Source organism: Drosophila ananassae, chromosome XL, assembly GCF_017639315.1.
Source record: "Drosophila ananassae strain 14024-0371.13 chromosome XL, ASM1763931v2, whole genome shotgun sequence".
In the NCBI taxonomy this organism is placed as follows: Eukaryota; Metazoa; Arthropoda; class Insecta; order Diptera; family Drosophilidae; genus Drosophila; species Drosophila ananassae.
Window position 1 is genome coordinate 16,757,305 of NC_057931.1, and position 72,089 is coordinate 16,829,393.

General features: G+C 41.1%; 2 protein-coding genes and 2 long non-coding RNA genes across 4 annotated transcripts; 2 read left to right on the forward strand and 2 right to left on the reverse strand.

Moving 5' to 3' along the window:
- The first annotated feature begins 15,526 nt into the window (after positions 1 to 15,526).
- On the forward strand, positions 15,527 to 16,477 carry LOC6502716 (NADH-quinone oxidoreductase subunit B 2). The gene is made up of 2 exons (XM_001963616.4): positions 15,527 to 15,614; positions 15,666 to 16,477. Exon 2 carries the CDS (start codon positions 15,673 to 15,675, stop codon positions 16,324 to 16,326), a length of 654 nt encoding a protein of 217 aa, XP_001963652.1. The 5' UTR covers positions 15,527 to 15,614; positions 15,666 to 15,672; the 3' UTR covers positions 16,327 to 16,477.
- Positions 16,478 to 26,763: 10,286 nt separating this feature from the next.
- Positions 26,764 to 32,600, reverse strand: LOC116656408. Its single transcript, XM_032455967.1, has 2 exons — positions 29,246 to 32,600; positions 26,764 to 29,199 (listed from the first exon to the last, which is right to left on the reverse strand). Exon 1 carries the CDS (start codon positions 32,135 to 32,137, stop codon positions 30,269 to 30,271), a length of 1,869 nt encoding a protein of 622 aa, XP_032311858.1. The 5' UTR covers positions 32,138 to 32,600; the 3' UTR covers positions 26,764 to 29,199; positions 29,246 to 30,268.
- Positions 32,601 to 38,591: 5,991 nt separating this feature from the next.
- On the reverse strand, positions 38,592 to 38,824 carry LOC116656422. The gene is made up of 2 exons (XR_004311382.2): positions 38,688 to 38,824; positions 38,592 to 38,628 (listed from the first exon to the last, which is right to left on the reverse strand). It is a non-coding gene; the product is annotated as an uncharacterized LOC116656422 (long non-coding RNA).
- Positions 38,825 to 39,324: 500 nt separating this feature from the next.
- LOC116656421 lies at positions 39,325 to 39,557 on the forward strand. The gene is made up of 2 exons (XR_004311381.2): positions 39,325 to 39,461; positions 39,521 to 39,557. It is a non-coding gene; the product is annotated as an uncharacterized LOC116656421 (long non-coding RNA).
- Positions 39,558 to 72,089: the final 32,532 nt, after the last annotated feature.

Sequence of the window (72,089 nt, forward strand, 5' to 3'; positions counted from 1 at the left end):
TTTTTGTTGTCGCAAAGTTGCATTTTAATTTAATTGCACAATGGAATCTGGAGCTGAAGCTACTGCATCTGCTGCGTCAAGCCGTGAAAGGATGTTGCGGAGACGCGCAGAGGTAACATGTCAGGAAATGGAGGTACTGCATCGGAAGGTCAAGGCTGCGATGCAGACCGACGATTTAACCATTCTGACCCTCGAGTCTATGGAGAAGCGTCTGCGCGACCGTTTCACCACGCTGCAGGAGGAATTGGAGGAGCTAAACTACAGCGAGATCGGCAGCGATTTATATTGGCGATTCTCTCAGCTGGCTACGGACGTGCACGTTGACATCCAGGTGGAGGTGGCCAAGCGTTCTATGCGGGTTGCTGCTCACTCTACGCTGTTGGATGCTACCAATGGTGCTGGGATTTCAAACGCTCCATATAGGCCTGCTCCCTCATTGCCCCCGTTGCCAATGCCAACATTTAGCGGCGGCTAAGCCGAGTGGCCGGATTTCTGCGCCCTATTTAGGACAACCATTGACAGCCACCCGCACTTGACCAAGATGGAGAAGCTCAGGTGGCTAATTTCCTGCCTGCGGGACTCAGCCCTGGAGACTGTGAGGGCGCTTGAGATTACCGACGCTAACTATGATGTTGCCCTCGACCTTTTGCGCAACCGTTTCAGCAACCGTCGCTTAATCTTCCAGGCTCACATCAACGAGATCCTGCAGTTAAGGGTAGTTGAGCCGGGATCCGTTGCTACTCTTCGAGAATTAGCTGACCGCTTCAATGGACATATGCGGGCCCTTATAAGTTCTGGAACGTCGGCCGAAATTCAAGGATGCCTCCTCATCCAGATCATTTTTCAAAAGCTGGACCCTGCCACAAAGGCCAAATGGGAAGACTCTCTGGCAGGAAGCACTGATGATAGCCTGCCAACTTGGGAGTCTATGGCACGATTCTTAGAGCAAAGGTGCCGGACTCTCGAAAGCGTTGACTTTTCTTTGGCGTATTCACCAGTTAACCAAGTAGGCCGAGGTAGATCCTCCAATAACCGATCCTCGTGCATGGTTATTAACGCCAGTCCTGCTCTATGCGCCCCGTGTGGTGTTTCGGCTCACGAGCTTCCTGCTTGTCCAAAGTTCAGTGCTTTGCCAATTGAGGAACGGTACGACGAAGTGCGGCGTCTGGCTCGCTGTTTTGTTTATCTGGAGGATGGACATCTCGCTCGCGGATGCTCAGCTTCCCGCTGCTCGACTTGCAATCACCGTCATCATATTCTGTTGCACCCTCGCGGGCAGGTTTCACCCGCACGAGTCTCACGTCCCATCGGTGCAGTTGCTGGTGCGAACCCAATGTACTCGTTCGTGGTTGATCTGGAAACTTCCTGCCTTGCCGAGCATTATTGGATTCCGGTTCACAAGTGCATCTCATCTCGTCGCGGCTGGCGAATGAACTTCAGCTTGGCCGCTCCAAATGCTCCACAACGGTGGCCGGTTTCGGCGGCGCTGGATTTGAAACAGATGGAGCATCCGTTAATGTGTGCTTGAAGTCCCGCCTTAGCACGTATTCAGTGGAAATTGAGGCTGTTGTAGCTTCACATATAACGGACTATCAGCCTAGCCAGGACATAGATGCTTCGGGCTGGAAGATTCCTGGCAATATGGACCTAGCTGACCCCAACTTCCACAAAACGCAGCGAGTGGACCTGCTGATTGGAGCCGGCTTATTCTTTGATCTGTTGTCGGCTGGCCAAATCCAGTTAGGTCACGGGCTCCCAATTGCTCAAAACACTCGATTTGGCCGGGTGTTTTCTGGCCACGGTGGACTATCACGGGATGTGTCGGCGCTCTGTGGTAGGGAGGACAACCCATGGAATAACCTCTGCAATAATGTGACTGCTGCCCCTTCCAAAATTCTTATTGAAGGCCCACCCTTCAATGGGGGGAGGATGTTGGGCCAAGCAGCCACCAGAGATTGCATATAAAATAATAATAATATTCTAAGCTGCAGCTGTTGTTATCAGCATGTTTCGTCTCTGTTTTGTCCCCAGTTTCGCATGCGCTTTATTGTTATTTGTAGCGTATGCGCTTTAGGGAGCTTTGGTTGAGCTTCTGCGCAAGCTCTTGGTTTGGCTTTTGTTGTGATTTGGAGTTGATTGGAGCCGCATATATTAGGGTTAAATTGAGCCCAAAATAAATATATTGAAACTATAATTTGAAACGCGTATAGTTATTCGGCTGCTATTAAAAACTATTAATAGCTCAACAGCAATTGACTGTCGTATTGTATATTTATGCATTTATTTTATAAAGAATATATTATATATTATATATTATATATTATATATTATATATTATATATTATATATTATATATTATATATTATATATTATATATTATATATTATATATTATATATTATATATTATATATTATTTGAAATAAAGATAGTTGCGAATACAGAGTAGATCGGTTCGTTACTCAGTATAAAGGTACGGCACTTAAAACCAACCTACTTCGAGTGTTGCTCCCGTGAAACGGACCACAAGTAGGACCGGTCGATACGGAATCAGCCGAACCACCATACCATCTGTACTTGAGGAGAGCCAGCCCAGGACTTCAAGTACCCCACATCAACCCCAACCTGATCACTGCAATCACCAGGTCAATCCGAGCAGTTCCTTGCAGAATTAAGGTACATTTAGTCAGAACCTTTATACGTTCCTTTGACTACGACCTACCGTTATGCCCGCGAGTTCATGTTCGACTAGTGGTCGCATAACGCTCTACGGACGAACATTTGGTGACCCCGACGTGATCCCTTTTCTAAAGGATCACAACCTGAACACAAGCCGCAACGCAATTTTAATTCATCGAAAAAAAGGATAAATCGCAACCATGGGATCAGAATCAGACGCCGTAATCCAAATGCTCATTGATGAGCAAATTGAAAGCAACATAGCCATCCAAAGGCTAATAAGAAACTTCACTAAGGACTCCGCAGATCGTAAACTCAAGGAAGGATACTTCGAGGAGAGACTCAGACAGCTCACTCACTCATGGACCCAGTTTAAAAAAAAGTTTGTCGGAGTTGCCAATTTTCAAAGTTTGACGGAGACTTCCGACATTGGCTACGATTCTACGAAATTTTTACGGAATGCATCCACAATCAAGACTACAGCGATGCAGTAAAATTCCGTCAATTGGAGAATGATGTAACAGGTGAAGCAAAAAACCTAATCTCAACGTCAATTGGCGGACAAACCAGTTACCAGGGTGCCTGGCAACGACTAAAGAATCAATTCCAAAATGAACGGCTGTTGATTAAATTCACGACACCCCAGAACAAATGAATCAGCGGACCAGCTGAGCAGCCTACATGATACCGGTCTCCGAACGATCGCCACTCTTAACGCACTCAAGGTGTCAACAGACAATTAGGAGCCAATCTTGATACACATCATTGAGGAAAGATTGGACCCACACACGCTGTCATCTCTAGAGCTAGACGGACCGTGAAACGGACCACAAGTAGACCCCACGTTACCCAACCTACTTCGAGTGTTGCTCCCGTGAAACGGACCACAAGTAGGACCATCTGTACTTGAGGAAAACCAGCTCATGACTTCATGTACTCATCATCCACGCCAGCCTGATCACAGCAAGCACCTGGTCAACCCGATCAATCCCTTACAGAATCCAAGTAAATTAGTCAGATTCATACATTCCTTGACTACGACTCCGGGACCTACCGTTATTCCCGCGAGTTCAAGTTTGACGTAGAGGCCGCATAACGCTCTACGGACGAACAATATTAATAAAGATAACAATTTATAAATAAAAAATGCTTGTTTTCCAGCCACTGATACCACTGTATGCAGTTTATTCAAAAATGTACATGCATATGTTTAAAAACCGCGCAAAACTGAATCAAATATATTTGCACTGGTTACTTATATTTATCTGGTCTATTTACACACGAAATTGTTAATTTTATAAATTAATTCACGTCGGAGTCAACAATGGTTGGTCATTGATATTTTTCAATGCCGCTCTAAAATAATAACACACAAGCTATATTTTAAAACATTATAATTGTTACGCTATCAGCGTTTTGATAGCGGCCAAATTAATAAGACGAGGTTCAATTTATATGTCAATATTTATTATGGGTCAATTGAACCCCCGAACAAATGCAGCGGCCGATCCAAACAATGCCGAATATACAAGTGCATAAACAAAGAGCTTGCGCAGAAGTTCTATCAAAGCTCCCAAAGTCCATACGCTAGAAAATAACAACAAAGCGCATGCGAATCTGTGAGAATCAAAGGAATATGGAACTGCTGATAACGGGCAATTAGTGGACCGCTGCGGCTGCGGCTGAGACACTGAGAGAACTAATTAGTAATAATTATGATATTTGATGCTGGCACAAGTCCCAACAATAATATTGTTGACAAAGTTTACACAGAGACGAAGAAGATACAATTTATGATGCGTACGCAATGAGATGAGAGGCGAGAGTTAAAGCTCGTCTTAGAACATAGGCTGAGCGAAAGCTCACTAGCATAATGCTAAAGATTAAGCAGTCGTGGCCAAGCGGCCGAGAAGAGTCGCTATAGCGATAAGATAAATAAAGATAAGAGTAGTTATTCTATTTTAATGATAAATCTATTGATATTTCTGGGCTCGGGCAATCATGTCGTATAAATAAATTCGGTGAAACATTTTATCAGTATCGACCTCAAGAATGGAGGAGAGAGGCAGAAAGTATAAGGCTTTTACAGTGCAAGGAAAAAACCTATACCTATTGAAAAGGATGCCGTTCAGGCTTCCCTCAACATTATCTACTAGAGGGACTCTAGAGGGAGGAGCACATGGAGAATTTAAAGGGATTGTTCAGGAGACTAATGGCGGGAAATCTGAAGACAAATGTTGAATGTGGGTAAATGTGAAGTCGCGGCTAGCTCCTGGCGTGTGTAGAAAAATTCGTCCTGCAAACGGACGCCATCAACTGCAGAACGACTGGCCTACGCCAGTCGGACGTCGTTGGGTACGGATAAAAATTATTAAGCCATCGAAAAGGAGTAACTAGCCATAATACAAGATTTGCTATATATTTCACTTCTGGCCTAATAATGAAAATGCGACTAAAACTTTTTTTCTTTTGAAGAAAGCTTCAATAAGTAGACATAAGTATTACCAAGGACAAAAGTATTACCAACAAAAATACTTAATTGTCGACAGGAGCTGTAACGAACTATTTTTATACTGCCATAGAGTATATATTCTCGGTCAGGATCATATCCTGAGTCGATATAAGCATGACTTTCTGTCCGTCTATCCGTCCGTCCATCTGTCTGTCAGTTTCTTCGCACACTAATCATCAGTTTTAAAGCCATCGACCGGAAACTGTGCACACATCCTTATTTTATTTGCAGACTTTATATAAGTCGGAATAGCAGGAATCGGTTAACTATTTATTTAGTCCGTGCCACAACTGCCATTTAACCAGAGCTTGCAAAAAACAGTTACCCCTTTCTACTTGTTGAACAATAAGTCTCAATTATGAACCCTTTGAAAAAATTGTCTGGGAACAACTTTTGGATTCGGTTTTTGATTGTAAAGGTCTCACTCAGAAAAAACCGACATTTTTTGTTTAAATTTGATCAGGTTATTTACTTACCCATTGACTGAAAGTTTGAAAAATAAAAATATTTTAGATATTTCCCAATTTAATTTTTCACTTTGATTTGTCGTGTTGCCTTTTGTGTTCAAAACTTTTTTTCGTTCCATGCAACCAATCTTAAAAGACACTTAATGTACTTAATGGCGAAACATGTATATTTTTTTAAGGAAACCGACGAGGATGTAAAGGTCATTATGCGTCAAGCTCAACGCTTAATGAAATAGTTTGTTTTTTTCCATAAATTGAACCTGGTGGGTTTCTATAAAATTAAACTCATCTGTTAAAGCTCAACCGAAAGCGTAAATTTGAAATCAAAGGGGGTTCTTTCTGAGACAGAGTAAGCATACTTTGTTTTTATACCCTTGCAGAGGGTATAATAATTTTGGTCAAAAGTGTGCAACGCAGTGTATATATATTCTTGATCAGGATCACCTCCTGAGTCGATATGAGCATGTTCGTCTGTCCGTCTGTCGGTTTCTACGCAAACTAGTCTCTCAGTTTTGGAGCTATCGAGTTGAAACTTTGCACACATCCTTTTTTCCTTTGCAGGTAATATATAAGTCGGAACGGCCGGGATCGGTCGACTATATCCTATAGCTGCCGTATAACTGATTGATGGGAAATGCCATAACTTTGGTGCTTTAAGATAGAGGGTTAGGACTATAGCTGTCATAGAACGATCGGAATTGGCATTACTTTGGTGTTTTTTAAATTAAAAAGATGGGATTTGGTACAGATTCTATTATCTATTATTCTATTATTATTATAAAACAATTTGACAAATTTCTTAATTGAGATTATTTTATCTCGTCGCGAAAACACACGAAAGGGAAAAAGGTACCTGTAGAAAATTAAATTAAGTTGCAAAGAACGAAAACGAAAAATGCGTACACTCTTTTCGACGTTATAAATTCGATTATATTCCATCAACAAAAACTTAAGCCTAGCTTATCTAGTGCGGCGAAGCGGGGCGAATTCATGGGAGAGCGCAAGTGAGAGCTTCACTTGCACTCCCGCTCCGCCCTAAACTAACTTATACTAGACTTCATAAAATTCAACTTGATTAACTACATTAATTATACAAAATTTCTTTAGGATCGGCCGTCTATATCCTATAGCTGCCATATAATTGAACGATCGGAATTAGCATAACTTCGGTGTTTTTTAAGCTAGAATGATGGGACTTTCTGCGGATTTCATTTTGGGCAATGTTATCCGATCTGCCAAATTTCAGAAGGATCGGTCGACTATATCCTATAGACGCCATATATCTGAACTATCAGAAATGGAAAAACCTTAACTGCAAGGGTATATCAACTTCGGATCCGCCCGAAGTTAGCTTTCCTTACTTGTTAAATTAGAAAGAATCCCAATGTTTTTGATGGATGGGACTTTCTACGGACTGCATTTTGAGGATGAGTAGCTTATCCGATCTCCCAAGTTTCATGAGCATTGGCCGACTATCTCGTATAGCTGCCATATAACTAAGCGACCGGAAATGGCACAACATTGCTATCTTTAAAGATGCTTTGGGCCGTTTCCAACATTTTTATTATAAAAGGGATTTGATGGTGAAATTCTCATAAAACTCGGCCAACTATATACGATCCGATATACATATATATAATATTATAAGCTGCTACCTCATTGCAAGGGTAATTTCTTTCATTTCTTTTTTGTTTTCTCTTAGTTCGCAATAAAATTCCTTGGCTAGCTTACATAGTTTGTGGAAACGTTCCACCGATTTTATAGATTTGACGTGACTGCCCGGGCCCAGGAATAATACAGATAGCTGCGCTAAAAAATAATGCCTTCTTTATTTAAAGGGCTTGATTATTTAAAATGATTCGATTATTAATTGATGACGTACTCTGCTTTTCCGCTGGATCCTCGCAGTTCTTCTTGCTACTCCTGCTCGGCTCCGCCGTCAACGCTTTTCCTGCCGTCGCTCACCAGTCGCCGCTCCGGGTTGGTCTCCAAGATTTCCACTCTCCCGGCCTACATCAGGGAGAATGGGTGAGAGTGGTTCACCCTAAAGCGGGTTCAGTATATGGTTCCCTTCGTTTGGACTCATGCGCTCGAGCCGATTTTTTCTGCACGGCTCTCCTTCTGCTTCCGCTACTGTCCTATTGTTGCTCTCTGAACTTGCCCTTTCGCTATAGCCGGCACTAATTCGCTAATCCGTGTCAGTCGCCAATAAACACATCTCCCAGGCGTACGCCAGGCAGGATACGATCTTAGTCCCTGTCAGCGGGCCAGGGGCCTTCCTACCTCTCAGGACATACACACAGATGCGTTCACCACTAGCACCACACCCGCATGCATACGCAATATGGGATTCCGATCCACTCTTAAAAGTTGGAGATTGTCCTACGTGTTTTGACATATAGCGCTGCGAGCCGGTATGATGCTCCCAGCTTTCTCCTAAGCCTCCTCTGACTGATGCAGCCCATATCGGCGCCGCATACAGTAGGACAGATGTGACGACACTGGCCAGAAGTCGTCTCCTGCCTTATTTTGGGCCTCTAATGTTGGGCAGCATCCGTAAGAGCCTTGAACTCCAGCTGCTCTTTTGGTCACGCACTCCACGTGAGCTCCGTACAACTGTCTGATGTCCAGCATTACCCCTAGGTACTTAATCGAGTCCCTGGATTTTATTGAGTAGTGGCCGACTTAGATGGTAATATGCTCCACTTTCTTCCAGCGCGTGAAGAGGACCGCCTCCGCCTCCGAAGCCTTCCGGGTTTTCCTCCATTGTCTGTTTTAGAATGACGTTTAGGACGAGAACTCCGTCGGGTTCTGGAGTCTTTCTAGCGCCGATCTTTATTGCGTAGCTCTTAGCTTCGTCCTCCGAGACTGGCGTAAAGGGCTCCACGTCACCAGCTATTAGTATTTCCCACTTAGGCGGGAAAGTGGGATAGGGCATGTTGGCTTAAGGTATTCCTGCCATATAATTTGCTTCATGACCATTTTTTATGCGGTTCCCCATGGGATTTTCCTGAAACACTTGCGCTTTCTGGCTTTAATTGACAGTTTCAAGGCCATCTTGGCTGCCTTGAACTCCTCCTTTTTGGTGATTGATTTTTCTGTACTCCTTACTTGTCTTGGGACTAGGGACTTGTCATTTCACCTTGGGATCACCCTGGGAATCCGTTTTCTACTTACCATCCTACTTGATGATAACTGAAACTAAAAGAATCACTGACCTCCCTGTCCCATTTCGTTATTAGCGCGCAAGGACCACATCCAAGGGTCACGAAGTGCTCCCAGAGGTTGGCATATAGGGTATAGGCATATATGCTCCCAGATCGTTTTTGGAGCCGAATACTCGGCTTCCCCACTCCGGAGACCAGGCATTGAAGTCTCCTCCAATGACCACTGGCAATCTGCCTTATGCGTCCGAAACCAGGCTCCTCAGCATCCTTTGGAAGCGGGAAATGTCCGTTCTCGGAGCATCTAGCAGCTGTAAAAGGTAACACTAATAATGCTTGGTCGGTCGACGATAGAGCCGCTCCTTTGCAGCTACTTGAAAGTCATCCATTTTCTGGGATGCTCCTGTACTGCTCCGAGATAAGGACATAACTAAAATTTTATATACATCATTGGTCCGTCCGTTTCTTGGGTATGGATCGTGTGTCTGAAGTCCTCAATACAGAGTACATCGAGATCCCATAGAATCTCTAAAAAAAACGTACTGATTTTTGCCATTAGACTTAATTGGAATGCAAATCTTCACCTTTCCTCTTACGATAGTAGACTCTTATTAATCAACTTATCATCACTAACAAACCGTAGAACGATACTGGGTGCCGTTTTTCTATATTATCTGAATGGCAATGTAGACAGCCAGCATTTGTAACGTTCCTAGTAAAAGTTCTAGAAACTTTCGTTATCTATTCCCTACCCTTTGTAGTTCGACATATGCCCAACGTGATCCCTTTAGGGTATTATGGGTATTAATATATAATATAAAATGGGGTATGATCTCGGATTAATCTCCGCGTCAGCGCCCCTCGGTGGGTTGTGCGGGGAGAGGGCTGTACGTATCCAGCGGTAGCCGTGCGAAAAAAAAAATTAGGATAAATGTATTTAAATTATGCAAAATAAAATTTAAATTATTTTTTAATGATTAACAAATATCTTTTAATAAATAAAATGTAGAAGAACAAATTCAGATTAGGCCATTTTCTTAGTTATAAACGGCTCTGAACGCCAAAGAATCCATTTCTTTGTTGTTCGAGGCTCCCGGTGGTGATTTACTGATGCCAAAGATGCTGATCGAACTCCCAAAATGCGCTATAGAGGTCGTCTGCAACCTATTTAATGGTATCATTAATCTTGGCTATTTCCCAAAAAAGTGGAAGAAATCCATCATTATAATGTAACCGAAGCCTGGAAAAGACCACACAACACCGTCATCGTGTTTGTCTAAATTGTTTCAAAAATGCTTGCTAACTCGAATAACACCACATCTAGAAGCTTGCAAAATTATCCCGGCACACCAATTTGGCTTCCGAAGAAACCACGGAACCATCGAGCAAGTAAACAGATGAACATTCGAAATACGCTCAGCCTTCGAACAGCGAGAATACTGTAGCGCTATTTTTCTCGACGTATCTCAAGCTTTCGACCGAGTTTGGCTTAATGGACTCATGCACAAAATTAAAACGTATTTGGCAACATACACCCACAAGCTACTAGAATCATACTTCTACAACAGGGTATTCTCCCTGAGAGCTGGAGCCCCTCATCGGAGCTGGAGTTCCATAAGGAAGCGCACTCGGCCCGTTTCTATATGATTTGTATACTGCGGATATTCCTACGAACGCACATCTAACAACGTCAACATTCGCCGACGATACCGCTATCCTTAGTCGCTCCAGATGCCCAACGCAAGCAACAAACCAATTGGCTAATCATCTAATAGTAGTGGAAAGGTGGCTGTCCGACTGGCGCATTAAAATAAACGAACAAAAGTGTAAACCTGTAACGTTTACTCTTAATAGACAAACATGCCCTCCACTTTCACTAAACGGGATGCAGACCCTCAAGCTAGCGAAGTAACGTACCTTGGCGTCCACCTTGATAGACGACTAACATGGCGTAAGCACATCGATTGCAAGAAGAAGCACCTAAAACTGAAAGCCGGCAGCCTTCACTGGATCATAAACTCACGATCGCCACTGTGCCTGGACTACAAGCTACTACTCTGCAATTCAGTCCTAAAGCCAATCTGGACGTAAGGCTCTCAGCTGTGGGGGAACGCGAGCAGCAGCAACATAGACATCATATAGCGCGCACAATCAAAAATCTTGAGAACTATCACTGGGGCACCCTGGTATGTTCGCAACGAAAACATCCACCGAGATCTGGGCATCCTCGCAGTGAAAGACGAAATTCAGAACCCAAATCCCCTCGCTCAGGCATTGACTCGGGTTTCTAGCAGATTCTGCGTGCAACGCAACGATCTTCCAACCCAGCAATCGATTTTTAGGGCCGTCTAACTCTGTATCAGTCAACATGACTATTAGTTAAGTTAAAAATATAAGATTTGATACACCTCTTGTTAGTCTCCCAAAGAGAAGATTCAAGAAATAAAAGCAACTTTTGAAACTAGCCCCCTTGGCATCCACTCAATAATCCGGACCCTTGGTGCGGACTAATACCGCTGATCTTAATCTCAACCAGGCGCTTTCAACTGTGTTTCTAATTTCAGATCACTGTAGCGTTTTCCAAGCTGAACTCATAGCTATAAGGGAAGCACTTATACCATATGTATCGGCATGGCGGCAGCTCTTAAAGCACTCTATCACTCGAACACACAAAGGGACATCAGAGGCCTCTCGTCTGAGAAATATTCTCTCAACTACAGCATCTAGCATAGGCTATAGAAAGTCTGCGGACAGGCAGTGGACCAAGTCAAGTCTTGACTCCCTTGGGGGTCTAATCCCTTGGGGGTTGCTCCGTGGAAAGAACAACCCAGGATATGCGTAACCAGGGATACCAGAGCTCGCTCCAATACCTCTAAACCTCTTAATCTTAACTGGGCGATTTAATAGTTTAAACCCGTTAAATTTCTTGGCCCAGACAGCATTTTTGGGCAATAGGCAACATAAGGCAATGGGTCAAGCAAATCTTCTTCACAGTCTTCTTTATTTACATTGTGCCAGAGGCGTGACTACATGCGAACGTTTTTTTTATACCCAAGGCAGTGAAACCACTGCACCCCCAAGGATATCTCTCTCGTCCTACAAAACCGTTTGAAAATGAGCAGATCGAAAAATATTCATGGTTGGCACAGACCAATATGCTCTGTGAACTGGTAAATGGTTCTTCCCTGACTCTTTGCTGAAATGGTCCCTAAAAAACTTTATTATTATACAGAGGGTATAATAATATTGGTCAAAAGTGTGCAATACAGTAAAGGAGTCTCCTCCGACCCCATAGAGCAGGGGTGCCCAAGCACTGCATATTACAGGGCAAAATTCAATACTGATGTACAACATTACAAATACATATGTATATGCGATAGTTTTTTCTATTTCCAATCCAACAACAAAATACCTTCGCACTAGGCCGAAAAGTGATGAAACTAAGTTAAGTGTTGTTAAGCTATGCAAAATTGTTATTGTAAATTGTCTTGCCTATGCTGAGAGCAGGCCACGTATATGTCTTTGCTCTACCCACATGACAGAGCAATCCAACAATAAAGGAGGAACAAGCGCAATGGGACGTGGCAACCCTGCTATAGAGAATGTATATTCTTGATCAGGATTACCTCTTGAATCTATATAAGCATTTCCGTCTGTCTGTTTCTGCACACTAGTCTCTAGGTTTAAACGCTATCGACTTCAAACTTTGGAAACAAAATATTTCCTGTGTACGCAGTATTCTGGGCGGACAATGCAATATTAGGGCGGCATCTGTCATGCGATTCCAGTCATGTCAACCCAGTACAATTTTGACCATGAATCGCTTCACACCAAAACAACGCGCCGAAATAGTGGCTTTGTACATTGAAAATAACCATTCATGTGTGCTAACTCAACGTGCATATCGTACGAAAAATCGTGGTCAAGTTGCCCCCACAGACAACACAATTCGTCGTTTCTATGCCAATTTTATGTCATACGGTACCGTGGGAGACCGTCTTCATCAACGACCGAGACGTTCCAATGTAAAGGCTGAGGCGATGAGAGTGAGTGTAGCAGAGAAATCAAATTTGTCGTATCGTCACCGTGCGCAGCAGTTTGAGTTCAGTAGAACCTCTTTACGAAGCATTTTGAAGAATGATTTGCATTAGTGCAATTAACTCAAAGAATTTTGGCAACAGACCTACCACGGCGCTTCGATTATGGCAAAACAGTCGCTCAGGTGATGAATGCTGAACCTGACTTTTGGCAGCGAATTTCGATGACCGATAAGGCCCATTTTACGCTTTCTGGCGGCGTCAACCGTTTGGGCCGGCGTTTGCGCCAAAAACATCATTGAGCCATATTTTTTCCGTCAAAACGAAACCGTCGATGGAAATCGGTGGATTTTGTCGCACGCTGTGTTCCCTCAAATGCGTCAAACCTTTGAACGATTTCTGGTTAAAACAGGACGGTACTCCTTGCCACACTGCCAATCAAACAATGGCTTTATTGAAGAGAAACTTCCCCGGGCGCTTGGTGTCAAAATATGGCCATATTGACTGGCCGCCGCGTTCACCGGATTTGACGCCACCAGACTTTTTTTATGGGGCTATTTGAAGAGAAAGGTTTACGCTTGTAATCCTCAGACTATCGATGACCTCAAGGCTAGCAATCGAGCCGAAATGGCTGCCATACCGGTCGAAATGCTCGAGAAAGTGATGGAAAATGCAGCAAAAAGAGCCAGATTTGTCGTGGCCCATAAGGGCGGCCAGTTAATCGATGTTGTGTTCCAAAACTAGTCCAAACAAATTGTAAACGACCAAATCGATGTTTTATTAAAAAGTTATAGCAAAAACACATCCCGTAATAAAAGATGGCGCACCCTGTATATAAAAGGAATAAATGTGATATATAAAATAAAAGCATGAAATTAATAATAATGTAAAATACAGAACGGACTTCAAAAGTACAATAATTGACCTGCCTAGCCAATGCTGGAAGCTTGTTAGGGCCAGCATCGGGTCCTACAGTCCGCCAGTCGGGACGGGTCTGGCTCCGGCTAGCTCATCCAGGGCCGTGGTTCCCCTGACCCTACCCACTAGACCGCTAACAATAAAAAAAATACAACATGAACCTCACATGTTAGACGTTTCACAACACTAAGCTTCCACGACATTTGAATCTAGATTCTAACATACCCCCAAAAAAAAATACAAACTCACAGCACCCATCCTCACCTGATCATCACGGGATCTCCATCCCTACCTATGAGAGCTCTCCTTAGGATGTAGGGACTACCGCCAAATAAAGGGAAATTTATCTTTTTTTCTAGAAATAACCATCCGACAGCTTCTACGGCCGCTATCGGAACACACAATGTATATGCAATAATACAAAAAAAAATAAAGGAAAATGTGCTGAATGATACTACTATTTGTAGTTAATATTTGAAGGTATGAGAAAAAATAAATAAAATAAAAACAGGATAAAAAAAAACAGAATAATTAAATAATAACGACGCATATGCCACACATAAATACATGTAAACACCCATAAATACGTATTAAAACAAAAAATAAATTATCTATATATATCTAAAATGGCGATCTCCTATTTTTTTGCTTCTCGGGTGGATTCCACCTCCGAGAAGGCGGGGCAACTTTCCCGGATTACAGAAGAAGTGCCAGTTCTCTCTTACATCCTGCGGTCCTTTTTAGGTGGGCCATGTTGGAATCTTTGGCCGGCTTCCACAATGCAACTTCAGGTCCGGCGTTAATCGTTATGTGGCGCCAGCGGCGCCAAAATTAAATGGAAAAAACACGCCATGCCCATTCTTAGGCCTGGCTAATTCTCCCGGATGTACGAGTCTGGTCGGTCTTGGAATGAAGAAGCCTATTTATTACGACTCTCCTTCCTAGACCGACCTCTTACCTTTGATTTCTGCCGATCCTGCTTCCCGCCTCCGTCTTTTCCACCTCCCTTTTTAATTATTTTTTTTACCACTGTCTTTAAAAAAACCTTCCCTTTAATCTCCTCACGGCATTGTCATTCGGATCGGAGCGTTGTTTCATATCCGATCGGTCCCGGGTCATCAACCCCCTCATAACCAAATTTCCCTGCTTGGGACTAGGTGGCAGCCCTGGGCCCTTTACCTCCACTAGGTGGCATCTCTTTACCCGATTATTTTCATCGGCTACAACAAGCTGGTGGTTAACGTATATATATTTAAAAAAAAGGTATTTTTGAGGACGAAAGTGGAATTAGGGATATCGTTATCGAAATCGTCATTTGTCATAAATTTTGTATGACCACTTTTGGTATTTTAACTACCTTATGGTATTTTTTGAAGCTCTAATCTGCTAAAAGTATTTTAAAGTATAAGCATTAACCTAACAATATTTTTCTGTATTTTTCAAACTTGAAAACTTTTCCTTTCACACATTAACTATGAATTTATGATAGATGAGGATTTGCTAAAAATAATAAGCGAAATTTTAATAAATCTATAATTCAACTAAAAATGATAATTTATCACAAGTGAGCTTTCTTATAAAAAATAAACGTTTTTATTAAGTTAAATTGGATGAGATAAATAATTTTATTTAGCTTTTGATGCTAGTCATTTCGGCATAAGAAAATAAAAGAAGAAAATAAAATATCTTTTTTTTTATATTGGTAATTCCTAAAATAAAAAACGAAATTTTTCGTATTTTTTGTTGCGCAGGAAAGTATTTTTTATCGGTATCCGTGCGGTCACGCTGAATACAAACCAGATTGTATTAAATACCTTTTATTTTGGGTTATATAAATAGGTATTCTCTGTTATTTTTATCAGTAAAATATTACATTAACCTTTTTTTCAGCGTTAAAATGTTACGGACCGCTATCATGACGCCCATAATAAACCAATATGGTCAAATAGCAACAAAGAATTTACCATTAACATCCGCTTTGAATTCAATATGGGTACGAAACCAAAACACTCTTACAATCGCTAAAACTTCTGAAGAGATACCCAAGAAAGGATATTCACCTTTTGGAAACAAGCAAGCATCTGCAGCTGAATGGTCATTGGCCAGACTTGACGATCTACTGAATTGGGGTCGTAAAGGTTCTATATGGCCTTTAACGTTTGGTTTGGCTTGTTGTGCCGTTGAAATGATGCATATAGCTGCACCGCGGTATGATATGGATCGTTACGGAGTTGTTTTTCGTGCATCACCCCGCCAGGCTGATGTCATAATTGTAGCTGGTACCTTAACGAACAAAATGGCTCCAGCATTACGGAAAGTCTATGATCAAATGCCAGAACCACGTTGGGTTATTTCAATGGGTAGCTGTGCCAACGGAGGCGGCTATTATCACTACTCTTATTCAGTGGTTCGAGGATGCGACCGTATAATACCTGTCGACATATACGTTCCAGGTTGCCCGCCCACTGCTGAAGCCTTAATGTACGGCGTCCTACAGTTGCAAAAGAAAGTGAAACGCATGAAGACTCTTCAGATGTGGTACAGAAAATAAACCCCAAATAAAATGAAAAAATCGAAGTAAATTCAGGTTATAGACAAGAGAATCATTTGATGTGTTCTCTTTTTGTTTTATGTTTTGTTGCAGCAAATAGCCATTTTTTTAAGTATCGATATTACAGCAAATAAATTCATTCTGAGATTAACTTGGAAAATGTCTAAATTTTAAAAGAATTTGACAGTCATCCGAACCGGATAAAAAAAAAGAACTGCTTTATTTTAATATATGTATATACTTTTTTGGGGATCGAAAAAGAACCCATCAAATCTAGTCACCTATTTGACACTACAAATCAACAGCACATATGTAAGATTTGAAGAATTCACCACCTATTGACTTCGGTTTATCTTTCTAGGCCACTGTAGTCTAGAATTGAAATATTTAATCTTGCAACAGTTTGACACCAGTAACCTGATATAAATTTCTAGCGCTAGTGTCAAAAAATAATTATTATGAAGTGTGTTTTATTCAGACCCTAAATTTTTAAATAAAAGACTGGTAGTTAACTGTTATATTTCAGTTTATTTAGGGCTAAGTCCGTGTAACAAACAGCTTCGGCACGGCCGAAGTATACAGAAGTCCCATTCGAACTCATACTCAGGAACAAATTCGAAGCATCGAAAGAACATAAATTGTCTTCTTTGGGAGTCACGAAACTAGATCCCCTGTTCGTTCGTATGTTTTACGTTGTAGTCTGTAGCTTTTAGAAATCGGTTCCCGATACTTCGATCCTCTTTGTTGACAGAGCTATGGTTGGTATTGACAGTTTTTGCAAACTACGCATACTGAGCGGAGTGTGCATTACCCTCTGATATGCCCAAAGTCCTGGCAGTTTGTGCATTGTATGGGACCAAAATAATTTAAAAGCATGAAAATTCAAATCTTCAAACTTTTGCAATTTAAAAGAGAAATTGCATTCAATAGATGTAAACTCTAAGCCTATCTAACTGAATAAACTGGATCTTATTTGGCTTTAACCAGTTTTCAGTAAAGACATTAACATGAGATGATAATGAAGAACTACCGGAATAGAGCAGGGGTGCTCTTTGATATAGGAAAAGCAAAGGCATATACATATATTGCTCCCAGCATAGCCAAAGAAAAATGTGTCGGGTTTTTCTCATTTGCTGCCGCTATCGCCGAGATAAGCAGCAACACTTGCAGTCTCCTAAATTTTTCGCGCTAACACAAAGGCATTTTGAAGAAAAAAAAACATATTATTTTCGTTGCTGACAGAATGGTCTATAAACATTTCAGCGGGAATAAAACATAAAATTAAACAGGCATGTTAGAAATAGCTTTGTTTTTATTTAAATTAAAACAAAAAAATTGTATTATAAAAATAGCCAAAGGCTGTACATCTTCGTTCATAAAGATTATGACATGAGATCATGATATTATGACATGATCTCAAAATAGTAGCTATGCCATTTCGATTAGGCTTCTGAAGGCTTCCATTGCCTTCATCTCATCATGACCCATAGAAAAAACGTGCTTTTATTTTTTCATAGCGCGCATAGTGACAAAGTAGGGCAAATAAGGGAAAAGTTATTACACTTGTAAAAAAAAGAGGACGGCGAAAATACGCTTACCCCGATGTAAAATCTCGCTTTATTTTGTGTAATTGCACATTGCATTTAAATATAATATTTAAAAAAGACAAAATAACATTAAGGGTGCAGGATGGTTTCAGAAATAGATGGGTTCAGAAAAAATGCTGAAAAATAGCAGATTTTTGAGATTTTTTTTTTATGTCTGAGTAATTATATCAATTCAATTTTTTTACACGATTAATGGCTATAGTATGGAGAGAAAAAAAAATTAAAAAAAAAAGCGATCGTTCATCCGCAAGTATTTATTGTATTAAAGATGTGTGCAAAATTTTTTTTAGATCCGAGCATTACTTTTTGAGTTACGTTACACACCGACTTGAAAAAGTTGTTTTGAGAAAAACGCGTCTAAAGTTTTAAAAGCAATGGAAAGTATATGGAGAGAAAGAAACTAGAAAATCGGTATCTCAGCAAGTTTTAGTCCGATCGACATGAAACTTTCACAGGATATTCCTAAGATAATGTTCTATTATATAAAAAATTTCTGAAAAAAAATTTTTTTTGAAGTCTCAAACCATCCTGCCCCCTTAAGTATGAGCACTAACCATACAATATATTGACTTCTCATTTCTTACAACGAAAACGGACGCAAAAATTTCTTGCGACAGGCAAATTCACGTACACGGTTTTATTTGTGGGCGTTCGATTTACTTTTGAAGCCATCTAAAATTTTTATACATTTTCAGGCTAGCTCCTTACAGGAGGCAGGATGGTTTCAGAGGCTGAAAAAAAGGCAGATTTTTTTTGCGATTTTTTTTTTATTTCTGAGTGAATAGAAATATTCAAATTTTTTACACGATATATGGCTATATTTGGAGAGTATATAAACAATTTTTTGTTAAGAAATAATTATTATTCATCCCGTGACGGGCAGTCGGCCGGAGTCGCTTCAAAAAATTATTATCTTGCTGTGCGTAAAGTCTGGCCTTACAGTGTTATCAGTGTTTTAATAAAAAAATTTAATTGATTTACCTAAAATATTAGATTCTTGTGCGGATGAACGAAAACCTTTTTGAAAAATATGCAATTTTGAATTTTTGGCGCGGTTGTAAAGTTGGAGGTACCATTTTTACATAAAAATTAGCCCATTATTGCCCGTAAAAATAGTAAAAAAAAATTTAAAAAAAAAAAGCGTTCGTTCATCCACGAGTATTTATTGTATTAAAGATGTGTGAACAATTTTATTTAGATCCGAGCATTACATTTCGAATTACGTTACGCACCGACTTGAAAAAGTTGTTTTGAGAAAAACGCGTCTAAAGTTTTAAAAGCAATTGAAAGTATATGGATAGAAAGAAAGTAGAAAATCGGTATCTCAGCGAACGTTAGTCTGATCGGCATGAAACTTGCCCAGGATATTCCTGAGATAATTTTCTATTATATAAAAAATTTCGGAAAAAAAATTTATTGAAGTCTCAAACCATCCTGCCCCCTTAAGAAAATGGGAGTATTCATTACACAGTGCTACAAAAAAAAAAACAAAAGTGAATCAACTTTGAAAGCGTGTATGAAATATTTGTAACACGCTTAAAATCTTGATTTATGGTTAAAAAACCGTTTTTCGGTACTTTTTTGCGCTTAAAAATTCCTGAACTCATTTTTTTAAACCGATTTCAAAATTGCCGGTGTTTTTCAATAGTTTGAGATTGTAGCTCTTGAAGAAAAAATATATCTACGATTTTTTAAACAAAAAGGACAACATTTTTACACAAGAACATTTTTTCCGCCTTTTATTTGAGTTTTTCGGATTTTGACCCCAGTTTTTCGGTACAACTTACAAAAATTCTGCATAAACGCCACATATTAATTTTGTTTCATTAATACTGAATAAAAAGAGACAAATTTCATTAAAAAACAAGAAAGGAAAGCTAACTTCGGGCGGAGCCGAAGTTGATATACCCTTGCAGTTGTGACATTTCCGATCGTTCAGTTATGTGGCGGTTATTGGATATAGTTGACTGATCCCTATTAAATTTGGCCCTAATTAAATAAGAATATTTAGCCCAAAATGGAATCTGTACCAAGTCCCATCTTTCTAACTTAAAAAAACACCAAAGTTATGCCAATTCCGATCGTTCTATGACAGCTGTAGGACATAGTCGGCCGATCATTTGGGTCAATTTAACCGATATTTTGGTCAAATATAACATGTGTGGAAAGTCTCAACCTTCTAACTTAAAAAACACCAAAGTTATGGCATTTCCGGTCAATTAGCAGGTATAGGATATAGTCGACCGATCCCGACCGTTCCGACTTATGTACTACCTGCAAGGAAAAGAAGGATGTGTTCAAAGTTTTAACTGGATAGATTTAAAACTGAGAGACTAGTTTGCGTAGAAACCGACAGACAGACGGACATGCTTATATCGACTCAGGAGGTGATCCTGATCATGAATATATATACTTTATAGGGTCAGAGATGTCTCCTTCAATGCGTTGCACACTTTTGACCAAAATTAGAATACCCTCTGCAAGGGTATAATTATGAAAATTGTTGAAGTTATAACGCTTTTCCCACAATTCCTATTATGTCAATTTAAAAGTTCAGAATCACTCTTGCACTGTGTTATTGGTTAACCATGAAAAAATTGTATTATATGTTAGATAATATTTTTTAATATTTCAGCATAAGTGGCAGCAGTAAAATGCTTTATATATGTATATATTTACGACATTACTAATTTATATATTACGAATTTATAAATTTACGAAGAAAAAAAAATCATTGTACTATAATAGGAACAGGGTATCTTTCAGTCGGTTTTACTTAAAACCCAAATTGTTCTTATGTTGTTCTTCTTTTTCAAACAGCTGGTAATTGCATACCCTACTTATGCCCACAGAAACCAAAAATTAGCTGTTTTTGTTTATTCTCACTCCACTAAAAATTATCTATCAGAAATGTATGGAAGCACCATCCGCTTGCAGAACTACAACAACTTAAAAGCAATCAGGGTTTTAAGTGACGCCGACTGAAATATACCCTGTTTCTACCAAAATATATAGATTTTCATTCATCCGATGACAAATATATATAAGGTAACTAAAGTTAACCGCGCGACGGTAATGTCCGATTATTCAAGAGCTCGCTCTGACCAAACGGCTGACACAGCGTCTGGCCGGATGACCATGCATAGCCGTCGAACTCTGCATATTTGAGATCCAATTTTTGTTAGCTTTCAGTGAGTTTGTGTCCGAGCTTCACTCAATAAAGATGTCTTAAACTCAATACTCCAGCACAGCACTCCGGTTACCCTACCTTAAGGGCCGTAACAACGGAGATAGTAACTCATGACTAACTTCCTGGTGAGAAGGAAAATCCCTCGACAACCGCTATGGATCGCATTCATCTCCTACTTCCGACAAGAAGGAGGAACCCCCTTCAGGAAGATCTCCTGCAGTCTAAACAAATACTTATGTGGTACACTTGAAGCACTAAAGAAAAGGTCACATAGCATATCTGCGTGCAGTCCGTTGATAAGTATTTTTAAATGGATTTAAGATTTTCATGTATCTTTCTTGTAAGAGAATTTTTTGAAATAAAAACAGTTTTAAAACAGCAGATGTTCCAGACGATTCCTTGCAGATATTCAAGACAATTTTTTCCGCCAGCTTTTGACCAGAGAATATTTTCGTCCAAGAACATCAGCCAAGTACAGTGAAAAAAAAAAAACCAAACCTGTGGGTGTAAAACTCCCACATTTTGCGGCCACTGACCAACCTTCCACCTCATCTTGCTCAGATTTAAAAAATTAATGTCTTCTCTAACACTTACCTATCAGAATACAAGAGGGTTACGTAGCAAACTTCCCAAACTGTATTCTGATAGTTCTTTCTTTGCATCTCACATTATTGTATTTACAGAAACCTGGTTAAAGCCGGAGATCTTAAGCTCCGAAGTTTTTCCTAGTAGGTACACCACTTTTAGATGTTAAAGAACTCTGCGAAGGGGACGAGGAGTCTCCTGTAGACTCCAAACTCGCTTCTGAAGAGGTAAAATCACAAGAGTTTGGTGACATTGAATTCCTTTGCATCAAAATCACTTTGTCCGATCAATCTTTGTATGTAACCAGTTCTTACCACCTTCGTCCGAACCGCCAACATACTGGCAACATTTGCCCGCTATTCGTTTGGTTTTCGATCGTCTGTCTGATGGTGACCAGCTGATAGCTCTGGGTGACTTTAATATCCCAGAACTTATGTGGTCAAATGTTGAAAATTCACGTTCTTTACAGCTTTACTCCCACCACGACTTCCCTGCGGGCATGTTTGACATGTCACTCGGGCAAATTAACCACGTTAGAAATTCTTTAGGTCGGCTGTTGGACTTATGTTTCGTTTCTGATCCTGATGGAATTACTCTTTCCAGAACTTTGCCCTTTTCTGACCCTGAGGATCCATATCATCCCACTCTTGAGCTTTCAATCGAAAACAACTCCTTAATTGACCTTAAGCCTACATTTAAATCTCATAAAGTTCGTTTTTTCTGTAAGGCTGATTTTATGAAATCAAATAAGTTAATCTCGGAATTTCATTGGTCTGATTTACTGGCATGTGAGGATATAAACATCGCATTACAAAAATTGTATTTCACCTTAAACTCATTTTTTGACGCTTGTGGGCCGTGGAAATATCCATCCGCTTCAACGAATCCGCCTTGGTATACAAGGCACCTTATAAATTTAAAGAATAGTATGAGTAGATTTTTAAATAAACATAGATTATCTGGCTGTACAGTTAGTTATTCAAGATACTTAGTAGCTCGGTCCAATTTCACCGTGCATAACGCAAAATGTTATAGGAGTTATATTCGCCTCTGCAGGATTCAGTTTACTCAGCAGCAGTTTTATAACTTTGTAAACACTAAGCATAAACATGTATCTTTTCCCGCACTGCTTATGTTTGAGAACTCTTATGCGAACACTGATCAGGCAATGGCCGATCTCTTTGCACAGTTTTTTCAAACTACGTATTCCTCCAATCAGCCAACCTTATATTTTGCCCATCTTTCGATCAAAGTGGTGTGTTATCGGATCTTCTTAAGGTCAAGCCCGTGTATTCGCCAGGGCCTGATGGAGTACCAGGCTGTGTTCTGAAGAACTGCGCCGAGGATCTGTGCAAACCGCTCGTTAAACTCTTTAATCTATCGCTGGAAACTTCGATCTTTCCCCTTATGTGGAAGGAATCCTTCATTATTCCGCTGCATAAAAAAGGGAAAAAAATACGACGCTGGTCGTATCTAAAATTGTCAGCAATTCCAAAGCTTCTTGAAAAACTTATCACTCCACATTTGCAACACCTATATAGTTCAATAATAACTCCGTGCCAGCATGGCTTCATGAAGTTAACCATTCGCTTCTTATAAGTAAACTCAGTCTTTTTGGATTCCCAACTGATCTTCTTATCTAGATCTCGAGCTACTTATCTGGGAGAACCCAACGTGATTTCTTTAAAGATGATACCTCGCGTTTAGTCCGTACCACATCTGGGGTGCCCCAAGGAAGCCATCTGGACCCCTACTTTTTACACTGTTTATTAACGACTTGCCCTTTGCCTTAACTAATTCACTTGTACTTATGTACGTTGACGACGTCAAGCTATATCTTCAGTAAAAAATTTACTAGCGCCCAGTCTAGACTTCAATCCGATTTGGATAAACTTCAAAATTGGTGTTTAGCAAATAACCTAAAGCTTAATGGATCGAAATGTAACTCCTCAATATGGAGTACACCTTGGTGTTCATTTAATCTGTACAAAAAAAAATTTCCTTACTTTTGCTCTTAGGGGACTTAATTGGGATGCAAATCTTTACCTCCTCTAGAAGGACTAGAGACTTTCGTCCTCTACTCCTCAGCCATTGTAGTTCGACATATGTCCAACACGACCCGTTCAGGGTATTATTTTCGGACTACAATGGTCTCTACCACATCTTGCCACTTTGCTCTACTAACAGTCTTAAATCGCTTATATGAACCGCCTTATCTGTGAAACACTCTTCCTCGTGATATCTTTCTCCTACTTTTCCTTAACTATCTCGGATCTATTCCCGCGATCCGTACGTCACGCGGCAACGTCCCTCGGTCGGTTGGACGGGAGGTGGGCTGTATGTCTGCAGTGGGAACCGCGCGAAAAAAACGACACTCATTGGAGTAACACTTAATTATTATAAGGGGCTTCTCTTAACATTTGGTCCATCGAGACACCCTGACGTTTTCCCCCCTGTGGTAAAAAACTCAGGTTTAAAAAACTGGCACCTATAAGTGGCTGTAGAAAATTTAAAATTCTCAGCCCATGGTAGGTAAAAAACAAAAAAGGAAAGCTAACTTCGGGCGGAGCCGAAGCTGATATACCCTTGCAGTTAAGGTTTTGCCATTTCCGATCGTTCCGATATGACGGCTAACGGATATAGTCGGCCGATCCTGATGAAATTTTGCAGAACAAATAAGATTGCCCAAAATGGAATCCGTAGAAAGTCCCATCTTTCTTGCTTAAAAAACACCAAAGTTATGCCAATTCCGATCATTCAGTTATATGGCAGCTATAGGATACAGTCGGCCGATCCTTATGAAATTCAGATAAAATCAAAAAAGTCCGTGCCATTAATTTGCCCAAAATGGAATCATATAAAACAAAAAAGGAAAGCTATCTTCGGGCGGAGCCGAAGTTGATATACCCTTTCAGTTGTGCCATTTTCGATCGTTCAGTTGTATGGCGGCAATTGGATATAGTTGGCCGATCCCCATGACATTTGGCAAATAAGATTATTTTACTCAAAATGGAATCTGTACAAAGTCCCAAAATACCCAAAATATTTGATATCAATTTTAGTGACGAAAATATGCTATATAGGTGTACCAAATTGCAAATAAAAAATATTCTAATTCGGCACGTGCCGATCTTTTTTTTGTTTTTCTTGCACGTGCCGATCAAAAATATTTTTTATATGCCATTTTGTACACCTAGATAGCATATTTTCGTCACTATAATTGATATCAGATATTTTGGGTTTCGAATGCAGGTTCGTCACCGATACTTAACCTCGTCAGAAGGTTTTTTATATTATATCAGTCGTTTTTTTGTATATATAGATCATCAATTATTTAAAAAAGAACACAATATATAGAATATTAAAGTAACCTCTGGACAGGCGATTCACACAGTTAGCTATACTTTAATTGTAAGGATAAACACCAAAACTCTTTTTTTTAACTCCATAGATTTTGACATTTATGAAGGTGGAATAATTAAAAACCTTTCCAAAGACGAAAAGAATTTTTCGATAGCTTCAGTGGTTCTAAAGATATACGTATTTTTAATTTAGAAAGGTTTTGGAATTTGGTTAGTTTAAAAATTTTAATTAAAAATTTTCCCAAAATTCTATTTTAAATCCAAAACGGTTTCGTAGTTGTGGGAAACCAAAGTGTTTAAACAAATTAACAGATAAGAAGCCGATCCTTATGAGAATTTCACTATATAATACATTATCAAAAAAAAACAAGAAAGGAAAGCTAACTTCGAGCGGAGTTGATATACCCTTACAAATAAGCAGAAGCTTATATTATTATTATATATATCGGATCGTATATAGTTGTCCGATCCTTATGAGAATTTCACCATCAAAAAACTTTCTAATAAAAATATTGGAAACAGCCCCAAGCATTTTAAAAAAATAGAAGGTTGTGCCATTTCCGATCGTTCAGTTATATGGCAGCTATAGGATATAGTCGTCCGATAGACAAATAAAGTAAAAGTTGAAAGAATTTACTCTATACCCACCCAGCAGTACTGAAATTTCTGGCACCGCCTTTTCCGGTCGTAATGTCAAATTTCGTTCGAAAAACAAAAACAATTCAATAAGGTTTGCTCTTCGAACGTCAAAACAAAGTAGGCGAAGTAATTCTGCCGGCCCTCTGCTGCTGCTAGAGTTCGAAATTACGCATATTCGATATTAGATATTAATCACTAAAATTTTCTTGTCATTCTAAATATTTTTCGCGGAAAACTTTGACCCCATGGTTCAATAATTGAGTATCTGCCTGTTAATTGTAAGGTCGTAGGTTTGATTCCAAGCATAAAAATCTTCCAAGCAGAAAAATCTTTATTATGGGTTGATTTTTGTTTACTTTTTAATTTTTATACCCTTGCAGAGGGTATTATAATTTTGGTCAAAAGTGTGCAACGCAGTGAAGGAGACATCTCCGACCCTATAAAGTATATATATTAATGATCAGGACCACCTCCTGAGTCGATATAAGCCTGTCCGTCTGTCTGTCTGTTCGTCTGTCTGTCGGTTTCTACGCAAACTAGTCTCTCAGTTTTAAAGCTATCGAGTTAAAACTTTGCACACATCCTTCTTTCCTTGCAGGTAGTACATAAGTCGGAACAGTCGGGATCGGTCGACTATATCTTATAGCTGGCATATAACTGATTGATCGGAAATGCCATAACTTTGATGTTTTTTAAGTTCGAGAGTTGGGACTTTCCACACATGTTACATTTGATCAAAATATCTTATGTACAAATTTCATAAGGATCGGCCGACTATATCATATAGCTGTCATAGAACGATCGGAATTGGCATAACTTTGGTGTTTTTAAGTTAGAAAGATTGGTACAGATTCTATTTTGGACAAAAGAATCTGATTTGCCAAATTTCATAAGGATCGGCCGACTATATACGATCCGCTATATATCTAATAATATAAGATGCGTGGCGCCACCTGCGACTCAACTGCAAGGGTATATCAACTTCGGCTCCGCCCGAAGTTAGCTTTCCTTTCTTGTTTTGTGTTGGCTCGACCGACCAATAAGTATTGACAAATTCTTTAGTAATTCGACTTTATTATTTATTATTTAACTACAAGTTGGAAAAGAAAAACTTTAAAAAACTTTGTCTTTTTTCTCCGGTCGATAGTATCGCAATGTAACGGTAGATCAGTTGTGGGGCCGTTCACCCATATGAGCCAAAATCCCTTCTTTTTTTCTAATAGGACCATATTGAAGGGATCGAAGCAGAATTTAAATATCGGCGGCAACATTCTCCCCCCCGTGAACGTCCTTCGGATCTTCACTTTCTTTTAAGCCGACGTCCAGGACTGCTATTTTGGCTACTGGGCGGATCATAATTCCATTCCGCGTCCATACTGTTGCCCTGCGTACTTGTCCATCCTTGGCAATCACTACGTCAGTTATGCGTCCTTTGGGCCACGAGTTTCTGGGAAGTTGATCGTCGACGACAACTACGATGTCTCCAATGGCTAACGGTGGGCGTTTGGTAAACCACTTGCATCGTCTGGTTAGTGTAGGCGTGTATTCCCTTATCCAACGCTTCCAAAATTTATCGGCGAAAAGCTGCGTTTGGTGCCATCGTAGCCTCAGGTCAGTGTTGTCTTCTAACATTGGCTTGTAACCGCTCGGTGATCCCAGGAGTAGATGGTTTGTGGTTAAAGCCTCTTCGTCTTCGGAATCTAGAGAAACAAAGGTTAATGGTCTGGAATTTAAGATAGTTTCAGCTTCCATTAAGGCAGTTCGTAAAGTTTCGTCGTTAAAGTTATTTGTTGGGCAGATCGATTTTAGGACTGATTTAACAGATCGAACAAGCCTTTCCCACGCTCCTCCCATATGAGGCGCTGCCGGAGGGTTGAATTTCCATATAATTGCGTCATAGAGTATGGTTATATTGTCGAAGTTAATCCTTTTTAGTTCCTCCTTCACTACCTTTTCTGTGGCTTTAAAATTAGTGCCGTTATCTGAGTAGATTTCTTTCGGTACTCCTCGAAGTGCCATGAAGTTTTTTAAACACATTATGCAGGAACTAACGTCGAGTTTGTGGGCTACTTCTAAGTGCACGGCTCTCAAAGTTAAGCATGTGAACAGAACTCCCCAACGCTTTTCCATGTGCCTTTCAACGTTGACAAGGATCGGGCCGAAGTAGTCCATTCCGGTATACGTAAAGGGTCTCTCAAAGGAAGCGAGTCTGGCAGCTGGTAGAGGGGCCATTTGTGGGTGTTTAGGTAAGGCGGTTATGATTTTGCATTTTTGGCAACTCATTCGGACTTCCTTAAAGGTAATCCGTGATTTTTTTGGCAGTACGATGGCGTCACCTGCTGGTTTCAATTTGTTCATTCTGCCTTGCACACGTATGACACCTGATGCATCCAAATAGACGTTTAGGGCGATAAGCGGGCTGGCTTTATTGATGCATGATCTGGATTTTAAAGAGGTGATCTCGGCAGCTTACAATTCAAACTGCGCCTGTTTATATAGCCATGTCTTGGCTGAGCGAACGATGTCAGGGTTTAGACGTTTAGGCAAAGGTTTACCACAGCATTTGGCACGTAGCTTCTCGATATATAGGAGGAAATTAGCCACAGTCCTGTATAAGCGTTTCCAGTCCGAAAAGTAGTAAACTGCAAATTCGAAATTCTTTAGATTGGTTGTTATGAGTACATGCTTACGTAATTCAATCTTGCTTGTTTCTTCATTGAAGGACACGTCCGGTTCTGGCCATTCACCCTCCGGCTGGATAAGAAAGTGGGGCCCTTTAATCCATCGAGAAGCCTCTGGAGCCTTCACGATTTTTGTGGCTAAATCTGCTATGTTTTCTTTTGTTGGAACCCAGCGCCACTGATTAATGGTAGTATTATCAATGATCTCGCCAACTCGGTGCATGACGAAGGGTTGGAAGTTGCGTGGGTCGATTTTTAGCCACTGAAGAACAGTCTTAGAATCTGACCAGTAAGTGCAGTTATCGATTCGTAAACCTCGCGTGTTTTTGATTTTTTTTGCTAGTCCGACTCCCATAACGGCTGCCAGGATTTCCATACGTGGAATGGAGACGGGTTTCAGCGGTGCAACCTTGCATTTTGCGGCTACTATGACTGTATCGACATTGTTTTCCCTTTTTATACGAAGATATGAAACTGCGGCATAAGCGTATTCGCTGGCGTCTACGAAGGTATGTAGATCGATTTGCTCTGCTTCTGGTAGCAATCTGGAGTAGTGACGGGGAAATTCCAACTTAGTAGCTTGTAGAAGGACGATTTTCCATTGCATCCAAAACTGAAGTAGCTCTTCGGGAAGTTCCTCATCCCAGTCTCTGCCTGACCGCCACACTTTTTGAAGTAGCATCTTTAGGCCGATTGTGTAGCAAGAGATTAAGCCCAGTGGATCAAAGACGGACATGAGTACCTGCAGGATTTCTCGCTTGGTTGGTGTAGCGTCTCCGTTCAGGACATCTCTTTGAAGTCTTGCGAACCTAAATATATACTTAAAAACGTCGTGTTTTGGATCCCAATACATACCGAGAACCTTTTCAGGTCCACCAAGTTCCTTTGGATTGTGGGTGTTTAATTGGCGCTCTCCAAAATGATGCATAACCGCGGCGGAGTTTGAGATCCAGTTTCTTATTGTGAATCCTGCATTCGCATGAATATCCTTGACTGCTGATGCCACTGATACCGCCTCGGAATCATTATTGTAGGTGTCGATGAGATCGTCCATATAGTGTGCCTTGGTTATGGACTCGTATGCTCGAGGATTTGTGTCTTTGAATGCCTCTGCGTTTTTGTCGCGTACATAATGGGCGATACAAGGTGCGCAGCAAATTCCGAATGTCATCGAACGCATGACGAAGGTCCTTGGGGTTTTTTTGTCGTTATGGAACCATAAGAACCTTTGAACTTACATATCGCTTTCTTGTATGGTAATTTGATGGAACATCACTGCAATGTCGGCGCACACGGCGATACGGCCAACTCTAAATGCCATAAGAACCTCTGCGAGTGGATTTAGATAATCGGGTCCATTTAAAATAAAATCGTTAAGAGATTTCCCGTGACTTTTCGCAGCTGCGTCCCAAACCAATCGTACTTTATTAGGTTTATTAGGATTTAAGGCGATGAAAATTGGGAGATACCATACCCGATGTTCTTCCTTATTTATGTCTGCAGGTTCTAGTTCGATTGCATATCCTTTAGACACAAGATTGTTGATTTGGTCTTGAACTCGCTCGAAAAATTCTGGATCTCTCTTGATTTTTGACCGCAGGCATTCCAGGCGTCTTAAAGAAGTTGAAAGGCTTTCTGGGAGCGTAGCACGGTCATCTCGCCAAAGAAGACCAACCTGGTAGCGGCCATTTACCTTTTTGCATGTGTCTTCAAGAATGCGTATGGCCTTTTTGTCATCTTCCGATTGAAGCTTTCGTGGAGCTATAGGGTCTACAATAAAACTATCCTTGATGGCTTTGTCGAGTTCGCCCCAGTTGCATTCGCAGTGATGTAGAGAAACATGTTTGCTTGAGTTTCCTGTTCCTTGGATGCTCCATCCTAGAGCACATTTTGAGGCGATGCGTCTCCTTCACGGATTTTTCTGGGAACTGCTAATGCCCAGTTGTTAGTACCGATAAGAATCATAGGCTCTGCGTTATAATATGATTTCAAAGGCAATCCATGTAAATATTTATACCTTTTGCATAGTTTGTCTGCATCAACGGTCTGCTTTGGTAATGACAGCTTTTTAACAGAGTGCACTTTGTTACGCCACATCTTTTTCGAATTTCCAGTCTCTGATATTTGAAGTTGCGCTCTCTCTGAAGTATCCTCCATTCTGGTGGTGCCGCCGGTCCACTGTAGGCATAGCGGTTCATTTGTTGTGGCAATTTTTAGATCCTTCAGGAGTACGCTTTCGATGAGAGTTACTGATGAGCCTTCGTCCAGAAAGGCAAATGTATTAATGGAAGTTCCTTTTCCATACAGAGTGACTGGCAGAATTCGGAAGTATTGTTCTTCCATAATGCCTTCTTCATGATGAGCACTAACTAGCTCTGATTGAGGTGGATCTCTATGAAGTAACGGGTGATGCTTGGATTGGCAGTTGTCGACTCCGCAGTCGCGCCTGGAAAAACATTTACGGCGATGGGCCTTCAAACATCTGTAGCAAGCCCGAGAGTCGTTTATAATTCTTTGTCTTTCTGGAACAGTTAGCAGCTTAAATTTTTCGCATTGGGCGGCGGTGTGTTCAGTAGAATTACACATAATGCACGTTTGGCTCGCTCTGGTTTCTTCCTGGAGATCGATCTCCGTATCGAAAGTGGCTTCGTTCGACGATCCTTGTCGAGTTTGTGAATGGGTGTTTACACTGTTGGTCTTTGCGCTAGATCCGGGGAGTACGGTAGAGGCTGCTTCCGCTAGTTTATATAGCCAGTCGCTGAAAGATTGTATTATGGGAATCGAATCGCAGCGTTGATGCATAGCCCAGCTTAATTTGTGATGAGTAGGTAACTTGTCAACGAGTTCCCGTAGCAGCATTGGATTGTCCATGTGTCTATGTAACCGGCAAGCTTCCATTGTGGCGCAGGCGTTGCGGACTGCCATGGCGAAGTCTATTAGTGTCTCCAGCTTATCTTTGTGCACGTTGATTTTACGGATCCTGTCTATCAGTCGATCGAGGATTTGCTCAGGTCGTCCAAAAAATGTTTTCAGCGTACTGATGACTTCTGGAACCAGTGTTGGTATCAGCAGCTTATCACGGACCAACTCGTACGCTTTTCCCTTCAAGCATTTTTGAAGCCGCAGCATGTTTTCTGCGTTCGAAAAGCCTGCTACAGCGCAACTGTTTTCGTACATACTTATGAACATGGGCCATTCCTCTGGATTACCGCTAAATGGGGGAAGATCCGCTGGCAAGACTTGTCTTGCGGCTAGTTGTGCAGTAGTTGGTCCAATCTCTGGGAAGGGGATTGTGTTTACTCCCTGTTGCTGGGCAAGAAAGGTATACTTTTGATGAATGTACTTTCTTTCAGCTTCACGCGTCTCTTCAAGCATTGCCAACATTAGATTACTGTTGCTCGGGGCGCTTGTCGGCTCAGTTAACTTGAAGGCTTGTTGCTTGTTGGGTTGAATTTGTGGTTGATAGGCATCCAGCTGTTCCTGGGCAGACTTAGCGCTATTAATGGATTGAACTTCCTGTGGATGCGGTGGTACTGGATAGTCGCTGCAAGATGAAATTACGTCGTCTTCCTCTTCCTTACAGAATGTGCATTTCCACGGACGCTCTCTTATGTTGGCATCGACTCCAGCGCAGGCAAAGTGAAACCATAGCTTGCATATGTCGCATTGGACCCAGTTTTGGACACCGCTATTTAGCCGACTTTTTTTGCATATGTTACACACCGTTGTATCTTGCTCCGTAGGCATTTTGGAATGTCAAGATATTTATGTATAATTGTGTATTTGATGTTGACGATTCTATTATGGTGCTGTTTTTGCGTTTGCCTGTTAGGACCTGTTCACTTTTTGTGATGTACTACACGAGGTTGCATTCAGATTGCCTTGTATGTATGTATGTGCATGTGTGGGCGTCTGTGCAGATGTCTTCGGGTATTTCACAATTTCTGATGAAATTCAGGCGTCTGTTGGCTTTCGCTTATTTGGCGTTTGTTGAAGTAAAGTTTTTTAAAGAAATGTTGCGGCACAAATGTGTTGGCTCGACCGACCAATAAGTATTGACAAATTCTTTAGTAATTCGACTTTATTATTTATTATTTAACTACAAGTTGGAAAAGAAAAACTTTAAAAAACTTTGTCTTTTTTCTCCGGTCGATAGTATCGCAATGTAACGGTAGATCAGTTGTGTGGCCGTTCATCCATATAAGCCAAAATCCCTTCTTTTTTTTCTAATAGGACCATATTGAAGGGATCGAAGCAGAATTTAAATATCGGCGGCAACAGTTATATTCAAAATTTTTTATTGTCTAATTGAATGCAATACAATTTAAAATCTAATTAAAACAATACCTTTCAATTGGTATATTATTCATTTAAATCGGTTGCCTACAACAAATTTTTAAAATTAAAAAAAAGGCTTTTCCAGTTTTCTAGTTAAACAAATTGTTGAATGTAACACTTTAATTTAGGTGTGCGATATAAAATAATAAATATTAGAAAGGTATTGGCGGAGTTGCTTTGCCTAGTTATTTTTTTAGCTTTTAATCCATAATTTGGCCCAAAAATGGTGGTGGCTGTAATTTAAGCAAAGCAGTGTTTTATTTATATGCATTATATGTTCAGTGGGGGCATATGCATATAACGCTTTTTACTCATAAAATTGTGCATTTGTGAGTCTTCTTATTAAGACATGAGACACTGAAACAGTTTTACTTCTTAAGCCCTTTTTTTATTTGGATTTATGCAATATATGCAATATTTTTAAATATATGCAGACTCTAAAAAGCAAAGTTGCCAATCAAATACACACACCTGTATAAGTAAATGCAAGCTTCACAGGAGGCTTCACAAAATGGGTAGCTGAACTTACAGGACTATATCTTGAGTTATCGAATTTTGCCAGATATAAGCGATAAATCAAAAGTTGCGTCATCTCAAAAGCTATCTCCACGTGCAATATAAAAATAATAAAATGAGCAAATTTTAAAAAATAATTTTTTTTCTTAAAAAAAAATGATTTTCAGTATGTTTCAGTATATTTGGACTGTATAGACGTTTGGTCTCAAAGAAAGTGAAATAGATATTTAAAAAAAACCTTTTCAACGGTGTAAAGCTCTTTTAAATATCTTTCTTAATTATAAAGTTATGAATTTTTTAATTAACAAAGTTTTTTTAATTGTAACGAACTGTTTTGCTATGTTTTGCTCGCAACAAACGCCGCGGCTAGCTCACAGAGGTTGAGGGTACGTTCCACCGAATTTATTGATTCGACGTGATTGCCTGAGCCCAGAAATAACACGGTATTGCTTCTTTTCAAATAAATCCCCTTTATTGTAATTAATTTACAAAGCAATAAAGAGAATCTCACCGGCTGTCTGGCTCAGCCGACCGACCGCTCGCCCTCCCGTCGATCCCCGATCCCCGCTCCGGGTTGGTGCCAATACGCACGCCCTCCCAAAGCTTGCGCCCGGCAGGTCGTGCGGTCTTGGTGCCGGGCGCCGAAACGGCTCTCGGTTCCCTTCGTTCGGACTCACGGACTCTGGTTGCGGGGCCTGTGTTGCTGCTTGTCGTCTTCTGCTGCCGCTGCCTGTCCGTCGCTGCTGCTCTCTCGTCGTCGCTGCTCTACGGTTGCCGCTGCTCCCTCGTCGTCGCTGCTATGCTGCTGCCGCTGCTCCCTCGTCGTCGCTGCTCTCCTGTTGCCGCTGCTCCCTCGTCGTCGCCTCTGCCGTTCCTGTTTCTCCGTTTGGGGTGCCGTGGACTCGGAACCTTTGGCTTGCCTGGATTTGCCCTTTCGCCGTGGCCGGCACCTAATCCGTGTTAACAGACCAAGTGGCTCACCTCCCAGGCATACGCCGGGCAGGATATGCTCCTCGCTGCTTAGTGGCCGGATCAGGGCACGAAGGGCCTTCCTACCCTACAGGACACGCCCCCGGTCGCGTTCGCCACTCGCCTCCAAACACCTGCGTGCCTACGCCCCGCAGGATCTATGATAGGCCAGAGGTTTGGGCGTCGCGTCTCCTTTGACTCCAGGTGGTCCGCTGTGCATACGCTCCAGCGCCTGGATCAGGATTCTCTTGACTTCCCGGGGTGTCCCTGCCTGGTTTCACTATTGGGATTGAGTTCCCGTCTTGATTGGGGGATTGATTGGGATCTTGATTGGGATTGAGTTGCCGTCTTTCTATCGGCGGGCTTTCTTTATTGTTCCCCCCCGATTGCCCCGTTTGGGCCTCCGATCCGCATTATTTTTGTGCCGGTCATCGGACTTCGTCCCGATACCCCGCGATCCCCCCCTGGACATTCAAAATGCATTTACGTGTTTTTGTGCATTTTGTAAACGCAGCTGCGCGGTCGCCGGCCGCTCGTTCCCCGCCGTCCCCGCTGTTTCCTACGACCTTCGAGCGCGGCCGCGGAGGCCCGGCCGGGACCGTTACGTTCCACGGTGATTCCTCCTCCTCCCTCTTTCGTGCGCGACGCCGTGCGAGTTCCTCTTGCCCCCGCTGCTGCCCCCGCATGCCGTCTGTGCTTGACGCATTTCTCCCTTTCCGCTTTTCTAAACACAGCAGCGCTGGCCCATCCGACGCTGCAGTGCTGACTTGCTTGCCCCCCCCCCCCTTGCTTTTTTTTTTTTTTTTTGTATTTCTTTTCTTTTCATTTTTTTTCTAACATTTTTTCCATTTCATTTTCGTTTTTTTAATATTTTTTCTTATTTTATATTTTTTTTCTTGTTTCTTTTTTTTTTGGATTTTTTTTCATTTTTTTTTTCTAATGTTTTTTCCATTTCATTTTCATTTTTTTTTTTTGTTTTTTTTAATACTTTTTCCTTATTTTATATTTTTTTAATATGTATGTATTTTTTTTTGTGTCTTTTAGACTTCCCCTTCCCCCCCTTTTTTTCTTGTAAGTGTTTCGTCTTTGAGCTCTATATTTTATTATTCCTTTTCCTTTTTGTTTATTCTACAGCTTCCGGGTGACGCGTATCCCGTTCTGTCCGCCGCGCACCCGAAAACTTTCTGGCCCGATCTGCCAGACAATACTCCACCTTCCCGGCTTTTCCTTCCTTCTCCTGGCCTCTTCCTCCACCTTCCTCTTTAGTTCCGGCGGCCATTTGTGCTCGGGCACTGCTCCTCCATCTCCTGCCGACTCGGCTCTTGTGAGCACCGGCCTCGGCGGCCTCTTCTCAGGGCAGGAGACTTGCCTCTCCAGCCCCGGCCTCACCTTCGGGGCTGGCCACACCAACGGACCTCGCGTCCATGGCTCCTCCTCTGTCTCCTCCTCCTTCCGCTCCTGCGGGTGCGGGGTGGGTGGCCTCGCCGGCTGCCACATCCGGCTTGGCCACTCCCGCGGCCCCGTCATCCTCCTTATCCGCGCGTCCTGCGCCTCCTTCCTGGCCCAACGGCCCCGCCGTCGGCCCAACGGTGGCCCTGCTTTGCCGGCACCTCCGGCGCGCCGCTCTCTGTAGCATCGCGGCACGCCCTGCCGCTGCCTCTGCCTTCCATCGGCGGACCGCTTCTCCGGCCATCTCTTCGGCCAACCTACTCCTGGCCCTTGCCAGCGCCAGGGTAGCGTCCGCCTTCCTCCGGTCCTGGCTCCTCCTCCTCCTCCTCCTCAGCGCTTGAAGTTCCTGGCTCGGCCGGTGGTCCTCCTCCTCCGTCCTTGCTTTGCCCACCGGGATCGCCGTAACTCCATTGGCCCCCCGGGCCATCACCCGGAGGACCCTCCTCGTCGATTGGAGCCGCCGAACGTCCCATCCTGGCAAATCCAGGATCTCCAGGTCGCTCTCGTCCGAGGAGACCAACGGTGATGCGTAGGGTGACGGCGTCTGTGTAGCGTCCATGGTAGTAAGAAAAAAAGGAAGAAGGCCGGTCGGTGTCCACCGCTGCCTTTTATAGGCCTGCCGCCTGGAATAGATCCGTTCTTGCGGTTCTTTCGTCTACATCCATGCTCCCGTTGCGGGTCTCCTCCTTTCTCCGGTTGTTCGTGTAATTTCGTGATTGTGTGAGTGTTCTCCGTTTTGGAGCTTGACGGGGATTGTTGTTGGTCTATAATTTGTTCTTTTATTTACATGATGCATCATTTATGGACTGATCTTTCGGGACGCATTCGTCTGACAGTTATCAATAACTCCGTAGTTAACTAGGTCGGTGACACTTATCAACTCTGAGTTACCGGGGCATTTATGGACCGCCACAGGTCCGTGGTTGTATATGTGTTCTGCGGTTTTTTTTTTTTCCCTTGTTTTTTTTTCTTATTGGTGATCGTACCCTCTCCTTTTCCTCCGCCTGGGCTTTTAGCTCGCTTATGTGGGCTCTCCTCTCTTTCTTTGTGATCCCGTGACGTAGCACGGCGATCACCGGCGAAATGAAATTTGTTACTACATATGGCCCGTCGTATCTCGGCGCTAGCTTCGCCGCAAAACCTTCGGCCGCTTTAGATAGATGGTGTTCTTTCGCCCACACTATGTCGCCGATCTTCGGGCTCCACTCCCGCCTCCTCAGATTGTAGTGCCGAGCTTGCTCCTGCGCCGCGCGCTCCATGTTTCTCCGCACCAGCTCGAACACTTCTTTTAATTTTTCTGCATTTTCTGAGGGAGTGGCTTGGGCTTCTCCTGTCCCCAATGCCCCCTGGTCGAAAATTGCTTTCGGCATTCTTGGCTCTCTGCCTTGGGTGATGAAGCACGGAGAGTATCCCGTGGAGTCCGACACGCTCGAGTTCACCGCCAGCATCAATTCTGGCCAGTGCTCGTCCCACGTCCTTTGGTCTTTTCCTGCAAACTGGGCGATCATCGTCTTCACCGTCCGGTTTGCCCTTTCCGTCGGGTTTTCCTGAGGCGTGTATGGTGCAGTGAACTGGTGGCGAACTCCGAGCTCCTCGAGGAATTTTTTTGAAGCTCCGGCTGGTGAATTGAACACCATTGTCCGTCACCATTACCTTTGGCACCCCGTACCTAGCGATGATCCTTTCACGAATTGCCTTCTGCAGCGTCTCTGTTGTGGCTTTTTGCATTGGGACCATTTCTGTCCATTTTGAGAACCGATCGATCATCACTAGTAGAATGGTGTTCCCATGCTTGGACCTCTGCAACGGTCCCACGAAGTCTGCACATACCGTCGCCCACGGCTCCTCTGGGACCAGTGTTAACATTTTCCCCGCGGCCTGCATCTGGCTCGGTTTATAGCGCAAGCATGTCTCGCATTTCCTGACATATTTCCTCACGTCCCTCTGCATCCCTGGCCAGAAGTACCTTGCTGCTACCTTCGCAATCGTCTTCCTTCCGCCTAAATGACCCGCTGTTGGTGCGTCGTGGTTCTCCTTCAGCAACTGTTGCCTCATGTTCATCGGCACACATAATTTCCACGATGCCCCTTCCTCGCTCCCGGCTCTGTGTGGAACATGTCGGTAAATCAAACCTGCCTCCTCGACGTATTCCGGATACTTCTGTGGGTTTTCCTTTAGTTTCTTCTTCAGCGAGCCTATCCAAACGCATTCCGCGTCTTCGGTTGCTGTGGCACTCCTCAGCTTCTCCACAATCGGCTGGCGGGAAAGTGCATCCGCGACTACGTTCAGCTTGCCTTTCCTGTAGCTGATTACGTAATCGTATTGCTGCAACTCGAAGACCCATCTCGCGATCCTTCCCAGTGGGCTCTCTATTAGGGTGGGTCGAATTCCAACAAGTTGTTCAAATCGAATTCTAATAGTGCGGAAAACTTGCTACGGAATACTACAAGCATTTTGCAAAAAAAAATTTTGAAATCGGTCAATATCTTCTGTTCGCGCATCGCACTTAAAGTTTCGAAAAATTTTCGAAAATACCGAATTTTCAAAACTTCTTAAAAGTACGATTTAGTCGCAATTTTCCAAAGTTTTACTTATTATTATATTTCTTTTGAATCATTTAAAAGGTTTTTTCGTAATTAGGTAAATCAATAGTGGTTTTAAGAATTTAAAATAAATAAGTTTTTAGTACAAATTTCATGCATTACCATTGTTTTTCACGCTCAGCTTTCCCCAGGATCAACGACGAGGACGTAGTGAAAAATCTGATCCCATTTTTTTTATTGCTATTTTTTTATTTGTTTTTAATGATTTTTTTTTATTTTTTTAATGATTTATAAATTTTTTTTTTATTTTTTTTAGATTTTTTAAAATTTTTTTTGTTGTTTTTTTTTAAATTTTCTTTTTGTTTTTCGATTTTGTTTTATTTGTCTTTTGTATACTGGGACTTGTTCTCAAATTTAGGCAAACTGCAACGAGAATATAAAGTTGAGCGTATGTAACCATCCCTATTGTGATAACCACATACCTTCTTCGACGCTTCAGTAATAAGCTTAACAGTTCGCTCTACTGCTTGAGTGTGGCATGGAAAGCTTAGCAAGTTGCTTTGACCGATTGATAGTTGGTTATCAATGGAAGATACCAAAACTGCATTTGACACATTCCTAAGTACTGGAGGAGGTGATACTACTATAGAAGACCAGTCGATCATTTCATAGTACTTAGTGGCATTAAAGTTTAGTTTTGGCAAAAGGAACGAGCGCACCGAAGTCTCCGCAGTAGGAGTCTTCTCTCTGGCTTTTAAAATTCTTTGCAACCCGATCTTACGTAAATTAAGATTTTCATCTGTGAGCATAGACAAAAGCAAATTTTCAGGATGCGCGAAATAAGCATTGTGTTGAATTACAGGATCAACTACTTTTAAAAGACGTTTTGGCAAGTATCGAGAATTTTTAATCATAGTGAAGACATGTCTCGCACCATCTGTTATTGAATCACTCATTTTTATTTGAAACCAAGTAGGTAAATACACTTTCATTATAAATGTAACTATGTGAACTAAGTTTTCGGAGGGCTCTTCACTCGATATGTATAATCTAATGCCACTAAGTACTATGAAATGATCGACTGGTCTTCTACAGTAGTTTCACCTCCTCCAGTACTTAGGAATGTGTCAAATGCAGTTTTGGTATCTTCCATTGATAACCAACTATCAATCGGTCAAAGCAACTTGCTAAGCTTTCCATGCCACACTCAAGCAGTAGAGCGAACTGTTAAGCTTATTACTGAAGCGTCGAAGAAGGTATGTGGTTATCACAATAGGGATGGTTACATACGCTCAACTTTATATTCTCGTTGCAGTTTGCCTAAATTTGAGAACAAGTCCCAGTATACAAAAGACAAATAAAACAAAATCGAAAAACAAAAAGAAAATTTAAAAAAAAACAACAAAAAAAATTTTAAAAAATCTAAAAAAAATAAAAAAAAAATTTATAAATCATTAAAAAAATACAAAAAAATCATTAAAAACAAATAAAAAAATAGCAATAAAAAAAATGGGATCAGATTTTTCACTACGTCCTCGTCGTTGATCCTGGGGAAAGCTGAGCGTGAAAAACAATCGTAATGCATGAAATTTGTACTAAAAACTTATTTATTTTAAATTCTTAAAACCACTATTGATTTACCTAATTACGAAAAAACCTTTTAAATGATTCAAAATAAATATTATAATAAGTAAAACTTTGGAAAATTGCGACTAAATCGTACTTTTAAGAAGTTTTGAAAATTCGGTATTTTCGAAAATTTTTCGAAACTTTAAGTGCGATGCGCAAACAGAAGATATTGACCGATTTCAAAATTTTTTTTTGCAAAATGCTTGTAGTATTCCGTAGCAAGTTTTCCGCACTATTAGAATTCGATTTGAACAACTTGTTGGAATTCGACCCACCCTACTCTCTATGTTGTTTAACCACTTCAGCGCCATGTGATCCGTTATCACGTCGAACTGGTATCCCTCCAGGTATGGCCTCATTTGCCGAATTGCCCAGATTATTGCTAGACACTCTTTCTCTGTTGCCGAGTAGTTCTTCTCCGCGCCTATTAGCGTTCGGCTGGCGTAAGCGACCACTCGCTCGCCCTCATCCGCCCTCATCAGCGCCTACGCCGTAATCGCTGGCGTCCGTTTGCAGTACAAACTTCTTCGTGAAGTCTGGGCATGCCAGCACCGGGTCCTCTGCTAAACGTGACTTTAACTTCTCGAACGCTTCTTGTTGTCTCGACGTCGATACCACGACGCCATCCCTATGAACTGCCGTACTCCTTTCACGTTTGTCGGTGGTTCCAATTCCGTGATCGCTGCAACTTTTCCCGGATCCATACCAATTCCTTGACTCGTTATCCGATGGCCCAGGTACAACAGCTCTTCCCTGAAGAAGTGGCACTTATCTGTGTTTATCCTTAAGCTTGCCGCCTTCAGTCTTCGGAAAACTTCCCTTAAATTTGCCATGTGGTCCTCCCTCGTGCGCCCGATCACTATTATATCGTCCTGGTTGGTACGCGAATGCGTGGGGAGCCATGTCCGGGCCTATGACCTGGTCTAAAGCCCTTTGAAAAGTTGCCGAAGCCGAGTGTAGTCCGAACAGCATCACCTTCCACTGGTACAGGCCTTTCCCTGGTACAGTAAAGGCCGTGTATTTCCGGCTCTCTTCCTCAAGTCGGATTTGCCAATAGCCGTCCTTCAGGTCGAGGCTGCTGAAAAATTTTGCCTCCCTCAATTGCTCCAAAATGATGTTTATTCTTGGCATCGGGTACGCATCCTTCACTGACTTTGCGTTTATCTGCCGAAACTCTACGCACATCCTCCACTGGCCCGTCTTTTTCTTCACCATGACAATGGGTGAGCTGTAGGCGCTGTTTGAAGGTTCGATGCATCCCTTCTCCAGCAGTTCTTTCACCTTTTCATTGATTTCCCCCTGTATTTTGGGGTTCTTTGGGTAATATCTTTGTTTAATTGGGATGTCGTCCTTCATCGTGATTTTATGCTGGGTTATGTTTGAACAACCCTTCTGATTCCTGAACTCCGCCAGCTCTTCTTCGATGAACCTTTTGTCCCGCTCGCGCTCCCATTCCTCCGAGGGTCCCGCTATGGCTATGGACAGCCTATCCTCCAGGCATCCGCTCCATCTTTCTCTTCTCGGAATCGTGACTTGGTGGCCTGCGCAGTTGATTGTTGTGCCGAATTCTGCGAGGAAATCCCATCCAAGCACCCATGCCTGGCAACACTATCATATTCAAATCCTTTTTCTTGTTGCCAAAGCTTACAGTTGTTAGGAGTACCATTTGAGTTTCTATGTGGCTCCCGTTGGCCAACTTTACTAGTCTCCTTGTCGCTTTCCGTTCTCCGGCGATTCCCGGGTCCTCTGCTAGCTTTTCTGAAATGAAGCTAGCCGTTGCCCCGGTGTCCACCATGGCCCTCACTTCTGCTCCTCCGACCTTGATGACCGCCGCCAATTGCTGATCGTCTCCGGTTAATCCTCCAACTATCTCTGAGAGGCAGCACCTCGCGATCTCCGCCTTCCTCTCTATGGCTGGGATCGCTGCACGTTTCCCACTCTTTGGCAGCATTCCGTGCTTCTCACCCCCACTGCGCCGCACATCCTGCAGAACAAAATTCTGGGGTTCCTGCACCCGCTGGCCCAATGGCCCATGCCTCCGCATCTGTTGCACGCCTGTCCTGGGTTTTCTACGTGTCCCTGTCCAGGCGTCGCTGCCCGCTGCATGTTCGGCTGCCTTTGGATTTGGTTTGCTGCCCATTGTTGGTTCGGCTGTTGTTGCCTTGGGCCTGCCCATTGCTGGCTCGGCTGATGTTGCTGTGGCATTTGGCGATGCTCCTCAGGCTGCCATCTCTGCCCCCGTCCCTGTCCTGGATGGCTCTGTTGCTCCGGTGGTTTATGGTGCAACTCCTCCTTTGGCCATCTTCTGTCTACCGCTGGGGACTGTCTATTGAAGACCTCCTCTTTCAAAGCCAGCTCCTCGAATTCTTCGGCTAGACCCATGACCTCCTCGAGTGATGCACATGCGTAGGGTCTCATGAACATTTTCATGCGTGGCATGCAGTTCTCCACGAGCCTATCGATGACCTCCTTTGTGGACTTTCCTAACGGCTTCATTAGCGCCTGAAGGTCCACCATGTACTCTTTGAAAGGCTCTCCTCGCTGTTGCTTCCGCTGCTTTACCTGGTCTGCCAGTTTCTCGAAGTATCCTTTTGGCAGGAAAAAGGCCTCGAAGCTCCTTCTGAACTCCTCCCATGTGGGCCACTCCTCGTCGTTCATTAGGAACCATTTTTGCGCTCTGCCCTGGAGTAGTTCGGGCATCGCTCGCGGGATTGTGTTTATATCCATCCCGTATGTTTTGGCAGACCATGCTACTTGGTCCACGAACTCGAGAGGATCCCCTGTTCCGTCGAATCGGAACGACCACTCTCGGACTTGTCTCGCCACCTTCGCATAGTCCACCTGTACCGGCACTGGCTTCCGCACTTGTGGCTCCATGCTCCTCATGCTCTTCATTTCTGCCACTGCCAGACTTTGGATGAGCTTTTCCGATTCGCTCACCGCTCTCTGCCTCGGCGTGGTCCTCTGCGCGAACTTCTCCTCGAATCCCCGCGCGACCACCATCACTTCATCCTCCTTTGTTTCGTCAACCCACCTTGCCACCAGTGCCCTCATGATCTCCACGGTTCCATTCGCTGCGAGACCGAGCTCTCTGCACACTTCGCACAACTCTTCTTTGCGAAGCGCGTAGATCCAATTTTTCCTCCCCATCTTGAAGCAGTGTTACTCCTAGACTCTAAAGCAATCACGCACGTTGGGCGCCAGGTGTAACGAACTGTTTTGCTATGTTTTGCTCGCAACAAATGCCGCGGCTAGCTCACAGAGGTTGAGGGTTCGTTCCACCGAATTTATTGATTCGACGTGATTGCCCGAGCCCAGAAATAACACGGTATTGCTTCTTTTCAAATAAATCCCCTTTATTGTAATTAATTTACAAAGCAATAAAGAGAATCTCACCGGCTGTCTGGCTCAGCCGACCGACCGCTCGCCCTCCCGTCGATCCCCGATCCCCGCTCCGGGTTGGTGCCAATAAGCACGCCCTCCCAAAGCTTGCGCCCGGCAGGTCGTGCGGTCTTGGTGCCGGGCGCCGAAACGGCTCTCGGTTCCCTTCGTTCGGACTCACGGACTCTGGTTGCGGGGCCTGTGTTGCTGCTTGTCGTCTTCTGCTGCCGCTGCCTGTCCGTCGCTGCTGCTCTCTCGTCGTCGCTGCTCTACGGTTGCCGCTGCTCCCTCGTCGTCGCTGCTATGCTGCTGCTGCCGGACTTACCCACAGGGGGTCCTTAAGCTATTTTCGTATATCCTTGCTCACTCGCTTTAATAGCCCGCACTTAGGACTGTCGGACTTACCCACGGGGGGTCCTTCAGCCTGTACTCCTAACTCTTCAAGGAAGCTTTCCAACTTGAATGGCAGACTTACCCACGGGGGGTCTTTCACTCACTCTCCCAGCTTCCCTAGAAGACTCGGCCTCGATTCGCTCCAGGGGCCCTCCTTATATAGTGCCAGAGGCGCCCGTTAATCCTTGCGAATCTACTTCCTGCCGATAATCCTCCGCTCATTCACTTTCTCCGTTAGCTTTCTCCAATCCCGCCGTCTTTCTATCGGCTTTCTACCGTCTTTCTTTTTTTATTGTTCCCCCCCGATTGCCCCGTTTGGGCCTCCGATCCGCATTATTTTTGTGCCGGTCATCGGACTTCGTCCCGATACCCCGCGATCCCCCCCTGGACATTCAAAATGCATTTCTGTGTTTTTGTGCATTTTGTAAACACAGCTGCGCGGTCGCCGGCCGCTTCGTTCCCCGCCGTCCCCGCTGTTTCCTACGACCTTCGAGCGCGGCCGCGGAGGCCCGGCCGGGACCGTTACGTTCCACGGTGATTCCTCCTCCTCCCTCTTTCGTGCGCGACGCCGTGCGAGTTCCTCTTGCCCCCGCTGCTGCCCCCGCATGCCGTCTGTGCTCGACGCATTTCTCCCTTTCCGCTTTTCTAAACACAGCAGCGCTGGCCCATCCGACGCTGCAGTGCTGACGTGCTTGTCGGATCGGGTCTGTTGAGGTACCAATCGTGTGTGTCCACCAGCCCCACTTTAGTGATTAAAAATTTTTCTACTTTCACCCTAATTTCTCCCAAACCAAATAACTTTTGGAATATGTTTCGACACAAATTGAAACAATACCTTCCGATTGGTATATAATTCATTTAGATCGGTTGCCTACAGAAAATTTTTAATTCTTCGGCTATATATAGAGTTTCCTCGCACACGCCAAGGCATGCAGGTCGTCACCTCGTGGACTTCAGTCCACAGTGACGGAAGTCTCATCTTTCTAAAAAAACAACAAAGTTATGCCAATTCCGATCGTTCTATGAGAGCTATAGGATATAGTCGGCCGATCCTTATAAAATATTGTAGATGAGATATTTTGGCCAAATGTACCATGTGTGGAAAGTCCCAACTCTCTAACTTAAAAAACATCAAAGTTATGGCATTTCCGGTCAATCAGTTATATGGCAGCTAAAGGATATAGTCGATCGATCCCGGCCGTTCTGACGTATATACTGCCTGCAGCCAAAAGAAGTATGTGTGCAAAGTTTCAACTCGATAGCTCTAAAACTGAGAGACAAGTCTGCGTAGAAACCGACAGACAGACAGACAGACGGACCGACGGACATGCTTATATCGACTAAGGAGGTGATCCTGATTAAGAATATATATACTTTATAGGTTCGGAGATGTCTCCTTCACTGCGTTGCACACTTTTGACCAAAATTATAATACACTCTGCAAGGGTATAAATATAAACATTACACAAGCTGGAGCCACATCCGCAGCGACAACAACATTAGGAGCCACATCAGCCCAAGCAGCAGTGACAACATCCCTAGCAGAAGCAGCATCCCCACCGACAATAAAATCAGCAAAACAACAGCAATTATAGTCATCGGCAAGTTTGGTTTTCTTTTCAGTTTTATAACTTCAATTTAATTTTAATTTAAACAAAAAAAATTCAAAAAAAGAAAAAATTGCAATTATTGAAGACCAGGTGCGTCTCACCTGAAAAAATGCCTATTTAGAAGAGGATGGGTAATCACTTTAAAATATTGAGCTAAGAGCCTGTACGAATCACTATAATTTTCTTCAACTTGGGTCTGTGGAACACGAATATTTAAAAAAAATCATTTCGAGAGCATGCTATCAAAATTTAAGTCCGCCAAGGATAAAATTAAAAAGATTTTTGGCCAGACTGAGCTTTTCTATAGGCTTGAGGGTGCTATAAAGAATCTCGAGGATTACCTCGACAAAACATATATAGAAATTTGGGAAAGGAAAGATGAAACCTTTCCGATTAGAATTAAAAAATTAAAAATGTTTCTCAGCAGTGTCCGATTTGATAAATATTGAGGGGCTTAATAACAAATATAAGTAAAAAATAATAGGGTTCAAAGACGATGTTAAGATACACATTGAGTTAATGAACAATAAAATCGATTAAAAAAGGTAGAAGGTGGTAGTCCTAAAATAGACGAACTACCTACCCTACCAAAAATTGCGGTCCCCAATTTCTTTGGAAACTCCAAAGTTTATTTTTTTATCAGTTTTATGATCTATCTAATGAGCTTGTGCATTCAAGAAGTCCATCCTTGAAGCTAAGCTACCTTAAAAGTGATATAAAAGGAGAAGCACGAAATGTGGTTTCCCATTTATTGCTTGGCTTAGGCAATAATTATGATGAATAATTATGACATATAAAAGGCATTTAAAAAATACAATTGTTTCTATAAATGAATCTATTTATATGATGCGTCTCAAAGCAAATCTGACCGAAAAAACAGATTTCATTTTTGCTCATATAATTATAAAGAAATTTATTATTGAGGCTCTACCACAATATGAGGGCCAAGTAAAAAATTCAAATGATATCCAGAATTTAAAAGATGTCATCGAATTTTTAGATCAACGGCTTAGTTCGTTGACATCAGTTGGAAATAAGTTACCACCTAAAAAACTAATAAACAAGAAAGGAAAGCTAACTTCGGGCGGAGCCTTATGAAATTTTGTACACAAGATATTTTGTGTTATTCAAAATTTATGAAAAAATATTTAGCCTTAGGACATATGGTAGAAGTAAATGATGAAAGAAAATATTACCTTCCTCACCAAGCTGTTATCAGAGAATCCAGCCTCACAACAAAATTAAGAGTAGTTTTTGATGCTTCAGCCAAAACTAGTAATAAAAAAAGCCTAAATGATATTATGTGGGTTGGACCAAAGGTTCAAAAAGATATTTTCGATATAATTATAAAATGGCGTAAGTGGGAATATATGGTATAATCGGACATTGAGAAATTTACCGAAAAATTAAAATAAAACACAAAGATAAAAAATGTCAATATATATTGTGGAGGGATGACCCTAAAACTACAGTAAAAACCTACAAACTAACTACGGTTACTTATGGTACCGCTTCCGCTCCATATTTAGCAAATAGAGTATTAGCAGATATAGGTGAAAATTGTGAAAACAAAATGATTGGAGAAATAATAAAAAATTATTTTTATATGGACGAACTCATGACAGGAGCAAATTCAATAGAAGATGCCACAACCATAGTTCATTTAATCTCTAAAGAACTATCGAACTCTGGGTTTAATTTGAGAAAGTGGGTTTTTAAATAACACAAAAATATTAGAAATGGTAGAAAATTCAGGAGATAATAAAACAATTTGCATCAGAGAAGATGAATTTTTAAAAACCTTAGGGCTACAATAAGAACCTAGTAAGGGCGAGTTTAAATTTACAGTATGTTGTACTGAACCTAAAATATTAACTAAAAGATTCGTCTTGTCCACATTATTAAAAATATTTTATCCATAGCCCACAAGGCTGGTTGGCACCGGTAACGATTGTGGGACAAATCTTCATGCAAAAGTTGTGGACAGCAGGAATCAACTGGCATCAAGAGCTAGTTAATGAAGATCGTAAGGAATGGGAAGAATACAAATCAGGGTTAGAGGCGATGGGGCAAATAAGAGTCCCTAGATGGATTCTTTTTAAATTAGAATTATGTATACAAATTCATTGCTTTGCAGACGCGTCGAAAAAGGTTTGTGTGGCAGTAGTATTTTTCAAGGTGGGATCAGAAGTAATCATAATCGCTGGCAAAAGTAAAGTGAATCCGATCAAAAAAAGGAAAACTATTCCAAAACTAGAATTATGCGCAGCTGAGTATGTTAATGATGCGCATAATAGAAGCCATGAAAAATTATAAAGTAGAACTATATGCATGGAGTGATTCAACCAACGCTGGCCTGCATTAAGAATGGGTTAAAGATAAAATTACCAGGCATAGAACAGATGAAATTCGGTCATTAAAAAATGCAGAATGGAATCATATAAGATCCCAGGATAATCCATCAGACCTAGCGTCAAGAGGAGTTAGTGAAAATCAATTGGAAGAGAGGACCCAAATGGTTGACTGATCCAAAAAGCCAATAGCCACAGCCGCCAATCTTTGAGGAATCCTTAATATTAAATACATTAATAAAAGCCAAAGATGACGCGATTTACGAATTGATGCAAAAGTTATCTTGCATATATACATTAATACGAGTAATAGCTTACTTAATACGATTTTTGAAGATAAAACCAGGACAATTGTAACCCAAAGTTTTTAAGAGCAAAAGAGCAAAATTAAAAGAAGTTGAAATAATCATAATTAAAAAACAACAGGAGTGGAAATTTAACAAAGAAATAAAATATCTAAGAACAGGTAAAGAGATTAAGTCAACTCTTTTTTTAGATTCTAATGGAATACTTCGGGTAGGCGGAAGACTGCAAAACTCTAAAGCGGCCTTTGAAGTTATGCATCCTATAATTTTAGTCAAAGGTAACATTTCGACTTTGATAATAAGGGATGCTCATAAAAACACGCTTCATGGAGGTATAAATTTAATGAGAAACTATCCTGCAGTACCAGAAAATCACTAAGGAAAATATTCCTCAGCGTTAGAGGGGGACACACTGAGAAAAGAGTGAGAGGCCTTTAAAAACAACAGAAAATTCAAAGACAGTCGATGAGAGAAAAAAATTCTGTCAGCAAAGTAAGTGAGCGGAGAGGGAGAGAATGATCATATTTTCTTGTGATTCTGAATATTTTTCGCGTGAAACTTTAACCCAATGGTTCAATGGTTAAGATGTCTGCTTATTAACCTTAGACCGTGGTTTCGATTCTCACCAGAAAATATACATTATGAGTTTTCTTTATGTTTACTTTTATTTTTTTTTTAATATTGCAATCTCATTTATTTATTCTTTTTTTTAAATGGGGATTTGAAAATAATTGAGATTGATTGATACATACAACTTTGTAAAGTCATATTATTGTCATTCGCAATCCTCGCGCGAATCCTTGATAGTTTAGAGGCTTCCATGTTTGTCCGTTAAACAGAAGAACGTAGGTTCGAATTCCAGTTCAGACGAAAATAAGTAAAACTAGTACAATGTAGTTTGTTTATGATATTTGTAAAATGTTGCTTAACATTTAAATTTAAACATTTAAGCTGTGTTCTAAAAATAGACAACGATTTTTTTTTAAAATGTCTTCCTAGCGATTTTTTTTGCTACAAATGACCAAAGAGTTCTTTGAGGAGTTCTGTGCAAAAAATACCTAACACCTTCCCTAGGATTTTTTTGCAGGAATTCCTGGGGAAATTCCCTAACCAGTTAGGAAATTCCCCAGGTCACCGATGCATAGGACATTCCATAAAAAAATTCCTCCTCATGGGGGAATTTCTCATGTATGGAGAGCAGGTAATGATGAGTTCCTCAAGGAACTCTGGTACTGGTACTGCAGGAGTTAAACATATATTTTCAACGCAAATATTGGGTATTTGGGTTGAAGAATATATTAAAAATAGTCTCGCAGTTGCTGCGAGAACGTGTAAAATGTTCAAGGTATCGAAAAAACACCGTAGAACAAATAATAGGAAATCCGCCTGATTACAGGGTTAAAATGTCGTATCCTTTCTTGAATACGGGGAACGATTATGCAGGGCCATTCCTTATAAGGTGCTCCAAAGACCGCGGTCAATAACGTCTGACGCCTTTCTAGCGGAATTTAAGCGGTTTCTTGCTAGAAGGGGAAAATGTGCAAACATATATTCAGACAATGGAACAAATTTTGTAGGAGCGTCAAGAAAATAAGATGAGGAGTTAGACATGGCCATTGTTCGTCCGTAGAGCGTAATGCGGCAACTACGTCAAACTTGAACTCGCGGGAGTAACGGTAGGTCCCGGAGTCGTAGTCAAAGAATGTAACTAATCTGACTAAATTTACCTGAATTATGCAAGGGGCTGTGCTCGCTATGATCAGGCTGGAGTTGATGTGCTTGAAGTCCTGGGTGGTTTTCCTCAAGTACCGGTGGTTGTGGGGGTTGGCTGATTTCTTCTCAGCTGGGCCTACTGGCGGTCCGTTTCACGGGAGCAACACTCGACGTAGGTTAGGTAATGCGGGGTCTGTTGACGGTCCGTTTCACGGGAGCAACACTCGAACTAGACTGGTATGCCGCGGGGTCTCGTCGTGGTCCGTTTCACGGGAGCAACACTCGGAGGAGTTAGGTAGCGCGGGGTCTACTGGCGGTCCGTTTCACGGGAGCAACACTCGAAGTAGACTGGTATGCCGCGGATTCTACTTGTGGTCCGGTTACACTGGATCCACGCGAAGTAGATAATGGTAGTGCGTCCTACCTTGTGACCCGTTTGACACAGGATCACGTGATATAGGTCAGTTTTAAGTGCCGGAGGTTCAACACTGAGTAACGAGACGAGTGGTTCTGATTTCGCAACTATCTTTATTTCAGAAGAACAATTCTTATATAAGATGCTAAATTATACATACTTAAATCTAAGGAAGGTCAATGTTATGGACGTGATAAAACTAATGTTAATGCCAGGGTTAACCACCTCTGAGTCTGCTGACTCAGATTGTTTGGTCATGTACTGCTTGTTCATGCATTTCGGCTTAGCTCGCTGGGTTTTTGCTTGCTTTGGTCAGTTGGTCATTCTTCTTGCGGCGCCGTCTACTAGTGCTGGGTTATTAGGTTGAATATTGTTTTATGCTTATTGCTAATTATTACTAGGTGTACTTAATAGGTTAGTGGGTTGTATTGCGACATGCTGATGTGTATTGGATCAAATTACTAGTGTGTATCTAGGGTAGTAGGTCTTGGCAACAGGTGCCAACATTCTCCCCCCCCATTGAGGTACTCAATAATAGAGGCTGTTATGTTATTTTGTGAACCACTTTCAGTATCTCTGTCGATCATGTCGTTGCTCTTCTTTCAGGTTATTGGTCCGTATTACGGTCGCACGAAATGGTCCTATCACGAACGGGACTCCTGCATATCGAAATTTATGGATGACTATTGTCGCAGTCTTCGATTGCGTAACTCCGATGTCCACTTCTGGTACGCTGGCCGTATCATGCCTCGCCGCGGTACCCCTGCCTCTCTAGGGATGGAGGATCGCGACCTGATTCTCGTGCAGTTCCGTCCAGCTGGCCGAATTGCCCGGAGGCGCCTTAGTCGTCGTTCGGCTTGGGATAGTGATGACAACCTTTCTACTGATAGTGGTCACTCTTCGATGGGTACCATTGATGGCGATGCTTCTTAACTTAATAAATTTTCCTTATAACTATGTTTTTCTTGCTTGCCTTTTACTGAGACGTCCCTGGGTCGTAGACTTCGAATCTCCTGTGATGTCCATCCCGTGTTACTGCTGCTAGATGTTGTTCGATCAGCTGGAACCCTTCTCCTTGGGCTGGTATCGTCCTCTGGCTGGTTGCTGAGGTGTCTTTCCAGACACACCGTGTATATCCTGCCCATGCGGCTACGAGGATTGCTATTCCTAACATTATTACTCCGGAGTATTGATGCGCCAGATTCCAGTCTGTCTCGCTGTCCACATCCTCCTGTGCCTGCTTCGTCCATGTTTTCAATCCCTGCACCTCTGCATGTAGTCGGTCTAGCTGATCCAACGTTGACTCCAATTGACCTTCTGTTGTCTTTATTTTTTCCTGTGATGGCCACTCGTGCACATAACCTCCTGACATCTTTACTGTTCCTGATGAGTTAACTTGCGCTCGTCCCAATAACGTGATGGTCGGAATTTGGATCACACAATCTTGCCTGATTGTCATTTTTCCAACGCCTTCGATGATGACTTGATCCTTTTCGGCAGAGCAGACATAAGTCATTGTTATTGGTTTCGTGGTCCCAAAAATCCAAGCATTTTGCTCTGTCAATTGAACCCAATAACTGGTTCCCTTGATTGGCTCTGGCTTACATTCTCCTGCCTGATGTTTTGCTAAGGCTGCCATTGTACACGGGAGTTGATGGGCGTCCGGGCCAAAGAGCGTCTGCTTGAAATCGCATACCTTAATTCCGTTCGTCATGCTGATACACTGCCTAAGGTGTTCTTGATTGATCGCGAAGTGGTGTTTCCGATGATCATCTATTGCTAGATATCCTGTTTCCGTCTTGGTTATCACCAGGCCTTCTCTCGTTATTTGTGGAATTGGCTCCATCCGATATACTGTGAATTCATCTTCTTCGACTAACGGAACGCTTGTATGAAACATCAATAAATCCTCGGTTTCTTGTACTCTAGTGGTCGCCAGTCGATATAAGTCTCGTGCTGTTTCACTGGTGATGGGTAATCGTCTTCCCGGTGGCAGGTGTGTTTGGATTTTTGTGATCACCTGTTTTACTTGTTCCACTGACACCAATGCAGGGCTTAATTTTCCTTCATGTGCCCCGATTAACACGTTCAATACAGCATCCTGGACCCGCCGAATGTGATTTGCCACGACGACCAATTCGGAGACTGCATGCGGAAGATATCTATCCGCCGCATGGCTTCTTATCTTGATTCTGGCTAGACTGGCTTCTAAGTCCTGCATCCTCTTCTGAGTTTCGATCGTCGTCCTCCTCATAATGTTGATGGTTGTGTCCAGAATTGACGTCTGGTTCTCCACTATTTTATGTGTGACGCCTTCTTGGGCTCGTAGTTTGCTAATAATCTCTTCCATCCGTCTGGCATATTGATCATCGAGTACTCCGAACAGACCATTCGCGATATTTCCAACGATGTTCAGTGCTCCGCGTTTTTGTCGTTGATGATGCATTAACTGATCGGCATCTTGGATTTCTGCTACTTCTTGCTGCAATGTTTGTATGATGGTGGGGCAAACCTCATATGCCGTTGAGCACCATTGTTTTATGGATTGGATACCCTTTTTGACAGTCTCAATTTCTTGTGCCAATTGGCTGAGGTCAAAGAATGTGATGAGTGTCCACTCCGCAGATTTGACTGCTATCCTATCGGTGGCTTCTACGATGGTCCCGGTCACATTGTTGATTGGAGTGATGACCACAGGGTTGACGGTCTTCAGTTCTGATGTTGTGGAGATGGGTTATGGAAGTCCGGGCATCACCCAGACGAGTATCATTGTTAGGACAAGCATGTTCCCCCTCTTTTTTTTTTTTTTTTTTTTGTTTTTTTTTTTGTTTTGATATTATTGGGGTTCCTCCTTCTTATCGTTGATTGGTAACACCGCCAGTCGGTGTATAGCTCGTGTTATATTGCCTGCCGTTGTTCGTATTTCAGCAACTCGGATCTCGCCGTCTTTTCCGGGATGTACTGCGACGATGCGTCCGAGGGGCCAGTTCAACGGAGCGATGTTGTCTTCTTTTATTATGACTAGATCGCCAATCTTTACCGTCTTACAACTTCTTGTCCACTTTGATCGGTTCTGTAGTTCGTGTAGGTACTCGTGGCTCCAACGTGTCCAAAATTCCTTTTTTGTTCGAGACGCTTCCAACGAGTGAGTAAACCTGTGCGTCGCCTTGATTGGTGAATATCGGGTGATGCCGTTAGAGGTTCCCCGATCAGGAAATGCCCTGGCGTCAGTGCCGTAAGATCCCTTGGACTGGAAGAGACAGACGTCAATGGGCGAGAATTTAGAATGGCTTCAACATCAATGACTATGGTTTCGAGTTCTTCATGAGTTAGTGTGGCGGTATATAGCGTTCGTTTCAATAAGTGCTTTGCTGATTTTACCGCGGCTTCCCACAGGCCTCCGAAATGGGGTGCCCGAGGTGGTATGAATTTGAATTCGATGCTCAGTTTCGCGCAAGTCTTGTGTATCATTGCTTGTGCTTCTTCGGCGAAGATTGCTTCCTTTACTTCTGATAATTCGTTATAGGCTCCAACGAAATTTGTTGCGTTGTCACTATAGATTTTTGATGGTAGTCCTCTGCGTCCGCAAAATCTCTTTAGTGCTGCCAGGAAGGCTTGGGTTCGTCAAATCGGTTACCACCTATAGGTGCACTGCCTTGGTTGAAAAACAACAAAACACGGCTAGGTACATCTTATGTGGTCGTTTTCCTCGGATTTTATAGTGAGTCCAAAAGGGCCCGCAGTAGTCCACTCCGCAATTCTTGAAGGGTCTATGTTGTTGAACTCGATCTGCTGGTAATGGACTCATTATTTGATTCAACAATTTTGGTCGAATCCGGCAGCATCTAACACAACGGCTTACTGTTTTTTGAGCCAATTCCTTTCCTCTTAGTGACCAAAATCGTTGTCTAACGTTGCATAATAATGCCTGTGGTCCGCAATGCGCCAGTTGCTGATGTTTCCATTGAAATAGGAGTATTGTCAATGGATGGGTTGGAGATAATAACATGGGATGTGTGGCGTCATATGATAATGCTGCGTTTTGTAGTCGTCCTCCTACTCGAATTATTCCGTCTGTGTCTATAAACGGATCTAGGGCACGTAGTGGATCGTTTGGCCCTACAGTTTTCGTCTTCTTGAGTTGTAGCATGGATGTTGGAAAGTGTTGTACCTGTATTTCCCGTATTATCACTCCTAATGCCTCATTCAACTCTCCTGGTGACAATGGTCCCGTTCTCTTCTTCTCTGGGTTGCGGCAATTGAAAATGAATCGCCGCATTCTTCCTATTATCTGCAACATCGTATCGAATGATCCATGGTGGTTAATATGTTCCATCCAGTCGTCTGATTTATTGACTACGCTGCAAACAGCCTCCTTCTTTCTTTCTTGATCTTCATTTGCATTGTATATTCCTGTTGAGTGGAATTTAGGCCAGGACTCGGGATCTTGCCCCAAGAATGGCGGTCCGGCGTACCAAAGCCTTGAATCTCTTAATTGAGCTGCCGTGCACCCTCTGGAGAGAATATCTGCAGGGTTCTCTGTTGATGCTACATGTCTCCACCACTCTGGGTCTGTTAGTTCTTGAATTTGGGCGACTCGGTTCGCCACAAACGTTTGGAATGACGAAGCAGTGGCGTTAATCCATTTTAATGCAATCTCTGAGTCTGACCATAAATGTATTGCTTCTAGGCTTATGTTAAGATCGGTTTTTACTCTGTTTGTGACTTGAGCTGCTAATAACGCTGCACAGAGTTCTAAGCGAGGCAGGGTCTGTTTCATCAGGGGCGCTACTCGGGCCTTTGAACATAGCAATCTTGTGATAATATTGCCTGTCTTATCCCTTGCTCGCAAATATGCCACTGCCCCATATGCTGCTTCTGATGCGTCTGCAAATACATGTAATTGAATGCCTCCGGATGTGTCAGCTGGTAGTACACATCTTGGAATTTTTATTGTTGTCAGGACTTGGACATCATGTCTGAATGTTTGCCATTGCTGGGTGAGTTCTGAACCCAGTTCCGTGTCCCAGTCGATCTTCAACTCCCATAATCGTTGCATCCTTATCTTTGCCGTTGTTACCACTGGACCAAACAATCCTAGAGGGTCGAAGATTTTTGCTAGTTCAGAACACACAATTCTTTTAGTGATGACTCCTGTGTCTTCTATCGCCGCGCGTCCTTGGAGCCAATCTCCGGGTGGATCCCAAATAATTCCGAGCGTTTTGACGGTTTGTTCAGTAAAATTGCTGAAATCAAGAGTCATTTCTTGGTCTTCTTCGGGAATGTCTGCTAATAACGCTGGGTGGTTTGCGCACCATTTTCTTAGTTTGAATTTCGCTTCTCCCAAAAGTTGTATTAGTTGATCCCTCTTGATTAGTGCTTCATCTATGGTGTGACCTCCGGTCAGACAATCATCTACGTAGCAACCCTGTCGAAGTGCAGCCGCACCCTGGGACAAATGCTCAGGTGCTGTGTCCGACAAGTATTGCAAACATCGGGTGGCCAAGTATGGAGCAGTTGCCGTGCCATAAGTGACAGTGTTTAGTTGATAATATTTTAGTGGTTCCATGAGGTTACGTCTCCATAATATGATTTGAAACTTTCGGTCATCTGGATGTATCATAATCTGCCGGTACATTTTCTCTACGTCTGATGTAAACACATATTGATAAGATCGGAACCGTAAGAGAATGGATAGTAATTCGCTTTGAACTGTTGGTCCAATCCGTAATAGATTATTTAAACTTTTTCCACTTGTCGTTGTCGCTGACGCGTCAAATACAACCCGGAGTTTGGTAGTACTACTATCAGGTTTTAGTACACAATGATGTGGAATGACATAATGGTTTGATGTTAGTTGTTTGGTTGTTAATCTAGTCATATGCCCTAGTTCCTCGTATTGATCCATGAATTGTACGTATTGTTTCTGGAGATCAGGATCCCGTTGAAGTCTCTTTTCCAATGCATAGAAACGGCGATAAGCCATTGGGAGGGAATTTCCCAATGTTTGTGGATCTTCTTTAAATGGTAAGCGTACACTTAATCTTTTGTCTGCCCTCCTTTCTATGTTTTCTATAAAATGCTGTTCGCATAACTTCTCGTCCGTGGTCAGACCCCTTTTGTTTTCATCGAGGGTGTCTAACTTCCAAAACTGTTCGAGCAGTCTATCGATTTTTGGTTCCTCCATGGTTGATAGTGCACTGCTTACAGGTGGATTTGTGTGAACCACAGAACTGGTTGTTGCTGGTCCGGATATAATCCATCCTAATGGGGTCCGTTGAAGTAATGGTTGTCCTTGTCCTAGGTTTATATGTAGCGGCTCGATGAGTTGTGGGAGACACTCGGCCCCAAGCAGTAACTCGATCCCTTGTGGCTGATTGAACTTGGGATCTGCTAAACGCAGTTCTGGTGGAATATTTTTCGGCCGCATAATTGACTCAGATGGTTGATTCGTCATGATTTCTGGTAGTACGTAAGCCACAAGTTGTTTTTTGAAGTTTGTGGTTAATGAGAACATATTTAGTACTGTTCGGGAGGTCGCTTGTTTTGTGCCTCCTATGCCCCTTATCGTAAGGTCGGATGGTGCTGATTGGACTCCGAGTTTGTCTGCCAATTCCTGAGAAATTAAGTTCACTTGTGATCCGGAATCGAATACTGCGCGGCATGGGTGTCGTGCCTCAGTAGGACCTTGGACTTCTACTTGTGCGGTTGCTAGTAGTACATAAGGTGCTGTACTTTGGCAGGTTGTGGATGCGCTTGTTCGCGTGGATGTATTATGCAGCATTGTGTGATGATTCCTTTTGCACACATGACATGAGAACCTAGATTTGCATGAGTTTACTGTATGGTAAAGGGATAAACAGTTGGTGCAGGCATTCATCCTTGTTATTCTTTGCATTCTTTCATTCGGAGTCATGTCCAAAAACTTTTGGCAAGTTTGAAGTCGATGATTGCTATGAGTGCATATAATACATTTTTCAACCGTAGCTTGAGTTGATGAGCGAAAACCATTATTGGCCGCAGTCTTTTGTAGCGTAACTTGGCTGGTTGCTTGCCGCTCTAAATGGTCAAGCATTTGTTTTAATGATTGTGGGCACGTTGGGTTTGTGATGGCGAGTTCTACACAAGATAGGGTATGGGAATCTAATTTTTCTTCGATAATGTGTATTAGGATCGGATCCCACCCTACTGTTGATATATTGAGGGCGTGAAGGGCGGTAATTGTCCTAAGCACCGCATCATGTAAGCTACGCAGCTGATCTGCTGATCCATTAGTTTTTGGGTGGGCAAACAAGGTGGCCAGTGTTGATTTGATGAGAATCCTTTCATTCTGATATCTTGCCTTTAATCGTTGCCAGGTGTCTTGATAACTGGCGTGTCCTCCAAATGTAGTGGAGATTAAATTCTTAGCCTCTCCAATCACATGATTTTCCAGATGTCGGAATTTTACCGCATCGCTATATTCTTGATTGTGAACCAGCTCTGTAAAGATGTCGCAGAATCGTGGCCACTTCAAGTAGTCTCCGTCAAATTTGGGAATATCGACTGGTGGTATTGCAAACGGAGAAGCCATTGTGGGTTTTTGAGTTGATGCCGACGTTGATTGTGATTCTTCGTTCAGAAATGAGAAATACTCTGCTCGGACCACCTGGAATCTGTCATCGGTGTGTCCATCATTTTTTAAGGTTGGCTCCAGATCGATGAGATCATGGTATCCCGTGACGATTTCCTTCCATAAGTCCCTCATGTGTTGTCTGATGTGTGTAGATAAGTCCCGTCCTTCAGTGCGGTTGCACAGAAAGTCTTCCATATCATCTAACCGTCCTTCATATCTTCGTTTTAGAGATGTTAAGTGAGGGTCTTCTTCGATTCCTTGAGCTTGTGCCTTTGGCTCAAGATTTTCTCCTGTTTTCCGGGGCTTTTGTGACGGGCCTGATCCTGATGGAATTCCATCGGCAAATATCGCTTCATACTTGTTCACAAGTTCTTCTAACGCCTTTACCTTTGTGAAATACTCGTGTTCTGGGCTTAGTGCCAGCTCCCGAAGCTTGGCGTTATTCCTTTTAAATTGGGTCCATGCGTGAGTGAGCTGTTTTAGTCTCTCCTCGAAATATCCTGGCTTGAGTCTTCGCTCTGCGGAGTCCTTAGTGAAGTTTTTTATTAGCCGTTGGATGGCTATGTTGGTTTCAATTTGCTCATCGATGAGCATCGTGGTTACAGGGTCTGATTCTGATCCCATTGTTGCCGTGGAAGGTTTTGCGATGTAAGGTTTTGTTTATAAATGAACTGCCGTGTGGCTTGTGTTCAGGGTGTGATCCTTTAGGAAGGTATCACGTCGGGGTCACCAAATGTTCGTCCGTAGAGCGTAATGCGGCAACTACGTCAAACTTGAACTCGCGGGAGTAACGGTAGGTCCCGGAGTCGTAGTCAAAGAATGTAACTAATCTGACTAAATTTACCTGAATTATGCAAGGGGCTGTGCTTGCTATGATCAGGCTGGAGTTGATGTGCTTGAAGTCCTGGGTGGTTTTCCTCAAGTACCGGTGGTTGTGGGGGTTGGCTGATTTCTTCTCAGCTGGGCCTACTGGCGGTCCGTTTCACGGGAGCAACACTCGACGTAGGTTAGGTAATGCGGGGTCTGTTGACGGTCCGTTTCACGGGAGCAACACTCGAACTAGACTAGTATGCCGCGGGGTCTCGTCGTGGTCCGTTTCACGGGAGCAACACTCGGAGGAGTTAGGTAGCGCGGGGTCTACTGGCGGTCCGTTTCACGGGAGCAACACTCGAAGTAGACTGGTATGCCGCGGATTCTACTTGTGGTCCGGTTACACTGGATCCACGCGAAGTAGATAATGGTAGTGCGTCCTACCTTGTGACCCGTTTGACACAGGATCACGTGATATAGGTCAGTTTTAAGTGCCGGAGGTTCAACACTGAGTAACGAGACGAGTGGTTCTGATTTCGCAACTATCTTTATTTCAGAAGAACAATTCTTATATAAGATGCTAAATTATACATACTTAAATCTAAGGAAGGTCAATGTTATGGACGTGATAAAACTAATGTTAATGCCAGGGTTAACCACCTCTGAGTCTGCTGATTCAGACAGACTGCTTGTTCATGCATTTCGGCTTAGCTCGCTGGGTTTTTGCTTGCTTTGGTCAGTTGGTCATTCTTCTTGCGGCGCCGTCTACTAGTGCTGGGTTATTAGGTTGAATATTGTTTTATGCTTATTGCTAATTATTACTAGGTGTACTTAATAGGTTAGTGGGTTGTATTGCGACATGCTGATGTGTATTGGATCAAATTACTAGTGTGTATCTAGGGTAGTAGGTCTTGGCAATAGGTGCCAACAGCCATTAGGGAAAATAGTAAAATTAAAAACCGATTATATAAAAGGCATTTAAAAAATATACTTGTTTCTATAAATGAATCAATTTATATGATGCGTCTCAAAGCAAATCTGACCGAAAAAACAGATTGCATTTTTGCGCATATAATTATAAAGAAATTTATTATTGAGGCTCTACAACAATATGAGGGCCAAGTAAAAAATTCAAATGATATCCAGAATTTAAAAGATGTCATAGAATTTTTAGATCAACGGCTTAGTTAGTTGACATTAGTTGGAAATAAGTTACCAACTAAAAAAATAATAAAAAAGAAAGGAAAGCTAACTTCGGGCGGAGCCGAAGTTGATATACCCTTGCAGTTGTGCTATTTCTGATCGTTCAGTTATATGGCAGTTATTGGATATAGTTGGCCGATCCCTATGAAATTTGTCAAATAAGATTATTTTGCCCAAAATGGAATCTGTACCAAGTCCCATCTTTCTAACTTAAAAAACATCAAAGTTATGCCAATTCCGATCGATCTATGACAGCTATAGGATATAGTTGGCCGATCCTTATGAAATTTTGTACACAAGATATTTTGTGTTATTCAAAATTTATGAAAAAATATTTAGCCTTAGGACATATGGTAGAAGTAAATGATGAAAGAAAATATTACCTTCCTCACCAAGCTGTTATCAGAAAATCCTGCCTCACAACAAAATTAAGAGTAGTTTTTGATGCTTCAGCCAAAACTAGTAATAAAAAAAGCCTAAATGATATTATGTGGGTTGGACCAAAGGTTTAGCAACTAGAGTATTAGCAGATGTAGGTGAAAATTGTGAAAACAAAATGATTGGAGAAATAATAAGAAATGATTTTTATATGGACGAACTCATGACAGGAGCAAATTCAATAGAAGATGCCACAACCATAGTTCATTTAATCTCTAAAGAACTAGCGAACTCTGGGCTTAATTTGAGAAAGTGTGTTTTTAAATAACGCAAAAATATTAGAAATGGTAGAAAATTCAGGAGATAATAAAACAGTAAAAACCTTAGGGCTACAAAAGGAACCTAGTAAGGGCGAGTTTAAATTTACAGTATGTTGTATCGAACCTAAAATATTAACTAAAATATTCGTCTTGTCAACAATTTTAAAAATATTTTATCCATAGCCCACAAGGCTGGTTGGCACCGTTAACGATTGTGGGAAAAATCTTCATGCAAAAGTTGTGGACAGCAGGAATCAACTGGCATCAAGAGCTAGTTAATGAAGATCGTAAGGAATGGGAAGAATACAAATCAGGGTTAGAGGCGATGGGGCAAATAAGAGTCCCTAGATGGATTCTTTTTAAATTAGAATTATGTATACAAATTCAGTTCCTCAAGGAACTCATCAACACTGGTACTGCAGGCGTTAAACATATATTTTCAACGCAAATATTGGGTATTTGGGTTGAAGAATATATTAAAAATAGTCTCGCAGTTGCTGCGAGAACGTGTAAAATGTTCAAGGTATCGCAAAAACACCGTAGAACAAATAATAGGAAATCCGCCTGATTACAGGGTTAAAATGTCGCATCCTTTCTTGAATACGGGGAACGATTATGCAGGGCCATTCCTTATAAGGTGCTCCAAAGACCGCGGTCAATAACGTCTGACGCCTTTCTAGCGGAATTTAAGCGGTTTCTTGCTAGAAGGGGAAAATGTGCAAACATATATTCAGACAATGGAACAAATTTTGTAGGAGCGTCAAGAAAATAAGATGAGGAGTTAGAAGTGGCCATTAGGGAAAATAGTAAAATAAAAAACCGATTATATAAAAGGCTTTTAAAAAATTCACTTGTTTCTATAAATGAATCAATTTATATGATGCGTCTCAAAGCAAATCTGACCGAAAAAACAGATTGCATTTTTGCGCATATAATTGTAAAGAAATTTATTATTGAGGCTCTACAACAATATGAGGGCCAAGTAAAAAATTCAAATGATATCCAGAATTTAAAAGATGTCATAGAATTTTTAGATCAACGGCTTAGTTCGTTGACATCAGTTGGAAATAAGTTACCAACTAAAAAAATAATAAAAAAGAAAGGAAAGCTAACTTCGGGCGGAGCCGAAGTTGATATACCCTTGCAGTTGTGCCATTTCTGATCGTTCAGTTATATGGCAGTTATTGGATATAGTTGGCCGATCCCTTTAAAATTTGTCAAATAAGATTATTTTGCCCAAAATGGAATCTGTACCACGTCCCATCTTTCTAACTTAAAAAACATCAAAGTTATGCCAATTCCGATCGATCTATGACAGCTATAGGATATAGTCGGCCGATCCTTATGAAATTTTGTACACAAGTATTTTGTGTTATTCAAAATTTATGAAAAAATATTTAGCCTTAGGACATATGGTAGAAGTAAATGATGAAAGAAAATATTACCTTCCTCACCAAGCTGTTATCAGAGAATCCAGCCTCACAACAAAATTAAGAGTAGTTTTTGATGCTTCAGCCAAAACTAGTAATAAAAAAAGCCTAAATGATATTATGTGGGTTGGACCAAAGGTTCAAAAAGATATTTTCGATATAATTATAAATTGGCGTAAGTGGGAATATATGGTATAATCGGACATTGAGAAATTTACCGACAAATTAAAATAAAACACAAAGATAAAAAATGTCAATATATATTGTGGAGGGATGACCCTAAAACTACAGTAAAAACCTATAAACTAACTACGGTTACTTATGGTACCGCTTCCGCCCCATATTTAGCAACTAGAGTATTAGCAGATGTAGGTGAAAATTGTGAAAACAAAATGATTGGAGAAATAATAAGAAATGATTTTTATATGGACGAACTCATGACAGGAGCAAATTCAATAGAAGATGCCACAACCATAGTTCATTTAATCTCTAAAGAACTAGCGAACTCTGGGTTTAATTTGAGAAAGTGTGTTTTTAAATAACGCAAAAATATTAGAAATGGTAGAAAATTCAGGAGATAATAAAACAGTAAAAACCTTAGGGCTACAAAAGGAACCTAGTAAGGGCGAGTTTAAATTTACAGTATGTTGTACTGAACCTAAAATATTAACTAAAAGATTCGTCTTGTCCACATTATTAAAAATATTTTATCCATAGCCCACAAGGCTGGTTGGCACCGTTAACGATTGTGGGAAAAATCTTCATGCAAAAGTTGTGGACAGCAGGAATCAACTGGCATCAAGAGCTAGTTAATGAAGATCGTAAGGAATGAGAAGAATACAAATCAGGGTTAGAGGCGATGGGGCAAATAAGAGTCCCTAGATGGATTATTTTTAAATTAGAATTATGTATACAAATTCATTGCTTTGCAGACGCGTCGGAAAAGGTGTGTGTGGCAGTTGTATATGCCAAGGTGGGATCAGAAGTAATCATAATCGCTGGCAAAAGTAAAGTGAATCCGATCAAAAAAAGGAAAACTATTCCAAAACTAGAATTATGCGCAGCTCAGTAAGTTAATGATGCGCATAATAAAGCCATGAAAAATTACAAAGTAGAACTATATGCATGGAGTGATTCAACCAACGCTGGCCTGGATTAAGAATGGGTTAAATAAGATAAAATTACCAGGCATAGAACAGATGAAATTCGGTCATTAAAAAATGCAGACTGGAATCATATAAGATCCGTGTTAAGAGGAGCCCTTCAAATAAGTGTTACTCCAATGAGTTCTGTTTTAAAACTGTTTTTATTTCACACACTTCTCTTACAAGAAAGATACATGAAAATCTTAAATCTATTTAAAACTACTTATCAACGGACTGCTCGCTGACATGCTATGTGACCCTTTCTTAAGTGCCTCAAGTGCACCACATAAACATTTGGTTAGACTGCAGGAGATCGTCTTTCAAACCATGCTGTTAATCACTTATTCACATGGGTCCGATCTCCTACATTCTATGTTTGGAATTTTTATCGTGTTCAATGCTTGAACATTCTGCAAAGGGCCACAAAAAAGGTGTACATTTTATATATATTAAATTCATTATATTGTCCATTGATAACACTAGATAGCGGACTATATATGTATATGTGTATTTCCGCTTTTGTATTAAATTTACAAATTTCTTTTTTCAATATTAAAAAATATTATTATTATGATTATTCGATAACAATATGTTGTTAATTATATCATTCTATTACATATTTTTAAATAGTTTAACATTGTTTAAGTTATTTTATTAGCTCCCATGTTCAACTTAATGTTTGAACATCCTGCAAGGGGCCACAAAAGTGCTTGACGTGTGTTTACATTTTTAAATTAATTATTATTTCTGTTCGATTTTTTAGTGGACTGTATATTATATATATTTTAATTTTTTGATTTTAGTGGACTGTAATATACTTTAATTTTTTCTTTCGATATAGCTTTTCTTTTTTATTTGATTGATCACTTAATCATATGTATAAAACCATTACATTATACAATAATCATATAAAATAAACATTTTTTTTTTTTAAACATTGGGCATTGGGGTTGGCAATGCTATAGCCATCAATTGTCTTCTCGACTTTAACTTTCTTACGTAGGATATAATCAGTACAGTTATGATTATCATTATTAAAATTAACGAGCTATGACCTGACACATGATGAAAGTTGATATTTTTTAATTCTAAATTTTGTGCTTTCAAGTCTTCTATTTGTTTGGCCAGGTGAGCTATTTCTGCTGTATGGTTCATAACAGGAGGCTTTAGAGGGTCCCAAGCTATTTTCGGAATCTCGTTTACTTCTCCTATATAAGCCGAAGCTAAAGCTTCTTGACTTTCCGTTTCAATAATATGCTGAGCAATTAGAATTTTATCATCGGTCCGAGCTGTACATTCTGAACTGATTGTTAATATGCCTTGCTCCGGCAAATCAATGATCTGGATTTTGGAGTGGCCACATTGGAGCCTTAACTTAGTGTTTGCCTCAACTTTAAATAACCAACTACTTCTTTTTTCTAATTCCACCCAAAATGAGTTTGACGATAAGACTGGTTTGTAAAAGCAATTGGAAGGTCTATTAGGTTTAAGGGGTCCTAGCTGACAACTATTATCGTTGCCATTGCTCCATGGCCAGCTGCCGTCACAAACTCTTTTGTTTGCTTGCCACTTTTGGCATTTAGCAATTGTAGACTCCGTCATTAAGTGGTATGAATCTATCTCAAAGTTGTACACTAAATATTCCGCGTCAATTTGAGCTAGAATAGTTTGATTCTCTGCTCTAACTGGAATAGAAATAACCCTATATAGTTTAGACGCATGTCGACCAAACAGAGGTATTTTCGCATTTATAATTAGTTTTTTGTCTACGAATAACCCTCTTGCGGTAAGTAAAGTGTACACATCTTTTAATTCTGTACCTGATCTTTTCCCTGGAAGAATCAAATTTTCGGATAGGACGTCCTTAATTCTAGCTATTTCATTTTTAAGCTGACTTGGACGTAAAATGTTGGTATTAAGCCTTCCATGGTTGATATCAATTAACAGGCTTATGATTCCTGCTTGAATTTTTTCGCATTCATCGATCAGCCTACTCAATTCCTTCGTTACCATAAAGAATTTAATAGACTCTTTGTATACGTAATACGACTCTTGCAGTATTACAGTCATATTTTCTATTCTTTTGTTCATACTTCTGAAGTGTGTATTGACTTCTTCCGTAGTTTTCTTTAGAATATTGGTAGTAGAATCGACTAACGAAGTTTGTTTTTTGCTTAACTCTTTTAAACTTTCTTGATTGTTCAACAAATTTTTCATATTTTCTCCCATTTGAACTCGATCATCTTCATCCATTACTCCAAACAATATATGGTATAAAGAACCTATAAATTCAAACGGTGCCCGCCTTTGCCTAGATTTATTATGAGTCATGAAGAGTTTATTATTTTCCTCCAACTCCAAAATCTGTTTGAGGGTGTTCTCTAAAATAAGGTTGCACTGATCCTCAAACCCATGAAGTTTTTCACAGACTAATCTCATCTTGGTGATTATGTTTTTCCCTTTATGGATCATCTCGAAATATGCTTCCATATCGTAGTATATCACTAAATTCCATGAGGATGAAACCACTTCTATGTCTCCCATCGGATCTAAATATATGGACGAAGATTTGGGAATTTCTTCAAAACCATATTTCGAATCTCTGATTGCCGGGACTGCGTTTGTCAGCTGACAGCATAATGAAAGCATTATTAAGGCCAGCATCATTCCCAGCTTAGAAAATCTAGAACTTCTCGCTTTGGGCGGGTTGGATCTACTTTGACGTTCTTCTGCGTCATCTAGGTCATTTACACCAGCTAGGGGGCATATTTTATTTAATGGTCTGGTTACCACGTTCTCTTGCACCCTAAGCTTAACAACTCGAACTTTTTCGTCCTTTCCTTTATGGACTTCCTCAACCTTTGCTAGAGGCCACCTCGCTGGATGGCAACTATCATCTTTTAAGATCACTACTTGACCTTTTTTTATATTTGAAGAATTTCTTTTCCATTTATATCTTTGCTGCAAGGTATTCAATTAATCATCCTTCCATTTATTCCAAAAGTCTCTTTTTATTTTTTGGATGAATCTCCATCTGTCTAAATTATTAATCTTCCCAATTTCGTCATTGGGTTCGATTGCATCTAATAGCGGTCTTCCAATTAAGAAATGACCAGGAGTTAGCACCTCATGATCATCTACATCTTCGCTGGATGAGTACAAGGGTCTTGAATTTAAAACTGCTTCTATCTGGCAAAGCAGTGTAGACATTTCCTCATATGTTAGTACATTGTCCCCAATTACTCGTTTTAAATGGTATTTCATTGATTTTACTCCTGCTTCCCATATCCCTCCAAAATGGGGGCTTGCCGGGGGAATAAAATGCCACTGGATCCTTTCCTTCTGTAACTGCGCTGCTATTTTACTATTTTCCCTAATAGCCTTTTCCAATTCCTCATCTAATTTTCTTGATGCTCCTACAAAATTTGTTCCATTGTCTGAATATATGTTGGCACATTTTCCTCTTCTAGCAAGAAACCGCTTAAATGCTGCTAGAAAGGCATCAGACGATAAGTCACTAACCACTTCTAAGTGGATAGCCTTTGTGGCCATGCAAACAAATACCGCAATATACCCTTTAAATGTTTTTTGACCTCGGTTTTTGGAGCATCTTATAAGGTATGGCCCTGCATAATCGATCCCCGTATTCATAAAAGGATACGACATATTTACTCTGTAATCAGGCAGATTTCCCATTATTTGTTCTACGGTGATTTTGCGATACCTTGAACATTTTACACATTCTCGCAGTTGCTTTTTTATTATATTCTTCAACCCAAATACCCAATATTTGCGTTGCACATAGTTTCTCATTAAATTTATACCTCCATGAAGCGTGTTTTTATGAGCATCCCTTATTATCAGGGTCGAAATGTTACCTTTGTCTAAAATTATAGGATGCTTTACTTCAAAGGCTGCTTTAGAGTTTTGCAGTCTTCCACCTACCCGAAGTATTCCATTAGTATCTAAAAACGGGTTGAGACCTATTATTTTACTGCTAGTTTCAATTTCTTTACCTGTTCTTAGGTATTTTATTTCTTTGTTAAATTGAAACTCCTGTTGTTTTTTAATTATGATTATTTCAGCTTCTTTTAATTCTTTTGCTGTTAAAAACTTTGGGTTAGAGTTTGTTCTTGTTTTCATCCTTAAAAATCGTATTACGTAGGCTATTACTCGTGTTAATTTATGTATGCAGGAGAACTTTTGCATCAATTCGTAAATCGCGTCATCTTTGGTTTTTACTAGTGTATTTAATATTAAGGATTCCTCCATGATTGGCGACTGTGGCCATTGGCTTTTTGGATCAGTCAGCCATTTGGGCCCTCTCCACCAAAGATTGCAATTTACCAATTGATCCGCGCTAATTCCTCTTGACGCTAGGTCTGCTGGATTATCCTCGGATCTTATATGATTCCATTCAGCATTTTTTAATTCCCGAATTTCATCTGTTCTACGCCTGATAAATTTTATCTTATTTAACCCATTCTTAATCCAGGCTAGCGTTATGGTTGAATCACTCCATGCATATAGTTCTACTTTGTAATTTTTCATGGCTTCCATTATGCGCATCATTAACTTACTGAGCAAATGTGCTGCGCATAATTCTAATTTTGGAATTGTTTTTCTATTTTTGATCGGATTCACCTTACTTTTGCTAGCGATTATGATTACTTCCGATCTTACCTTGGCATATACTACTGCCGCATAAGCTTTTTCTGAAGCGTCTGCAAAGCCATGAATTTGAATACATAATTCTGATTTAAAATTAATCCATCTAGGGACTCTTATTTGTCCCAACGCCTCTAATCCTGATTTGTATTCTTCCCATTCCTTACGATCTTCATTCACTAGCTCTTGATCCCAATTGATTCCTGCTGTCCACAATTTTTGTATAAAGATTTTTCCCACAATCGTTACCGGTGCCAACCAGCCTAATGGATCAAATATTTTTGATAGTGTGGACAAGACGAATCTTTTAGTTAACATTTTAGGTTGAGAACAACATACTGTAAATTTAAACTCGTCCTTACTAGGGTCCCATTGTAGCCCTAAGGTTTTTACAAATTCATCTTCTCTGATGCTAACTATTTTATTATCTCCTGAATTTTCTACCATTTCTAATATTTTTGCGTTATTTGAAACCCACTTTCTCAAATTAAACCCAGAGTTAGCTAGTTCTTTTGAGATTAATTTAACTATGGTTGTGGCATCTTCTATTGAATTCGCTCCTGTCATGAGGTCGTCCATATAAAAATCATTTTTTATTATTTCCCCAATCATTTTGTTTTCACAATTTTCACCTACATCTGCTAATACTCTAGTTGCTAAATATGGGGCGGAAGCGGTACCATAGGTAACCGTTATTAGTTTGTAGGTTTTTACTGTTGTTTTGGGGTCATCCCTCCACAATATATATTGAAATTTCTGATCTTTATGATTTATTTTAATTTGTCGGTACATTTTCTCAATGTCCGATGATACCACGTATTCCCACTTACGCCAATTTACAATTATATCAAAAATATCTTTTTGAACTCTTGGTCCAACCCACATAATATCATTTAGGCTTTTTTTATTGGTAGTTTTGGCTGAAGCATCAAAAACTACTCTTAATTTTGTTGTGAGACTGGATTCTCTGATAACAGCTTGATGAGGAAGGTAATATTTTCCTTCATCATTTACTTCTACCATATGTCCTAAGTCCAAATATTCTTTCATAAATTTTGAATATTCAATTCGAAGTTTTTCATTTTTTTGTAATTTCTTTTCTAAGTTCATGAACCGAGCCATTGCTTGATTCTTCGAATCTCCTAATGTTGTATCTTCTTTAAAAGGTATAGCAACAATATATTTTCCATTCGGATCTTTTTTAGTAAGTTTTTTAAAATTCGTTTCACATATTTCTGTTTCTAAGTCATTGCTATCCTCTTCTTCTACCTCCCAATATCGGTCCATTTGTTTGAGCTCGATACTGGTTGCAGCAATTAACTTACTACCCCTGGATTTCGTGCAACCTGACACTGTCCATCCAAAGATAGTTTTTTGCCCAAGAAGCATACCCTTTTTGGTTATCTCTGGCAGTAAAATTTGGGGATATAAATCCGCACCAATAACCAGGTCAATTCGACCAGGTTTATCGAAATTGGGATCCGCTAAATAGAATCCTTTCCAATCCGACTTATTTATAACAATGTTATTTGTGGGAAGACATTTCATTAGTTTTGGCAAAACAATTGCGTTTGTGCTCAATTCTTTTGAATATTTAGAATTATTTTTTATTGTCAATTTTAATTTGTGATTTGAAACACAGGCACCTGTTGCTGACACTCCACTTATTTCAGTGTGTGCTTTTATTTTTGGCAACTTAAGTTTTTGTGCCGCTTCTTCAGAAATTAGAGTGCTTTGTGACCCATTGTCAATCAATGCTCTAAATTTCCCGAATTCACCATCTTGACCTTTAATCTGAACATACGCCGTGGCCAACAACGCTGGTTCAGAGGTCATGCATGTATTTACATTCTCTTTTTTAAAATGTAACATGCTATGGTGTTGTTTTTGACAATACGAGCATACTAGCTCGCTTGGACATTTTGTGTTTGAATTGTGCCTTAAGCATCTATAACACACATTCAATCTTTTCACTATATTTGATTTTTCCTGTGGACTTAGTGCTTTAAATTTATAGCAATTAATTATTTGATGCCCGGGCATTTTGCACATCGGACAAGTTTGGCTATTTATGTTATTTTTTTGTACTATTTTTCTAGTTGGTAATTCATTTCCAACTGATGTCAACGAACTAAGCCGTTGATCTAAAAATTCTATGACATCTTTCAAATTTTGAATGTCATTTGACTTTTTAACTTGGCCCTCATATTGTTGCAGAGCCTCAATAGAAAATTTCTTTAAAATAATATGCGCAAAAATGCAATCTGATTCTTCAGTCAGATTTGCTTTAAGGCGCATCATATAAATTGATTCATTTATAGAATCAATTGTATTTTTTAAATGCCTATATGAGTCCAAATTTATTTTTGGAAGCTCAATCAGGCGATTTAATTGGTCTGAAAATATCTTTCTATTATTTTCATACCTTTTTATGAGCAACTCCCAGGCTGCATCATAATTATTGCCTGAGCCAAGCAATAAATGGGAGACCACATTTCGTGCTTCCCCTTTTAGAGCACTTTTAAGGTAGCTTAGCTTCAATGATGGACTTAAATCCATTCTTGAATGCACAAGTTCCTTAAATAACTCATAAAAATGGTCCCAATCTTTGGAGTTTCCAAAGAAACTGGGAACCTCAATTTTTGGTAGGGTAGGTAGTTCGTCCATTTTAGGATTACTACCTTCTACCTTTTCTAATCGACCCACTTCGATTTTATTGTTCATGAGCTCAATGTGTATTTCCACATCTTCTCTGAGCTCTATTATTTTGGGCATATATTTATTATTTAGCCCTTCAATATTTATAAGATCGGACACTGTTTCTACTCTGCTGAGAAACATTTTTAATTTTTTAATTCTTATTGGAAAGGTTTCAGCTTTCCTTTCCTGGATTTCGATATAAGTTTGCTCGAGGTAATCCTCGAGATTCTTTAAGGCACCCTCAAGCCTAGAAAATAGCTCATCCTGGCCAATAATATTTTTAATTTTTTCCTTAGCGGACTTGAATTTTGATAGCATGCTATCGAAATGTTTTTTAGTAAAATATTCGTGCTCTACAGCACCAAGTTGAACCAAATGATTATGGTTCGTGCAGGCTCTAAGCTCGATGTTCTTAAGTGATTCCCTATCTTCTTCTACATAAGAATTTTTTGCGAGAAGCGCATCTACTTGCCGGGTGAGACGCACCTGGTCTTCTATTATCGCGATTTTTTCTTTTGTCGACATATTGGATTTCTTTTTTTTTTTTTTTTAATTAATTAAAATAATTAAAATTATATTTAAGTTATAAACTAAAAGACCAAACTTGCCGATCAATATATTTTCTGCTGTTGTTTGTTGTCGCTGCGCTGTTGATGCTGCTTCTTCTTGGGGTGTTGTCACTGCTGCTGGCTGATGTTGCTGTTAACCTTGGTGTCGCTGCGGATGTTGCTTCTGCGTGGATGACTTGTTTCGGCCGATATTGCTCCTGATGTTGCTCGGATGTTGCTTCTGCGTGGATGACTTGCTTCGGCCGATATTGCTCCTGATGTTGCTCGGATGTTGCTTCTGCTTGGGGTGCTTATTTTCTGTTGATGTTGGTGTCGCCGTTTCTGTTGATGTTGGTGTCGCTGATGTTTTATTTTTTTTTATGTTTTATTTTTTATTTTTTTTTTTTCGATTTAAAAATTTTTAGCGCCACTGTTGCTGTTGCTTATGCTGATGTTTTATTTTTTTTTTTTTTTAAGTTTGTTTGTCCACAATTTACTTCTTTTTAAACTTTTACACGTTTACTCTTGTTTTATACTTTTCCGATGTAGGGCCTCGGATACGCCAACACAAAATTTTTATATTTTAATTTTTATATATATTTTTATTATTCTGGTGTCGTTCCAGAAAACACACGATAGAAGGAAATATTTATTAATTTTTGTATTTCCTTTCTATTCGATTATGCTCATTGGCATTTATATTATTTTATTCTCTGTGTTCCTTACCTCTTGGGGGGAAACAACAGAGGACTACGATTTTTAAACTGAGCTCTTTTTTTACTCAGATCGCAGCCTTATTTTTTAGCTACCTTGGGCTGAGAATTTTTAATTTTTCTGCAGCCACTTCTAGGTGCCAGTTTTTTAAACCTGAGTCTCTTACCACAGGGGGGAAAACGTCAGGGTGTCTCGATGGACCAAATGTTAAGAGGAGCCCCGTAAATACTCGTGATACTCCAATGAGTTCTGTTTTAAAACTGTTTTTATTTCACACACTTCTCTTACAAGAAAGATACATGAAAATCTTAAATCTATTTAAAACTACTTATCAACGGACTGCTCGCTGACATGCTATGTGACCCTTTCTTAAGTGCCTCAAGTGCACCACATAAACATTTGGTTAGACTGCAGGAGATCGTCTTTCAAACCATGCTGTTAATCACTTATTCACATGGGTCCGATCTCCTACATTCTATGTTTGGAATTTTTATCGTGTTCAATGCTTGAACAATCCGAGAATAATCCAGCAGACCTAGCGTCAAGAGGAGTTAGC

Excerpts from the sequence above, each read along its gene's own strand:
- LOC6502716 (XM_001963616.4), top strand. The coding sequence starts at position 15,673 with ATGTTACGGACCGCTATCATGACGCCCATAATAAACCAATATGGTCAA.
- LOC116656408 (XM_032455967.1), bottom strand. The coding sequence starts at position 32,137 with ATGCCTACGGAGCAAGATACAACGGTGTGTAACATATGCAAAAAAAGT.